Source organism: Acipenser ruthenus, chromosome 15, assembly GCF_902713425.1.
Source record: "Acipenser ruthenus chromosome 15, fAciRut3.2 maternal haplotype, whole genome shotgun sequence".
Lineage (NCBI taxonomy): Eukaryota > Metazoa > Chordata > Actinopteri > Acipenseriformes > Acipenseridae > Acipenser > Acipenser ruthenus.
The window spans coordinates 8,803,045-8,872,417 of NC_081203.1; the positions used below are offsets into that span (position 1 = coordinate 8,803,045).

Here is a 69,373-nt window from a genome sequence, read left to right on the forward strand (position 1 = left end):
GGTTGTTCGTAGCTTATTGATCCCAGAATCTCATCAAGCAGCTTCTTGAAGGATCCCAGGGTGTCAGCTTCAACAAAATTACTGGAGAGTTGGTTCCAGACCCTCAATTCTCTGTGTAAAAAAGTGCCTCCTATTTTCTGCTCTGAATGCCCCTTGATCTACTCTCCATTTGTGACCCTTGGTCCTTGTTTCTTGTTTCTTTTTTCAGGTCGATAAAGTCCCCTGGGTCGACATTGTCAATACCTTTAAGAATTTTGAATGCTTGAATCAGATTGCAACGTAGTCTTCTTTGTTCAAGACTGAACAGATTCAATTCTTTTAGCCTGTCTGCATACAACATGCCTTTTAAACCCGGGATAATTCTGGTCGCTCTTTGCACTCTTTCTAGAGCAGTAATATCCTTTTTGTAACGAGGTGACCAAAACTGAACACAATATTCTAGATGAGGTCTTACTAATGCATTGTAAAGTTTTAACATTACCTAGCATCTTGTTGGCCTTTTTTATATAGCTTCCCCACATTGTCTAGATGAAGACATTTCTGAAGACTCCCAGGTCTTTTTCATAGATTCCTTCTTCAATTTCAGTATCTCCCATATGATATTTATAATGCACATTTTTATTGCTAGCGTTTCTGAACTGTTTTTGCTTTTCTGTGGCAGCATTTTTATTTGTAAAGTAAATCACAGAGAGAAAGGCAGTGCAGGCCACGACGTGTTTGAACCTAAGTTTCCTGCAGCACTCAGTCTGACCAGCAGCCTGCTATGCCCTTCATACACAGACACTGAAAACGTAAGTTATTTTCTTGATCGGTTATCCAGCAAAATATTTTCCACACATTTACATATTTGACTATTGTAAATCAAAATCAGAAAAACACATGTAAATAATGCTTCAGCTAATTTAGCAGTAAGCATTTACAAGTTCTCATTAACAGCGATTTACAAAGAATGACATCCGATAATATTTATACTATCTTTAACAGAAGCTGTTTATAGAAATCCTTTTAGATTTAATTTATTAAATATCAAACTAACCTCAATTCTTAAATGACAGAGAGATGCTGATGGACTGTATGGAAAACTAGTCCTATCACTTCACAGCGCAAGCACCACCTCCTTCTCTTTTGTTTGGTTGTCAGCAACATCACTTTCATACGTGACCATTCGAAAGTAAAAGTTGTGCTGCTTATTGTGGGGACATATTTTTTCAAGTTTGTTGTTTTAGCCAACAGCTTCTTTTTATTAAAAGGTACAGCGGTCTGTCGCAAATTCACACCACTGACACAGAGCTGCTGGCATTCAAAGTATACAAAAACATACCTGCCACTGTGGCATAGAAGTATGTGAAATTTACGCGCCACAGACCAAATTAACCCGCGTTTGGCGGGTGTTAATTTCGATCCCTGAAATATTAGTGAGGGATCTTAAAACAAACAAAAAAACTGCCGTATACTCACAGTGGCCAGGTCTTTCTGAGTCATCCCTTTGTTCTGTCTTCCTTGCTGAATGACTTTGCCCACCTCTAATGGGACCCTCTGATGGTGAAGCTCCTCCGTTTCCCGGTCCAGCTTGGCTGTGTTTTTGGTCACCAGATGCTGTTTGTTTTGTCCTGCAGACCCTAAACATAGAAGTAATTTTAAGTTACACATATAAATAGCAAATCCTTCATGTAACAGCGGTTAGGAGTCCCCTCATGCTATTACTTTGCAGGAATTCTCAGCACCTTTCAGACTGCATTCACACTGGGTCAGTTTCAAACTGACTCAGTCTGGATCGTTTCGGTTGAAACAATGCATCAGTGTGCTTGCTGTTCACACTGCGAGCAAAGGGACGAGTTCATTTGGATGCAAACTAAAGTTAGTTTTTTTGGTCCTTTTCCATTTTTATCAGGACCAAGTCCGTTTGTGTTCACAACGCAGTTTAAGTGCACTTGGCTCGTTTATATCGTGTGTGAACCAGATGTTTACAATATCCTGCAAGGCATACTGAAAGATGGCAGCTATTGATGTATTGCTCCGGTTTTTAATATAGCATGTTTTAGATTGTTACATATTGCTGTGGAAGAAAGCACTGGGGGAGCACGTCACTATTTTAATTAATATATGTACTGAATGCCTACAGTGGGAGAATAATGCAGATTACGCAATTCTGCATGGTCCCGTCGGCATTAAACAAAGTAATTTAAGAAAAGACAGAATATATTTTACTATTTGTCAAGTTCGGCTTGGATTTTGGTGCCTGAGCAAATTTCTGTCAGAGCCTCAGTTTCTCCCACTGTCCAGATTTCCACAGTGAAAAACTGGGCCCTTTTTGTTTCTTCAATTCATGGATGCTGTAGCAACTCTGAAGCATGTTAAATGTACAAAAGTCCAGATTAGTATTTAAACAACAGGGTTAGAAACTAGTGAAGTGCCTAAGTTGGAATCAACAGCAGTTGGGGTCCCTAAAAATGGCTTAGATTTTATTTTGCTGCAAAGGACCTTCATAAACACTTGATCAACCACCAGTTCGATCAACCACCTGTTTCCACCTCGTTAATGAGTAACTACCGTACAGAGGAAAACAGTCTCAGCTGTGTTACCTTGCTGACCATGAAGCTCCGCCTGAAATTGACACTGATGACACCAACAAAATGTTTATATTATTGTACATTACATGTGTTGCTATTTACAAAAATTCTGGCTGGCTATGAATTACTAGCTACAATAATTAATGTACTCATGTACATATGCGGTCTTCACTAAAGTTCCAATTTTAAGACATTTTACATTTAACTGTAGCCCTCGGGAAGATATTGTTAGCTAGGTGGCTTTTTTTTTTTCTTTTTTTTTTTAAATTAGCAGTGGGAGAAAACCGCTTCAGCAAGTATAGTAGAATCTGCCAGAACTGACGGATGCCGTATCTACTAGGTTTAGATACTAACGAGAGCATAACAAATACAAAAGAAACGAGGGAAACAAATCCCTTCAAGAAAGCTGGGAGACTTTGTATAAAATGGATTTTACATTTTTAAACACTGCAGTAACAGTTCTGTTTGTGAAGCATCCACAGTATAATTTGACAGAACAGGTGATCACGTTAAATCACGTTGGGCCGCCGATTTCTCTGCAGGTACCTGGCGAGGGGCAACCACTCTGCAAGCTACACCTTTATTTAGCCCGGCCCAACATGATTTAACCTGTTAAATGCAAGGCTACTTATTCAACATAGATACATAAAGAGCGAATAAGAAGCTGAGTGATTGGCATATGTGGCATGTTTGCCTGCTGTTCTGCCCCAGTAAACCATGTTGGGCCGGGCTAAATACAGGTGTAGCTTACAGAGGAGTGGCCCCTCGCCAGGTACCTGCAGAGAAATCAGCAGCCCAACGTGATTTAACCCGTTAAATTCAAGGCTACTTCTTCAATGTAGACAAATACATTTATGCACTAAAAGCCTGCGAATAAGCAGCTGGCGAATAAGAAGCCAACTTCAGCCTCGTAGGGTCTCCAACCCTGTGCGAACATCTTGCAATGCATGTCTTTTTTGGAAAGGCGTACAGCCCTTTCATTTGTCATTGTAAAATACCTAAAATCTCTCACTCACTGTCACATACCCGCATCTCTCTAAATAATGTTTGAAATGATCCCTTTCAGGTTCTATTTTGGTTGAGAGGACGGAGCAACGGCGTCGCTTTTGATTTTTTTTTAAATCCTCTTGTATAGAGATTCAAACTCAGCACATCTACTTAAATATACATTTATCAAATTACGCAAATGCAGTTTGTATTAAGTATTATATTTATACGAACAGCTGCAACCACATTGTGCAGTCAAAAGGGATGCGACACGATGCGCCCCGTACAGTAAATAGTGAAGCTGCACAGCTAGCTGTCTGCATGTTGTAAAAAAGCCAATAAGTTGGTAAACTTCTGTTGCATTTGTTCTTCTGTCTTTACAGAAAACAAGTAACTCAGAATTTTTTCTTGCATTTTAGCTGTCACCGATTTACATGCTTGCTCGCTCAGCTATCTCATCTGCAGCTACACATAAATGTTGCATGAAACAACCAAACAATTTACAGATACTCGCAGATTTATATTTTCAGTGCATGGTAATGCATATTTTAAAAGTAAATAAAGGAACCAAAACTATTTTTATATAAATTTTCAAGATTCATTTTCAGACTTTAATTCACAATTTCTGTGCTCAGTGACAATCGTAGCATTACGTATGAACACTTTATTAAAGCATTAAAGGGGACATTGTTATCATCAGTATGCACGTTTCACAGTAAGACATACAACAAATTCAACAGTTGCAACTCCTACATACATCTTTTGGCTATAACAATGAAAGTGAAACACTGAACAATTAAATCATGAATTGATAAATGATTGAGAATACAACGAAAGAAATTCGTTATATAATAAAAATTGCTGTTTTCTCAAGGCTACTTTAAATGTATTGACTTTTAATCTCCAGGAATATAACTAGCAAACCTCAGTTTATTAACAAAGCACTTCACTTGCCACACGTTTACAGCTTGTTTTCTGTGTACATAACTTAGTAAGTTAACAGTACCTGTTTATTCTAAGCGATCACGTAACATGGATCCAGAAGCCTGAACTGAAGCAAAATTAAATATAGTGCGATTTGATTCGCTGCTGGTTGCTTTTATAAGCAAGCTAAATGTAATGTTGAATTTCATTAGCTGGCTGTGATGTAATGCTTTGTCCTTGACCACCGAGGTGTGAGACCATGGGAAGAGCGCTTTTTTCAAATTATTGTATGTTTGAAAACAATGGAGTCAGAAAACAGGCTGAAAGGGAACGGAAAAAAAGAGTTATTAACCGATAAACAAAACCTTGAATATCGTTTTCATTCCAGAACGTAATAAATAATTTTGTTTTGTTTTTTGTTTCTGTTCTGTGCAAAACTTCAGGTCCCTCCCCCCCTTACTATTAAGGTGTAGTAATATTATTAGATCAGGTAAGTAAGTTGGTCTATGATGTCATAGAATTGTCTTACGGCACAGCCATGTGATCTTGTTAAGCCAATCACAGCACTTAATTTACCCAAGGCATTTTATAAAACACTGTGTAGCATTATGCACACCAGTGATATTGGTAACACAGTAAATGTTTACAAACACAATATGAACAGATACACAATCTTAATAAAAATGTAGCCTGTAGTCATACTGGAGCAATGGTATTTTCAGTTCTGGTAATGACTACCTAGTGAAACTACACCCTTAAAAACAGTTTTTACAAAGCAATAATGTATTAACCAGAGCAATTTACAACACTCTCAAATGATCTGGAAGCTTCCGTTTCTAGCATTGAAATGCATAATGCAATCCCGTCACTGTCAGGAAACACCAATATAAATGTAATGACTAGTCCAAAGGTTAAATTTGAAAAACAAATCCAATTCAACACCAGAATAAATACTGACCAGCCGCAACACAAGATAGATGTGCAAAGCCAGTACTACTATGTGGCTGTTCCGTATGCAGAAGAATCTGAGAAGGGTAAGGCTGCAAATACCAGACAGGATCTCCATTCCAGACCAGCTTTATTTGTAAACACTTATGTAACCATCTTTTAGCTTGAGTTCTGTCACCAAAACTATGTTTGCCATGAAGACACACAACTGTACACAATGTAGATTTTATTGGTCTAAATACACTTGTTGTGAAAAATATTAACCAATTCTTAATTTTGGCTGCTTTGTGACAGACCAATTTGTTCTGGAAACATTTGTTGGGTAGCTTGTATTATACGTTAAATGTATAATTTTCGGTAGCTTTTCAGTTTTATTTTGTTCACTAATCCTTTGGTGCATCATATGTTTACATATTTTGATGCAATGCAGGGTGTGAATTCAACACTGTTATTAAGTACAGTAATGGGAAGGCTGAAGGCTGCAGCAGCCCCCACCCCAATAACAGATCCCCTTCAACTACAGCACTTACATTTTTTTGTTGTTTCGAGTTCTTCCCCTCTTCTCTGTGCTGACGCGACTGCCTAAAAGAAAGGAACAGGGGAATTACAAGAGTCCGCATGCACATCCATGTTAATACGATTTCGTTTGTCTGGTTTAGAAATCGTATTTAATTGTAGGTGTGTTCAAAGTGTATTTTTAAGTTCAGATATTCCAGGCCGTAGTTTTGGCCTTGGATTTTGAGATTGTTTTGTTAAAACTGCAATCAAAACAAACTGGTATGTAGCAAAGACTCGGACTGTGTATGACGCAATAGGGACATGAGCCAAATAAATGTAAATATATAGTTTGCTTTAAAAAAAGCACTATCTGCAATGGCGTACAAAGATATTTTTGAAAAAAAAAAAAGTCATTTACTAGCGCACATGCTTAGTTCTACAACAATTACATTCCACAGAGTTTACGCCGCCGCATTGCCACACGTAGGCCTTGTATTACTGTAACTGGCAGTTTCTGCTAGTCGTGTTTCGTTATCAGTAAAGTTTTAATTTAATCAGCAAAAAAAAAAGTAATCTGTAATCTCAACCGATACATACATTAACACAATCACCGTGCTTTACACAGCACCAACACAATGCATTGTAACTTCATATGTTAAAATCACGTCCCAAATATTCGTGAGGCCCACTTCTATGAATCCCAAGGTCCACTGAAACCTTGAAACCGAGCTAAGTGCAGTTTCCTAGCAGTGCTAACATTATTTGTAATCACAATACCCATATGTTTACCTGTTTGGATTTTGCCTGCGATGCGGTCGGGCCCTTCTTCCTCAGGACGGTGACAGTATCCCAGTCGCTTTCTGCCATTGTATTGTATGGTATGGTATGGTTTTAATTCACTTACAATTGTAAATATGTATCTGTAAAAGTGTCTGTGTCTAATGTGACATACTCACTCACAGCCGTTACTATCTAGCTTTATTTAAACACTTTCCATTAACACTACTAGACTACCCCAGGGGAGGGTCTTGTTTGATGCGTCATTTGGGGAGGAACTAATAGCTTGGATATAATTGCAGTACTAGAACCTACCAGAAACTCAGCAGCAGTGTACATACGGACTACAAGCTATACAATCTCTACAAAAGGAAAACAAATATGTGTGTGGGGAAAAAAAACACCTACAAAGTTGTGCCAGTATTGCTCTATGTCTTTGTAAGTTTAAATATAAGTAAATAATGTAATACAATGTAGAGAAAAAATAGATATGCCCCCATGGTACAGATTGTATTTCAGGGCTTCTCAAACCTGGTCTTCACAACACCAGGGTCTGCTGGTTTTCAGATTGTATTTCAGGGCTTCTCAAACCCGGTCCTCACAACACCAGGGTCTGCTGGTTTTCAGATTGTATTTCAGGGCTTCTCAAACCCGGTCCTCACAACACCGGGTCTGCTGGTTTTCAGATTGTATTTCAGGGCTTCTCAAACCCGGTCCTCACAACACCAGGGTCTGCTGGTTTTCAGATTGTATTTCAGGGCTTCTCAAACCCGGTCCTCACAACACCAGGGTCTGCTGGTTTTCATTCCAGCTGAGCTCTCAATTACTTAACGAAACCCTTAATTTAACTAATAATGTGCTTAATCCATCTGTTACTTCATTTGGAATAATGTAATGTCAGAAATTATACACAGGTTGGTCTACATTGGCGTTATGTGTTACCTGTTGAAAAATGGGAGCCAAAGCTACATGTGTAAACATCACTACTGAGAATGTACTTAGATTGTGAATCCAGTAATACAGAAATCCCCCCCCCCAACCCCCCCCCCCAAAAAAAGGTCTAACAGGTTGCAATAGACAAGTTGTAAAGATGTTTGCTATGTAACAATATGTGGATGTGGCAACAGACATTATTATTTTAAAGCCACAAAAATATGGGGGAAAGAATGGACAACTATGTTTTTGGGGGTTTTTTTTCTAAAATGATATGCAGCCCACTGTTTAACACTTTATGACCAGGGGAAAACTTCCAGAGCCCGCTCCTTCTCCACCCTTGCCCCTCAGTGGTGGAACGACCTAGCCACGGATATCAGGACTGCTCAGTCCTTGACCACCTTTCGGCACCTCCTCAAGACACACCTGTTCAGACAGCATTTGTAAACAACACAACTCTCGACTATACTGGACTATATGGCACCCAACTGTATCAGTACTTACACCATCTTATTACACCACTATAGGCTTATTTCCAATCTCCCCTTCTTATCTAAAGTCTTGGAGAGGGTAGTAGTGAACCAGCTTAACTCATTTCTTGCCATACATAATGTTTATGAGAAATTTCAGTCAGGTTTTCGCCCAGGTCATAGTACTGAAACTGCACTTATAAGAGTGGTAAATGATGTGCTGCTATCTTCAGATATGGGCCTCCCCTCAGTTCTTACTCTTTTAGATTTAAGTGCAATGTTCGACACTGTTGATCATTTAATTCTGATTGAACGTCTTGAGAACTTCATAGGACTGTCTGGAAGTGTTCTGTCTTGGTTTAAAGACAACTACAGTGGCCCCTACTGGCCAAGTGGCTGGTGAGCTCAAGCAGACACTTACAAGTTTGGCCTTTGTCTTCTTGGGGGCGGTAGCTAGCAACCACATGTCGTGTTCCTGGGTGTAAAGAGGCGATTGGCTTGGCGGCTTGTCCTTTAATTCTCCTGCGCTTGTGTGGGGAGTTGCTACATAACTGGACATACTGTAATGGGGGGTAAAACAGGGAGAAATAAATGGACACTCTAAATTTTAATATATATATATATTTAGAAAGTTAGAATTATTTTAGTTTACAAAAACACCAATGACAGGAACTGCTAAAGCCCAACATTTTCTGCAGGGATAGCTGAACAAAGTTGTTTGTTCGAGGCCGTACAGTACTATTCAGGACAGTAAGAGGTCGCTACCAGGCACAGGACATCTCGGAGGCTGCGTCGCTGTTCCTGCGAGTGTGGACTGGAGACCAGCCCAATTCAGACTGCACATCATCACCAAGGAGAGGCTTTGGCCAGCGGTTATAACGTTTGGAGGCCTGCTTAGTGTTCCAGCTCCGGGGCTTGGTGTTCATCTGAAATGAAAACAGTAAGAACTGCATTAGCTTCTCCTCCACTTGGAGTCCCACTTTGGTTTGGGTCGTACTAGTTCTTTTTATGCCGGTTTTCCATATTGACTATATTCCAGGTTAGATTGCAAAAGGAAAAGGTACAACAGAAGGTCAGAAGGCTTGGTCAGGCTGTTCTATAATGTTAGTCTTCTTAACATTATAGAACAGCCTTCTGACCAAGCTTCCTTTATGAATATAGAGTGTCCCTTTCTTCGCACATAATGTGCCACCTTGCTGCACTGAAACTGAGACGGGTGAATGAGTTTCGTATTCTGCCTACAAGTGATGGCAAATAAATATTTCCACAGAAAAGAACACTGTTCAGCAAACAATCATTGGTGGAATTTGATACCTGCAGTCCAAAGATGATGGGGCCAGTGAAGAGAGTACTGAAGCTATTCAAGGGACTTACAGCTAATAATACATTCTGTAATTCTCTTGAATTGCTATTTTACACACATTTTATTCACACGTTTTATTTTATTTTATAAAGCAATAATAATAATAATAATAATAATAATAATAATAATAATAATAATAATTGTAGTAGTGCATGGAGTCGGAAATCTGATCTGAATAAGTACTCATTCGAAGCCTAAAGGGTGAGGTATCAGGACTACTCACAGACAGCAGTGCGTGTGTGCATGTTTTCAACATCTGAGCAGAGGTTTTCTCAGATACGTCAAATGCTATAAGACAGGCATAACATAACACAGCTAGGAAAGAATTAAGTTCTTCAAGTCCTTCTAAAAGAACATGAAAAAGATAAGAACATAAGAAGACCTATGCTCGTCCAGTTCCTAGTAGCCAATTGATCTCAAAATGTTGTCAAGTCAGATCTTACAGCATCCCAGTGATTCCGCATCAACAGCATGTCTAGGTGACCCATATCAAACCCTCACCACTCTCCTACCCTCTGTTCTGTCTCCACTTAATTTACAACTGTGTCCTCGAGTCCTGCGTGGGTCTGATTTTTACGACCCGCTTCCGACCCAGACCTGCAACCTGCTGCAACACCGTCTTCTTACCTGCGACCAGACCCGCCCCGCTTTAATAAGACCTGCAACCTGACCCGAACCTGCAAGTGTTTGTCCTTTACCTGCTGCCTGCGTTGACTGATTCTCTCATGCTCTCATATTCACACACAGATGTCTCTACCATTCTCCACAGGTTGAGTTTATACAATAGGCTATACAGCGTGGTAGCTTTCTCTAGTAGTCTGCATATACTGTAACATTGTAACATATTAACTATCTCTATTTACTTTACTATAAAATACCTGTCTGTTCCTTTCGTGCAAACACTTGAAAGGGATCTCCACCTGTGCTTTTGCAGAGATGATGTACCAGTTTTGTGGCTGTCGTTCACAAAAACATGATGACAGATTTTATAAGCAACAAATCACATGTCCAATATTTTCATTTGCTATGATTCCAAAATAATTCCACACTTCTGATTTACCTCGTGAACTATTATCCACCACATGACATAAACCCTGCGCTATCTTTTGTTTCACCTCGTCCACAGGCATTTTTAATATCAACAAGCAGACGTGATAAAAGGATGTATCAAACAAGAGGCAATACAAACCGAGAACACTGCTTAGTCAGATGACTCCTCCATAATCACCTCCTGCTTTGGTGCAGGAAATAAATAAAAACAGAAGAACAAAAGAAAGTTTACAAACGAGGGGAGGCCATTCGACCCATCTTGCTCATTTGGTTGTTAGTAGTTTATTGATCCATGAATCTCATCAAGCAGCTTCTTGAAGGATCCCAGGGTGTCAGCTTCAACAACATTACTGGGGAGTTGGTTCCAGGCTCCCACAATTCTCTGTGTAAAAAAGTGCCTGCTGGTGCTTGTAGTTCCGCCCCGGCCCCTTGTCTCAGAACGGCGGCGAATTTGAATCAGCTGCTCTGAGATTCAGCTTGTTATCAGAAAAAGACACGCAGCTGTTAGAATTTAAGCTGCAGTAATTTCCCAATTAATGTATTTTCTGATTAAAGCAGTTAAAGATGTAATTTCTCCTTACTGCTTCTAAACTGCTGTGTACTTTTCCACGACTGTACTTCTCCCACGCTGTCGCTGTATGACATTGACCTTCTAATACGTTATATGGGAAAATGTTGCAGACGAGCACGCTCAAAGGACAGAAAACGTTTTTGGTGATTCAAATTCAGACCTGACCCCAAACTGCAAACCGCGAAAAAGTTAACATTCCGACCCGAACCGGTCACCCGTGGGTAACCGACCCGATGCAGGACCTCGAGTCCTGGTTTCACTGCTGTGCTTAAAGCATTGGTTAGGGTTAGCTAGCTAAACAGATTCAGTCCCCTCAATCATTTCACAGCTTTTCTTTTAACCCTGGGATTAGTCTCGTTGCACACAGAAAGTCTGCTTGCCCTATCATTGCCATCAACATGCCCACCTGGATGAAGACAGCGGTGTTCATTTGGAGGGTCTCCATTCTTTCGTTCAGCCTGGCCAGCCAGTCCAGATGGTCTGCGATTGATAGCTTCAGGTCTGCATTGTTCTGCTGAATAAAATCAAACCCAGATTCACTGCTGGGAGACAGAGCCTGAAATTCAAAGGATAAAATGAGAGATTTGCAAGTACAGTATAGACATAGTTGTTTACTTACTTGGCTTAAGTGGCGCAGGCTTAATAGCATTATATTTAGTAGCAACACAAATGTTACAATGATGATAGTAACACCACTAAAACTAAAACAATAGAAGCACCTTGTTATATATTGACCAGGCTTGAACACTGGTGTGAATAACAAACAAGTAGTTGTATTTCACCTAATACAAACTACGTCAGGCGCTCTGCCTAATTTACTGTACTATCTACTTTCTCTTAAAGGCAAACTGAACAGTAAACTCCATCATTCTTAAAGGCAAATGTCTGTCTACGAGACTAAGCAGTTTCTTCAGTTTTACTCAGACTTTATAACAGATTTTAAATGAGTTGCAAATAGGCCCTATTTTCGATAATAATATGCGATCACCTCGCAATATTGATCGTAATCGGATTGCCTCAAAAAAAAAAATTTTTTTTTGGTTTAAAAAAAAATAAAAATGTAGTAGTCGCTAATTATTATTATTATTATTATTATTATTATTATTATTATTATTATTATTATTTTGAGTTTTCTCCCCAATTTAATAGTGTCCAATTATTTTTAGGCTCAGCTCACTGCTACCACCCCTGCGCTCACTCGGGAGGGCGAAGATGAACACACGTTGTCCTCCGAAGCCTGTGCCGTCAGCTGACCGCTTTTTTTCACACTGCAGACTCACCATGCAGCCACCCAGAGCTACAGCGTCGGAGGACAACGTAGCTCTGGGAAGCTTACAGGCAAGCCCGCAGGCGCCCGGCCAGACTACAGGGGTCGCTGGTGCGCGGTGAGCCGAGGACACCCTGGCTGACCTAACCATCCCCCCCGGGCGGCGCTTGGCCAATTGTGCGCCGCCCCCTGTCCTGCCCCCTGGACTCGAACCGACGACGTCCAAACTATAGGGCGCATCCTGCACTGTACGTGAGTGCTTTTACTGAATGAGCCACTCGGGAGCCCCTGCAAAAATTATATTGTTAAATACTGCACCAAGATAATACCTCTGTAAGACATTTAAAATCTACGACTGATTCTTTAAAGTTAAGGATAATGCAGGAGTGCATTTGTGCCGGTCACACTGGATCCCAGATCCCGTATATTTTTGACTGACAGGCAAGAATTAAACAGTTTTCAAATGATGAACTGTATGAATGAATATATATATATATATATATATATATATATATATATATATATATATATATATATATATATATATATATATATATATATATATATATATATATATATATATTCATCCTGTTACATGAATTGAATTACAAAAGTGTATATTTTAGGATACAACATCAATGAGTAAGAAAATTACCAAACCAAATGGTGAAACATCAAAGAAATGTGTGCTTGTCTCTCCTGTTCATTAGACTAGTCACCCCGCCACTGGTATTGTTCAGACCTGAAGATTATGTTAAACATGGCTAGGCAAAGGTCGGCATGCAGCTACCGACACCAACAATAAGACACGAAACCAACAAGCAGATGAGAACCTGAAGCATATATGATCCCTCTTCCTTAATTAGAAGATCTGGTACCTTTTTGTTTACAAATTAACCCCGGGGATAACGTATCACTAAACAACAAAATGCATGTTACATTTCTGTCAATCACTCAGCTTGCCATCTTGTGTTACGGGCCGCTCTGTATTTGTTTCCAGTTAGAGCCCTGGGCTCTGCTATACAGTACAATTGGTTGAAAAGCAGGTAGATTCAAAGCTATAAGGATTAAAGTCACAATATATTTTAGAATCAACACTGGAGGAGAATAATGGCTCTAATTGTGCAACTTTGACCAGAGCCACCTTAGAGCTGATTGAATTAAAAGACTCTTATGAACTGGGCTACCCGTTTACCCGTGTGCCTAACCAACTAAGTAAAACAACTGCGTGAAAAAAAATGTATGTCATTTAAAATAAATAAATAAATAAATAAATAAATACATACTTACATTTATTACATTGGAAAGAAAAGTATTGTATAAAGCTTGGTATCCCTGGGTGTTACATTCTACAGAAACACTACAGCAAGAGGCAGCTGTTAAACCTGGGAGTGCAGAAAAACATACAGGAGGGGGCCTGACTTTCCACTGCGGCCAAATAGCCCATGTCATACATTTATAATAGAAGGGCCTATTTACCTATACTGCAGTAGAAAATATAGACCACTGTGTTCATACAAGTCCAATATAAACAAATATAAGTAGGGCCATACAGTACGTACGGATGTGATGTTGTCTTTCACCTCTGAGGCAGAAAGACGGAGGTGCTCCAGTTTATCGATCTGGCTTTTCAGGCGATCCTCCAGTTCCTTCATCAGGGCCAAATTATCGTCGACCTTTAACTCTTCCCTCAAGGACATTGTGGGGTTCTGTAAGGAGGTAGGGAATTATTGATGGGTTTGCCTGACAGTTTGAAAAAACACATGACCATTTTTAGCCTTTCAATTTTTCTGAAAGAAAAAAAATTCAAATATGAATTTGCCATTGTTCCTCATCTACAGTGGGCCCTGAATATCACTTTACATTTTCAGTAATTCTTCACAAGTTTGGACAGCTTTCGCTGTTCTCATTAAACAGTTTCAGCAGCGCTGGTACATAACCTAAAAATAAACTGTGTTCTGGATTAATGTCTGAATAAAGTGAAAGTTATACTTTATGGTGTTAACTTCAGAGTAAGCAAAAGGAATGGTTTTATTGTATGTAATTATTTTCTTAAAGTATATGTAATTGGAAAACAGTATCGGTTTGGTTTCCAGCTGCTAACATGTGTAAGTCTGTGGCACAGTTGTTTCCAGTTGATCATGTGCCTGGTTCTACCAATGCATTGGTTAAGGCTATACATCAGTGGTGTGCAGTCAGGGCATGCAATAATATGAAATGTGTCTTTCTGTCTTTTGTTTCTGGGTGTTCATTGCGCGGACCGCTAGTCATGCTGCGTTAGCTCTGCATGACTAGCCTGGCACTTAAACAGTACCATGCTCTCTGAGTGACGTCGCAGCCACACGCGCGCATAGTGGAGCTCAAGTCTATGGAAGGCCATCTGGATCGAAAATGCAAATCATTTGGACCAATCAGAGTACAGAAATGACTACGTGTTCCAATTTTAATTGGTACGTGTTCTAAAGAAATGACACAAGCTACGTATTTCCTACGTTGGTGGATAGTCATTTTACATTAGTGGCTTGTCATGACAACGTATTCACTTGTAAAAGCTTCTTACGTACAACGTAATTGGCACAGTAGCCAATAACCTTAGGTAAATTATTTAGACAAGAAGACATCAATTTAAAATAAGAAATATTGCATATATGGCGGCGAGAGATTTTCTTCACCGCTGCAAGCATACATTTGCTGAGTGCAGCCGTTCGGCATTTGTTATTTTACGTGGCGTGGTCCTTTTGACAGTAAAGTAGGAGACTGAGAGTTAACAATTATTAACAAATGTATTATACTTGATAATAAACAAGGTCCCTGTCAGGCTGCACTCAGCAAATGTATGCTTGCAGCGGTGAAGAAAATCTCTCGCCGCTAATATATTTGCAATATTACTTATTTTAAATTGATGTCTTCTCGTCTAAATGATATACCAAAGGTTATTGGCTACTGTGCCATACGCTGTGCGTAATAAGCGATTACAAGCCACTAATGTTAAAAATAAAAATGTAATTAAATTAAAATTCGTACACGTAGTCATTCCTGTGCTCGATTGGTTCAAATGAGTACGTGTACCGAATATTTGAAACTTGTACGACACAATGCGTTTTTGACCTAGATGTCCTTCCATACAGTACTACACGTAGTAATTTATTTGAAACGTGTACTAACAAAACACGTTTCTGACCCAGATTGCCTTCCATATACATTCTCAGACTGTGCGCTGCTGTTAGCTCAGACCGATTTAATTTTGTTTGCACCTTTAGAGCTCCCCATAATGCATTGCACACCAAGGCAGGCAGGCTACCTTTTCACTGGGTCCTAGTGCCTCCCATTTTACTGGCTTGTGGTATAAATTACTGAGAAAAATAAATAAATAATCGATTACATATATTCTCAAATTAATAAATCGATGCACGGGTAGTAAAATTGGACCGGGCCGTGTCGTTAATTTAAAACCTGACAGGTACCCAGTTTTGGGGTACCAGTGCCGACCTCTATTACATTCATATAGTTTCGATGCATGAACTAATGGTAAACCACTGCTATACATAATACATTGTTTTGAAAATGTTGTACATATCGGTCAAAAACACGATAAACCAGAAAGCATACAGCAAGCCGCTCCACCAGTACCGACAACAAGAAACAGACAGATCTTCACAATGAACACATACACTTATGGAAGCGATGTTGTTGCTTGCTGCTCCTGTACCATAACCGAAAAAATAAGTTTATTTCTTCAAAACCCCAGCAAACGTCTAATACCTTTCTCCAGGAAACGGAAACACAATATCCACATAGACTTACCAAATTACAATGCTTAGTTTTGGAGCTTGTAGATCAGTCCTGCTAATGCACAAGAGTTTTGCACAGTTTTTTTTTTTTTTTTTTGTCTCACAAGAATCCTTGGAATCCCACTTTATCCTGACGTCACCATCAGACATACCTCCTGAGCCTGGCCTATAGGCTATAAAGGCAGGCACATCTACTGGCATGATTCTTCTTGGGAGCCCCGATTCCATTTGACACAGAGGGCTTCTCAGGTGCAGCATCGCGCTAAACCACCTGGCGGCGCACCTCAAACACGGGGATGGAGGGTAAGAGTGTTGTTACAGGAGCCACGCATCTCCATGTTGAGCAGACTTCCAAACAGAGAAAACATTTTCGACATTGACTGCCTTCTCTACAACTAACACACACGTGGATACGTTGTTGTTTGTTTTGTACGTTAAAAGAGTGATTCATTATATGTAGCAACAAAAAAAAGTTGGACGACAGTTCTATTACAGTAGTCGTGTGTGTGTGTTTTTTTTTTTTTAACAACGGTAGGCTATGTGCTTATGTTGTCTTTTAAAACATCGCTGTTTATTTGTAGAACCAGCTTTTAACCGCTGTTTATTACGTTACTCATAAGTTTAGTTTCCTATGATTCTACTTTAACGTAAACAGGCCTCGTTGACAACCCAGTGTTTACATTCCTCAAAGGTTATTTAGCTGCAGAGACGCTAGCCCCTCTGACTTCCTTACCTACTGCGTGAACTTACTATGGGTGCGCTCACGACACTTTTTTTTTGCCGGCTAGATTGCAGACGGGAGTCTGCGCGTAACGTCACGGTCTGTGCAGACGCAGCGTGGACAGCTTTGGTAGATGAACCACAGTTCTGAGCAGAACCAAAATGGAGGTGGTGCTGAGAGAAATTCTAATCGCAGAAGAGGATGCAATGCATTGGAAACAGTCCCTGCTATAAAGAGATAATAATATAAACGTATGTTTTGTGAAGAGACAAATTAATGAGTATTGTAACGGGCAGCATTATTATTATTATTATTATTATTATTATTATTATTATTATTATTATTATTATTATTATTATTTTACATGTTTAAACCTTTAGAATAAATATTTGAAAAGTATAATAACTGTGTGGAAAAAGAGTCAAATCATTTTAATTTGTATTACAAATCATTCATAAGACAATTAATGACGTGACTGGAAGGCGATTCACACCCCCTGACTAGGTGGCAGTAGCACATGGAGTGAGGATTGTCTCTGGTTGCCTGCACACTTCTTTGTCAGCCAGCGCTCGTCTATTGTTTGAGCCGCGTCTGCTCCAGCGCAGGACCTGTCAGGAGATGCGCGGTCTGCGCAGAATCTGCGCTCGGGAGATGCGTGACCTGGTGACGTCTTTTCCGGGTGAGTTCACGCAGACGGGATTTTGGACAGGTATTGCACAAAATATATATGCGTACGTGAACGCAGCCACAGACTCGTGAACCCACCCCCAGTGTCAACCTAGCATCAGCTGATCATTTATACCCGTTCAAACTGCGGTAGCAGTCGTTTGGGATACAGATGTAATAATGCGTGTGTTTATCAGCTGTTACGATAGTTGTTACTTGTTTCAGATATAATTGATGTTGATTGGCGGGATTGTAGATTATGATTCGACCAATTTGCACTGGATTAAACTGGATTTCAAACACCGGCGGTCAGGGCTGCTGTTTTATCTGAACATTTATTATTACATTTGGAAAACATGTCTGGACCAAATGGAGATCCCAACGTTTCCATAGGAATAGACGAAGAGGAGGAGTTTGGCGAAGAAGGTAAATACTTTCCATGTGGTTTATAAATCTAAATGTTAGTTTTCTTTCTTGATATAATATTCGCTGTTGTAATATGATGTGGTTTATGGGTTAGACCTTATTTATATGTATTGCTTTTGTTCAGAAATATATAGAAGAGCCAAAGCGAAAGACTGTCAGTCAGCTGATCACAGATTTGTCATTATGACAGCTATTAATTCTGACATGCGCTGATTTACTTTACAGGGTTCCTCAAATGAATCAGTTACATACCCGACATAATAATCAATTATTTACCAAATAGGGTTTGCTTAGGCCTTATAAAATCATACATACTCGTACATATTTTAATTCGTGTTTTTTGTTTTGTTTTAACGTACATGTTTGTATCGCTATTTATTATATTAATTTAATTTTGTTAATGTTTGTGCCACCTCCTGTACAAGTGTCACACAATGCCTAGACATAAGAGCATTTCAGTAGGCTGTGTAAATATTCAAAGAGCTTCTGACTTGGAAGTCTTGCTGAAACTGACAGGATCTAGTTCAGATTGGCAGTTTGCAGCCCGGGGAGTTTGGATCACGCGGCTGAGCAGTAAACAGGCTGACCGGCTGCATCCTGAAAAAACTAAATAAAACTTGGAATGGCCTCTTCTCGTTTGTAAACTTTCTTACGTTCTTTTGTATAATACATTTTTAGAATGAACTGATAGACATGTGTCTGCTAAATAAACACATAATAATAATAATAATAATAATAATAATAATAATAATAATAATAATAATATATAACGTTTAAAAACACTCAATTGTTTGTCATATTTCCTGTGCGTTCACCACGGTGTCTCTTCTCAAGAGTATGCAGCAATCAACGCCATGCTGGACCAGATCAACTCATGCCTGGACGACCTGGAGGAGCGCAACGACAGTCTCAACACCAAGCTGAAGGAGCTGCTGGAGTCGAACCGGCAGACGAGGCAGGAGTTCAGGCAACAACTGTGCGAGGGGCCGGCCCAGACCCCGCCATCACCCCCACCACCATCATCTGAGCTGGGGGGCAGGGAGGAGCAATGAGGAGGAGCCCATGAAGCTGCCCTCTCAACCTCCAAGGACTAGAGGAGTCAGGGAGGGAGAGCAGGACTTCAAGTAGAAACTGGGTGAGGCACCAACAACAGAAAAGAGAGCAGAAACTATAGAGGAATAAGCTAGACTTGGTCCTGAGGTTCATGGGGCAGAAAATACCAATATACTTTCCAAAGGAAAACAAATGAGCAAGTATATAATAAATGTATTGTTAGTTCAGCAACTTCACATTCCAGGATGTGGCTAGTACTGCATCTACAGGTAGTAATATCGTTAACCCTGCAACAACAACAACAACTTCAGTTTTATATAGCGCCTTATCAAATACAATATCTAAAATAGAAATAAACAAACCAATCATAAAATCAGGACATAAACTGAAAAACCAGATTTGGCTTAAAAGCTTCTCAAGGGCCTTAACCAAATGTGAGACCGAACAGATAAATCTTTAGACCTTTTTTAACCTATCGACTTACTGGCAGTTCCTGATGTCAACGGAGAGGTCATCCCATAGCACAGGAGCCAGGTAGCTAAAGGAACAACCACTGAGACCAGCCCGTTTCACATCAGGAACTACCAGCAGGTCAGCCTGGGAGGATCGAAGGGTACGAACCGCAGATATCCAAGATTCAGTGTCTGCAAGACACTCAGTAAGCACTAATGATCAGAAGAAATGTTAGTGTTCAGTTTCAGATATAGCTGTGTGTCATCTGCATATGAATGAAACTGAACACTGTGTCTACAGTGTCTACAGATGAGCTCACCCAGGGGCAGCATGTAGATGTTAAAGAGCAGTGAGCCCAAAACTGAGCCCTGGAGACACCAGAATTAACATCCAAGTGAGCTAGTGGAGATTCACTAAATTTAACTCCATGAACTATATGACAGTCAAAATGTTTTCTATGGAGTTATTTATCTTTCTCCATGGCACAGACAGTCAGGACTGGGTTTATTAATTCCAATCCCCATCACAATCTATATGTATGGGGCCTTCCTGGGTACAAGAGGCAGTAAAATAACCCACATTGATGGCTTTACTAGACTGCTAAACTGTTCCCTAGCTCCCTCTAGGCCTGTCTTCAAGTGAACTACCTTTGCTGTGAAAACCCCTAGAAGTTGTGTGTGAGGGTCTCAGACCTTCAGTAATTGTTCAATTCAAAACTATTATACCTATAACAGTCTTGTGTTTGAAATCCTTGTATAGGTCATATTTATTTTATGGTGTCTGTTCTTAATTTGTCCAGGGTTACATGTAGAGAATATATATTTTTAAATGCTTAATTAATATCTACATTTTGTATACTGTACATTTACACTATGCTGTAAGAGAAACCTTCTCAAATATGTGATACTACAAACCTCAATATGTTTGTATATTACAGGAAAGGCAGCCAATATAAACGAATCTGTTATTTAAACATTATATTTAATAAAGTAAATTGATACTTTAATTTAACTTTGTGGGATCTAGTTTTTTTCCTTGGAGTATAGTGTGGCATTGCTGTACCTTAGATCCTCACCGGCAACAAAAGAAACATAAAATCATAGCCCTCATTAACTGCAAAAGTTAAGTGTAAATGTAATGTATCAAATTACATACATACTGCATGTGTTATGATTTTTTCAAAGAAAAAAAAAATTGGTACTAAATGGGTTAAGACTAGGACTTTTGAAAGTGTAATTTTAAGACGGATATCTGTAGTGAGACAATACCTGGCATTTACATGTACATAAAAGTGGTTCTACCGTGTGCTGAAAATGTCTAAGCATGCTGTTTTGAATAGTAATAAAGCAATATATTGTCTGGGATTTCTTGTGACAAACTTTTTTATTATGTTTAGAACAAAGATTATTCTGATCTGTTTATAAGATTGATTTATTGCCTGGCAGAGGACAGATGTGTTGTAATTAGTTTTAACACAAATACATTATCTGATGATGTGTGACACTGTAATAACTGGAGGTTCATAACTCAAGGGGTATGACTCCATATCCATTGCCTTGAGTTTTCAATGGTATATTAAAACATATATTTTGTTTGTGCATTTCTGAAAACTGTCAAGTTAAACTTCCTAAGCTAATTGTATTAGATTTTAAATGTGAATGCATTTTCCCATATCCCTTCCATCTAAGCAAAAGGTCACGCAGCTCGGAATTCAGTAAGATGTGTGGGAGCCTTGAACACAGTTCTCTCTCTCTCTCTCATTCAGTTGGGTGCTCAATGTTAAACCCCTAACTTTGCACTTCAATAACTTTGCCCACAGATTTGCATGTTCCATTGACTTGCAATGTTGTGAAAGCGTGGAGAGTTTCATGATGCCACCTTGTGCGGTTTTTGAGATCTAGATATCCTTTTTTTAGTGAATTGTAGTGAATTTCTGCACCAAACCGGGTAAGGTACACATGGTCTGTGCTGAGGTAGGGCCTTTCAAAGGTTTGGTGAAAAAAGATGTAATTGTTCCTGAGTTATTAATAATAAAAAGATAACAGGCTAGCATCCTCTCAGCAAGTTACACGAGCGGTTTGCTGACTGGGTCAGCAAAACTGTGTGTAAGTCATGTCAAGTGACTGGGATCTGTAGTCCTGGGGGAGCTTGTAAACAATGCAATCACATAGACAGGCGCTTCCGTTTGAACTACAGCTCCCAGAATGCATACCAAGTGTGTCAGTCAGTAATACAAGACGAATGAGTATTTAAATATATACTGTACACAGTCTGCGGAGCGCCACTTAATGTGAGGGCAGCAATAAATAAAATTGAAACGTCAAACCCCTTGCAATTGGATGTACCTGGTACATTCTCAAAAACACTCACTCAGTGCTGCCTAACGTACCATGTATCACAGTGTAAGTGCAGTTTAAGATTACATTTAATAGAATCACTTTGTAACTGCAGTTTAACACCAAAAAAGCAGTAAAAGCACACTGCAACTGCAGTTTAACAGTACCTGTAATATAATCACATTGTAACTACAGATTAACACTGGACTGTAATAAAATGTCATTGTAACTGCAGTTTTACACTAGACTGAAATAATCATTGGAACTGCAGTTTAACACCACAATGTAGTAAAATTCCATTGGAACTGCAGTGTAACTCCCACTGCAGAAAAAATACACTGTAACTGCAGTCTAACATTACATGTTATAGAATCGCTTAAAAATGTTCCAAGTTTAGTGAAGAAGTTAAATCCTTGCTCTCAATTGTGAAAACAATTATTTACATTTATGTTTCATGTTCATGATTTTTTTTACTGTTAATGAAGATTGCATTATGAATGTTTCATTAATAGATAATAATTAAACAGGTTTTTATGGACAAAACATTAGGCATTTTGAGACCTTGTGAAATTAAACATGTCTTGTCCATTAAAACCTGTTGTTTATGCTGACATAAAGGGCTATTGAGTCACTTATGTTGTCTAGTGTGAACCCACCTTAAGAGACACTTCATTTCCTATCTTACAATTATGCATCACATATTCCAAAAACGATCCACATTGTTGGACTATTTTGCTTGAACTACTGATTTTGCACTCTTTTCATTAACATGTCTAATACAATGTGGTGAAATGCAGCAGTCATGTATGGAACACCTCCACAGAAGAGGTGTAGTTTATAATGAAAATAAAAACAGTCCTCAAAATGCAAGGAAATTCATTGCAAAAAACTATGTTAATGCAGCAGTTAGGGTTGAACTCATCACCACAAAAGCAAGGAAATGTGGCGTTAGGATTTTTAACCCTAACTCGCCATTCCCACCCCCACACAAGCAGCCGCAGACCACCATCATCAGGTAAGACATAGAACATGCAACTCTTTCCAGATGACACAAGAGACATCCATCATCATGGTCCAGCAGTGCTGTAGCAATAGATATACATGTACAATTCAACATATACACACCCACTTCAGGCTGCAGAACCGTATCAACTTTACAAAAATACAACTATATTTTCACACTTTTGATCTCAATGCAAGAATGATAGTAATTGACATGTCACAATGCACTATTACCGTTTTCCAGCATGTCAAAGCATTCAAATAACCATATAGGTTGGCTGGTAGGGAGCCTGCAGCAGGTCTTAAGGCTCATTCCACCAGATACACTGTTGCCTCAAGGGCTGCTTCCAGGGATATTCCTATCCAGAAATCTGCAGGGCTGCTGCCTGGAAGTCTGGAAGTCAGCACACACCTGTACCTCCCATTACCATATCCACCTTGAGTTACACTGGGATGCTTGTCTTGCAGCCTCTTTTTCCCTAAATAAGGGGTGTGCACCTTTACCCCTCATCCCAGAGAACTGCTAGGAGTCTGCCAGAAGTCTGTATACTACAGTGTACCTTATCCACATCCATAGGAATGAGGGTTAATCATATCTAGCTGTAGTTCTAGGAGTGGTATATAGTGCACACCAAACAATCCACCGACCTCCCCTGGCATATATATATATATATATATATATATATATATATATATATATATATACACAGAGCTGACAACAGTAACACCAGTAGCTGTGTTCACTTGTCACAGTGAAGAGTCTCTACACGCTGTCCCTCAGGCTGTAGCAGGCAGACACATATTGGCTGTCTGCCCTTGCTCTCCTAGCAGGATTGGTTTCTTGGAGTCAGGCAGGTGTATAAATTGGGTCATCTGACTCGGGAATTTAGGAAAATATTCGTCCCTTCGTTATATATTTGGTGCAAGATAACAGAAAGCGCATCTCTGTCTCAACCTCTCCCAGCTCACAATGACAGCACAGCCGGTTTTCTCTGGAACTCTAGATTTTTGGTGTCTGCCTGTTTCAATGGCCAGGCTGTGGTCACTGAGTCTGTACTTGGTTAGAGTTGGTCTTTGTTTTGAGTACTTTACCCTGATAAGGTATTCCACCAGGGTAAAGTTTCTGTTTAGGGCCTGATAACATTCAAGTTTGTTTTATAATGTTGTTTCATTTGTCCAGTTTTCAATGTAAGTGTTTTTCAAATTGTGGTCAACTTTTCTGGTTGTTTGTCGTTGGCACTGTTCTGAGGCTCACTGGTGTGGGTTTGGCTCAGGTCTCTGAGCCTTGGTACCAGTTGGCCCAGGGGTCCTTCCCTGGGGAGAGTTGGTTGCTCTTGGGTCTGCCTGGTTCAGATGAACCCAGAATTTGGCCGCTCTTTTTTGTATGGGGATCATTAGCGGGAAGAGGCCCAGTTCGGCCCTGCACGTGTTATTTGGCGTGTTCCTGTGAACCTGTAATATGTTTTTACAACATTCTAAATGGAAAGTTGCAGTTGGGCAATTTTGTTGATTAAAGTTTGTGAGTGGGCCCCATACTTCACTGCCATAAAGAAGGATGGGCTGGATTATGCTATTACATTTTTTTTAGCCAGATTTTTATTGGTGGTTTGATTTCGGAGAAGCGGTTCTTTATGGCATTGAAACCCCTGCATGCTTTTTCTTTTAATGCATTTATAGCCAAGTTGAGGCTCCCTGATGCACCGATACGGCCCAGGTATGTAAAGCTGGTGCTGTGCTCCAGTTTGGTGTTGCTCAGAGTGAAGCAGTACCTGTTTAGCAGTGACAGGCTCTGCTGAAGACCCTGCTCTGTGGGCGACAGCAGGACAGCAGGCAATTATATATGTCAACTGGATAAAATAAAAAATAAAAAACATGGAAAAGAATTACTACAAAAATGAAGGCAAGTTCAATAAAGTACATTGCCAACTTCATATAAATCCCTATGCCAGGTTTCACGAAGATCCATCTTCCTTTACTAAATGTTTCTGAAGAAGCAAACCAAAATAAATAAAATATAATGTTTAGTTCCAACCATGCCCACTGTGGGCACCCAGTGACAATGACATCAGCCATATAAAGACATCAACAAGAGGCCTTTTGTTTTCTAAATCTGTGGCTCAAAAATTAATAGTTCACTTGACTGAAAAACAAATATAATATGTAATAAGGTGAAAATAACAATAGAACTCCACACACAAAAGGACAAAGAGAATATTCACACTTTTATAAATTAAAATTCTTTAAATACAGCAAAATAAAAAGACTTTAAATCCAGACTTTACAAACTGTTCTAAAAAAAACCACACACAAAATAAGTTTACAGTTATTTCCAGAGAATACATTCTAAAAAAAAAACAGTTTTTTTGTCAGCTTCTAAATTCTCATTCTTCTACATCCCCCACCCTGTCCTCTCTCCTGGCCATGACTAGGGCAGTGGCTTAGCTTTTCTGTGGACCTCTCTACAGTCCAGTTTTACCACATCGTGCCTGACAATACAGTGCTTGTTTCAACAGCAGAGCAGCACCTCAGCTGGCTCGCAGTGAAATATGACCTCATTGCAATGTACTGTATTCACTTGGACAGTACAGGTAGCACCCTGCACATTTTCAGAGGGCAAGAGTAAAACGCTACCTCGCAATGAAGTACATGCTACAAGAGTAAGGAACAGACATGGGAGAGGTTTCAAATAACACAAATAGGAAGAGTTTACATTATCTTTTAGACTTGTCTAAAGGCCCTTTTATTAATTACAATTACAAATAACCATCTGCTTATTTCTGAAGGTGAGTTTCGCTCACATGATAGTTTTCATTTTCAAAGTGTCTTTTCTCAGGCCAAAAGGAGTACTTTGGAACAGGATGTGAACAGAATAGATGTCTGTCTAGAGAGCGAGATCGAGGGGGGTTGGAGAGGAGACAGGCACCACTGGCAGTAAAAACATTAATTTGCATTATCTTGAGATATGCGCATGTGTGTTCCAGCATCAAGTGTTGCTAGTGAGACTGCGTTTAGTATTGCCGCTCGTACACTTGAGAATCAGCACACTTCTAGGAACAGCAATATGAAATGAAGTGCAAGAATATGGAACAAGATTAACCCTTTGCGGTCCTATGTCGGACCAGGGCCGACATCATCAAAAAAGACGTAAAACACAGACGTTTTTTTCTCCGGAAAAAGCTGAGAAAACCATTCAATGGCTGACAGAAGCCACAAAAAAAAAAAAAAAAAGACCGGATCTGAGCAATACATAGCCCTGGCACCACAGAGATAACACAGCCATAAACAAACAAGATAGACATTTGCAGAGCTTTTTGAGATGTTATAGTAATAAAATAATGACTTGGATCGCATTATTGAAGAGTTTGGTGATAAAACGAGTGATCAGGAGATGATTTATCAGTATGCACGACTATAAAGAGGTATGTGAAAAATACAGCGAACAAGGGGTGGGGCGGGGCTTGAGATGCAGTACTGAGTGTCCTGTTGACATGCAGTGCCTTTTAAACCTGTTTCACTGTGAAAAAAAAAATACTTTTGAAAACAGCACGTGTAAAATAAACTACACGTGTGAAAATAAATTGGACCTGACACGCCTGAGACGCGCTGAATAAATGGACCGCTAAGGGTTAATTTTGGTGCTGATGAAAGGTGCAGGGTCGGCAGCAGTGGAGACTGGTTTCACAGACCCCTATTAGCACTAATCTTGGATTACGCTATCTACAGTACAAGCATGCAGGGGCAGGGTTACTGTAGCTTCCCTACATTGCCTCGCAAGAATGGAGCAGTCTCAGCTGACTCAATTCCTGGCCTCCCTTATGTCAAATTATGAATTATGAATTATGAATTAACTGTGCCATGTGAATGGTTTAAACCAGATGTGTTTTCAGATTTTTAGGTTATGTTTTTTTGTTTTCAAACAAATTAAAAAACACCACCACTTTGGTGTTTCAACACTGATAGGATGCTGAAATGGGTACACTGTAGAAAGTAAACCCTTTAAGTCTCATGTGGGACGAGTGGAAGATGCTCTCCAGTGCTTTGGCATGCAAAGCCATCATTCCAGCTGGAAATTAATTCGGTTTTAAAATACCTAGAAATGACCCCTTCACCTGCCTCCCCGTTTTCACAGAATTTATCGAGATCTCCTTGTCCGTGTTGAGCGTCTCTTGCCAGCGTTGGCTCCTGCTCCGCAGGGCTGCCACCCAGCTGGCCTCTCGCTCCCCTCCACCTCCCCCTCTTTCTCTGCACTGCTTCCCTTGCTTCTCATGTTCCCTGGCTCCTCGGTTTCCCCTTCCTCCTCCACCTCAGCTTGGGGTCTGTCCTGCTCTCCCTCTACATTGTCTTCATCTTGCTCCTGCACTGGCCCCTCAGTCTGGGGAATGCCCTTGCGCTGTTCAGGATTCCTGTCCATTTGCTCCTCAAGCACTTCAGCTTCTTTACTGATACAGTCATTAGAGGAGCTGCTCAAGTCTAAGGCTTGTTCCCCAAGTGCAGCATCCTCTTCCAAGTCATCCAACAGAAGGCTGTTTTTTGTTTGAGAGAGCCCATACAGACTCGCTGTACCAGGGCTTGGTTTCTTAGAGATAGTTTTGACAGTGTTTGTGCTGTCAGTACCACTTTTGACTGGGTCTGGACTGTCAAAGACAATTTTGACAGGATTTGGGCTTTCAGAGCCTGTTCTATCGGAAGGCATGCTGTCTGAATTAGTAGTACCATAGCCTTGCTCTCTATTGGTCCCACTGAAGTCTGCTGGGCCCATTTCCATTAGGTTGACTCCAGTTTCAGCTCCCAGTTCCTGTCCAGCCACCTGTAGTGTATCATCTGGATGCTCTTCCACTATAGTGCCAGACTCCTGGGCTTCGGCTGCCTCAAGACTCCTGAATGCTCTGTACTTCTGTCAGTAAAAATTAAAACCTGGTTAGCAAACAAAGAGCGAGCTCTAACTCTGTTAGACTAGAAGAATCTCTTATAGAAAAGTTAGGTCAAGCTCTGATGACTTTCTTTGTGTACCATTGTTCAAGATCAAAGCATAGAATAAAAAAGTCAAAAGGTTCTGACCTGCAGGTTTTGGAAATGCATCAGTGATTTGCAGTGAGAGAGCCTGGCCGTGGACTCAAAATGGTAGAATTTGTGGCACAACCTGCAGAGGAATCCAGCCACAGGGACCACGAAACTGGAGCCTGAGAAAATATGAGGGAAGGAAATTAAACAACTTATCAAACAGAATGCAAAGGTGAAAGAAAAAGAAAAAATGAGAAACCAAAACAAAAGCCATTTACAAGTCTATCTATTCTGTTAAGACATACTAGAATACACTCATTAAGAGTGACTTGTGACTGAAAAAAAAACCTGCTAAATAATGTTACATTACCATACTGAATTACATACCTCTCTAGTTTTCATTATACTAAAAGAAATTGAAAAATGTGACATTTCGAAAATTTAAAATGAAATACTGTACTACTATTATGGCTTCCAGTAGATATTTCCAATATAAGTCATTGCATGAAAAAAAAAAACTATAAAAAAGAACATAATTTAGATATTGTATTTATGTCTCAATCCTAAAATTCAAGGAGATGCAAAACGTTTGGCCATAGCGGTATAGTGTGATAAATACACAGGCAGCAAGGGCCATAAAAAACACCTGTTACTTGCTCACAACTCCTGGATTCAAAATGCATCCCGAGTTCATTGCCTGGATCCTGAATGTGGTCATCCTCACTTCAACAAGTTAACCTTTGTATATGTATTTGTGAAACTAACTGCTAGGGCAGCAGTGTGGAGTAGTGGTTAGGGCTCTGGATTCTTGACCGGAGGGTCGTGGGTTCTATCCCTGGTAGGGGACACTGCTGCTGTACCCTTGAGCAAGGTACTTTACCTAGATTGCTCCAGTAAAAACCCAACTGTATAAATAGGTAATTGTATGTAAAAAAATAATGTGATATGTTGTAACAATTGTAAGTCGCCCTGGATAAGGGCGTCTGCTAAGAAATAAATAATAATAATAATAATAGGTGGACAAATTCAAGATGGCCACCAAAAATCTCTAAAATGGCATATCTCAGCTCATAGTTGTAGTACACAGTTCTGTTTGGTGTCCAAATGGGGGTTTTGAGGGTCAAGGAATTAATTTCTTATAATAAACATTTTTTTAAGCCAAATTTATGTGTGTGTGTGTGTATATATATATATATATATCTCAATTATTGGCACCTTTAATAAAGGCTGTATAAAATAAACACAGGTAATGAGCTATATTTTATGCTCAAATATATGGGAAAACCATATTCTTTTATTCGAATACAATTGCTCAGAGAAAAAGTTTTTTTATTAATAAGTAATAAAATGTTTTCTCAAAAAGATAGGTGTCAGAATTATTGGCACCCCTAAAGATTCTTATAAATAAAATCAAACAAAATTAAATCTGCATTAACATTCTACTTCTTTAAGTTCATCTCAGTCTTAAGGAACTGTATTGTGGCCTTCCATGGCTTCCTGTTTCACTGGGGTATAAAAATGAGGTAACACGCATATGAAATCCATTTGTCATCCATCACCATGGGTAAAGACAAAGAACTCACAAATGAAGAGAGACAGATGGTTGTTGACCTTCATAAATCAGGCAATGGGTACAAAACAATAGCTAAAAAACTAAATATGCCACTTACCACTATTAGGGCAATAATTAAGAAGTTCAAAACCACTGCAACAGTGGTAAACTTGCCTGGTAGAGGACGCAAGTGTATCTTGCCCTTACGCACAGTGAGGCAGATGGTTCGGGAGGCAAAGGGAAATCCAAGGGCCACAGTTGGAGAATTACAGAATTTGGTTGCATCTTGGGGTCACCATGTCTCCAAATCTACAATTAGACGCCACCTCCATGCCAATAGGCTATTTGGAAGGGTTGCCAGAAAAAAGCCTTTATTGAGAGCAACCAACAAACGTAAGCACCTGGAGTTTGGCACTTCGATTGGAACCGGGTGCTATGGTCAGATGAGACGAAAATAGAGCTCTTTGACCACGCACACCAGCGGTGGGTTTGTCGTCTAAATAAGGATGTGTGTGCAGAAAAGAACCTCATATCTACTGTAAAATATGGTGGTAGATCTTTGATGTTATGGGGCTGTTTTGCTTCCACTGGTCCTGGGGCCCTTGTTAAGGTTAACGGCATCATGAACTCTACCCAGTACCAGGACATTTTAGCCAAAAACCTGGTTGCCTCTGCCAGGAGGCTGAAACTTGGCTGCAAGCACACATCAAAATCCACAAAGAAATGGTTCAGTCTCCGGACTTGAACCCCATTGAAAACCTGTGGTTTCAATTGAAGAGGGCAGTCCATATGCGCAGACCGAAGGATATCAAGGATCTGGAAAGATTCTGTATGGAGGAATGGTCTAAGATCCCTCCCAATGTGTTTTCCAATCTCATTAAACATTATAGAAAAAGACTCAGTGCCGTTATCCTTGCAAGGGGAGGGTGCACAAAGTACTGAAAACAAGGGTGCCAATAATTGTGACGCCATTTTTTTTGGTAATAAATTTATAATTTGAGAAATGTTTAATTTTTGTTGATTCCATTGAATCATTAATAAAGTCAAATATATTCCACATGTTGGAAAATTACAATATAGCTCAGTACTGGTATTATTTATTTTATACAGTCTTTTTTGTTCATCTTTATCAAGGGTGCCAGTAATTTTGGAGGTGACTGTATGTCGTGGTTGGCGAGTCTAGTTTTTTCTAGTTTTGCGAAGGGCTCCTGGATGAATCCCGAAGTTACCACTTTTTTTCAGCACTCGCCCGCATCCAGTCAGGCGAATCTAGATTGGCCCAGAACTTGAAAAAGATGACTGGGCGAAACACATTTTTTTTTTCACTGAATTTCGGGACTAGCCCAGGTGAGTCTAGTTTCGTCTAGTTTCAAAATCAATGCTGGGCGAATCTCGTTCGCCCATGCCATTAATTTAGGCAAGTCTAGTTTCGTCCAAAGCTTCAACATCGATGCTGGGCCAATCTAGTTTTGCCTATGCCAATTATTTGGGTGAGTCTAGTTTTGCATTTATACACTCTCCCCCGCCAGTTTCCAATTGCATGCCGGAGTACCTGCCTCGCCTACACAATGTAGCGACGGTGTGCTGGGTTTCCAGCGGCGGTGCTGAAAATACATAAATACATACAGTACTGTGCAAAAGTTTTAGGCAGGTGTGAAAAAATGCTGTAAAGTAAGAATGCTTTCAAAAATAGACATGTTAATAGATTATATTTATCAATTAACGAAATGCAAAGTGAGTGAACAGAAGAAAAATCTAAATCAAATCCATATTTGGTGTGACCACCCTTTGCCTTCAAAACAGCATCAATTCTTCTAGGTACACTTGCACAAAGTCAGGGATTTTGTAGGCATATAGTCAGGTGTATGATTAAACAATTATACCAAACAGGTGCTAATGATCATCAATTCAGTATGTAGGTTGAAACACAATCATTAACTGAAACAGAAACAGCTGTGTAGGAGGAATAAACTGGGTGAGGAACAGCCAAACTCAGCTAACAAGGTGAGGTTGCTGAAGACAGTTTACTGTCAAAAGTCATACACCATGGCAAGACTGAGCACAGCAACAAGACACAAGGTATTTATACTGCATCAGCAAGGTCTCTCCCAGGCAGAAATTTCAAGGCAGACAGGGGTTTCCAGATGTGCTGTCCAAGCTCTTTTGAAGAAGCACAAAGAAACGGGCAACGTTGAGGACCGTAGACGCAGTGGTCGGCCAAGGAAACGTACTGCAGCAGATGAAAGACACATCATGCTTACTTCCCTTCGCAATCGGAAGATGTCCAGCAGTGCCATCAGCTCAGAACTGGCAGAAAACAGTGGGACCCTGGTACACCCATCTACTGTCCGGAGAAGTCTGGTCAGAAGTGACCTTCATGGAAGACTTGCGGCCAAAAAGCCATACCTCCGACGTGGAAACAAGGCCAAGCGACTCAACTATGCACGAAAACACAGGAACTGGGGTGCAGAAAATTGGCAGCAGGTGCTCTGGACTGATGAGTCAAAATTTGAAATATTTAGCTGTAGCAGAATGTAGTTTGAATGTAGCGGTACATGAATGAGTGTCTGCAGGCAACAGTGAAGCATGGTGGAGGTTCCTTGCAAGTTTGGGGCTGCATTTCTGCAAATGGAGTTGGGGATTTGGTCAGAATTAATGGTCTCCTCAATGCTGAGAAGTACAGGCAGATACTTATCCATCATGCAATACCATCAGGGAGGCATCTGCTTGGCCCCAAATTTATTCTGCAGCATGACAACGACCCCAAACATACAGCGAAAGTCATTAAGAACTATCTTCAGCGTAAAGAAGAACAAGGAGTCCTGGAAGTGATGGTATGGCCCCCACAGAGCCCTGATCTCAACATCATCGAGTCTGTCTGGGATTACATGAAGAGAGAGAAGCAACTGAGGCTGTCTAAATCCACAGAAGAACTGTGGTTAGTTCTCCAAGGTGTTTGGGCCAACCTACCTGCCGAGTTCCTTCAAAAACTGTGTGCAAGTGTACCTAGAAGAATTGATGCTGTTTTGAAGGCAAAGGGTGGTCACACCAAATATTGATTTGATGTAGATTTTTCTTCTGTTCACTCACTTTGCATTTTGTTAATTGATAAATATAAACTATTAACATGTCTATTTTTGAAAGCATTCTTACTTTACAGCATTTTTTCACACCTGCCTAAAACTTTTGCACAGTACTGTATGTTGAGGGCACTGGGGGCCGGGGGGGAATCAAGTGCCACAGACAAGAGGAAGAGGGACGAGGTCCAAAAAGTTTGAGAACCACTACTCTAAAGGACAAGGATCTCTGTGTCTGGTGCATGAAGCCAAAACACAAAAAACACGTTGGCCGAGACAAGTGGTGTCTTCTCCAACAAATGGATGCATGGCACACGTTCAAGGCTCACACAGTGTACCTAAAAGATGCTACAATGTGTGACCGTATCTTAGCTGTAATTGACTGTACAACAGATCCTTTTGCAGCGGAGACTTGGCATCATCACTGGAAAGAATATGCCTCTCCAATATACCACTATGATAAAAACGTTAATTCAAATTTCCAATTACAACAGGTTAGTCTTGCAGAAGTTGAAGAAATGTTCTTCATTATGTATGGACAGTTGTCTTGGTTATGAATGAGCCATGAACATTACAAGGACTACTGATGAAATACAATAACCTGTTGAGGAATTTCAGTTATGATATAAGTACAACAAAATCAAGCACAATTAAGCAGATGATTCAAAAGGAGTTTGCAAACAGGATCGGCTTTCAAGATCACTTCCACAAAAACAAGAGGACCATAGTGTTGACACATCTACAGGTAAAAGTTATGTGGAAGCAGCAAATCTACTTGTGGGGAGTGAGCGAAGAACAATTACTGAATACCATTGCCAAGTGCTTGAAAGATAAATTATTGCGTGCTGCAGGCATGAGCTGCTCTCCACATACTGATGAGTTTGAGAACACTGAAAAACCTAATCCAGAGACAACAGTGATGCCTGCCAGGATTCAGGATTGCAGCCTGGTCATCACTGATATTTTCATTCATCACGGGGAAACACACTTCCTAAAGGTCAAGTTATCAATGACGATTCATGGCCTGACTAGAAGTCATGATATTACAGACATGATGATTAATTAATTCCTTGTCCCTCAAAACTCCCCTTTAGACACCAAACACAGCTTTATATGAATATTATGAACCAAAATGTGCCATTATTTTTGGCGGCCATCTTGAATTTGGCAACCTAGCGGCAATTGCCCACATTTGAGAGGGTCCCCCACGGCCATCTTTTAGCACCATTTATTTATATAAAAAACAGCTTCAAACCTTTGTCCTCGTAAATTGATCATAGAATCCTATTATTTTTCCTTTACTTTAGCATTAACCCCATTTACAGGGACACTCACCGTACTGTGTCTCTGAATCATACTGTTCATCCTCGGTCAGCTCCTCTAACATCACCTCCCTCTGCAGAGATACAATGCAACACAGCATGCAGAACACTCACTTAGGAATATTTTTGAACACATGTAAAACTGTATATAGGTTTTATAATGGCCAGGCAGAAATACCCCAAGGCATACTTTAACCCCCATTTGAGACTCATGTATTAGAGGCGGTTATCTCATTAGCAGGATGAATGTTTCAATACCATTGTAACATAGAATCTGTAAAAATCAGTAACAACTGGTTTATGCATATTTGGCTACAGTATAAATCTCAGAAGAGTCATATTTCCCTGGTTATAACGTAACATTTTACCCACACTGATCCCAAAGAACACGGCATATAGTTTTGATGAAGATTATCACTAATCACTAAACAGAGACCCTTGCCTGTCGGCTTTTGGCCCTGAGGGTCTCCATTGAAGATTCCTCCTCCTCTTCCTCCTCCTCACTGGGATCCTCCTCGTAGTCCTCCTCTCCCTCGAAGCAGCCGATGGCATCCACAGTGATCAGCTCCTCAGGGTTCTCGGGACCCCCGTGCTCCCGGGCCTCGCTCCGTAGCTGCAGACAAGCACGGAGAACAGTCACACCCTGAGGAGCCCTTATTTATTCAATAATTTTACTTCTTGGGTTACTATATTCCTACTGGGGCTTTTAGTGTTGTCATACAAGCATCACCTGCTGTATACTACAGTGAGTTTTACTGCCTCCCTCCCAAAGTCTGGGAAGGAAGTGGCATAAAGTCAAGCAAAGACATACTTGATACAGACACATTCATTTTTGGGGGGTAAGGAGTAATTTCTTACATTAAATCATGGTAACACTGGTGTTCCCTTTCAAGTACGATATGTAACCATTACCGAATGGGTATTTACCTCCTAAAGACCCCTGAATCCTGAATACTTTACCAATGCTGCTCTTTGAGCCTGTGACACAAATCGTGACTGACATAATCAGTCACAGATCTTGGCGCCATTTTTCCTTTCAAGACTGACCTGATCGGAGAGCCTTGTTCAGATAAGTACATTGTTGCTTACATCTGTATATATTTTGTAGTTTTACACATTTTATACGTGATATTTAATCAAATCGCTGAAATAGTTTTTCTATTTATTTGTGTGCACTAAAGGCTGGTTACGTTCCGCTGCGGCCTTGTGCCCCGTGTGAAGCTAGCGGCTCGAGTCGCTCCTTCCCAGGGACCCAGCATATAAGTCGGCTGACTTTATGCTCTCCACCCGGGCTGCATAGCTCTGGCTGGAGCTTATTTTCTTTCTCGTTTTTGTTAATTAGCACTATACGAGACATTTTATATTACTGATGTAATTGTTAAATGACTTCTTTTCTCACTGTGTTATGTCTTTCAGATAATCGCGCGCAGACCTGTCTAACGTGGTGCTTGCACACATATAGTAAGAGCAGCTGCTTGCTTCAGCAGCATTGCACAGGACCGAGATATTCGCTTCGGTGTTGTTGTTGGTTTGCATTACAACCACAGTATCTCAATGCCGTTTTGGTGAACAGCTATTTTACCAATCACCCAGTAGACACATACCGAACTAGCACTAAGGTCACAGACCCACATCCGATCCCAACCTGGTTCAAACCCGGTACCAATTTGGTATCAAAGCCAGCGAACTGGTACCAAAGACGCCAATTTCCACATCCCCATAAAACCAGCGCACAGGAAGTACCTGCGGTTCGCCTTTCAGGGAACCTCGTACGAGTTCCGTGTCTTGCCATTTGGCCTCTCCCTAGCTTCATGTTTCTTCTCCAAGTGCATGGAAGCTATTTTGGCCGAGACAAGAGTACTCAACTATCTGGATGACTGGCTAATTTGTGATGAGTCTCCAGCACAGGTCGAGGCCCATATGGAATTCGTCACCGACCACTCCAACAGTTGGGCCTTATGGTGAATCAAGCGACGAGCCAGCTCACACCTTCCTACACAGCATCCTATCTGGGAGTGTGCTTGGACTCCGGATCCATGCTGGCCACTTTGTTGGACTGCAGAGTGCAGGGAATAGCTGCCTGCTTGAAGCTCTTTCAGCTCAACAGAGCACAAACGGTAGTGACGTTCCAGAAACTTCTGGCCCTGATGGTAACAGCTTCCCAGACCCTTCCATTGGGTCTCCTGTACATGCGCCCTCTGCAGGACTGGTTTAATCGCAGGTCTTCCAGCTCACGTTGAACCGCGACCGCCTATTGACAGTCCCACCTCTGTCTAAGCGCACTGTCTTGGTGGAAACAGCCAACCCATCTACGCTTAGGTGTAGTGCTGGGCAGTGTCCCCAGAAGGGAGGTCGTCACCACGGACGCGTCCAGCCTGGTCCTGGGCACTGTGTAGAATGGCCGAGGCATGCAAGGTGTGTGGAACCCCCATGGATGTTTTAGAGCTGCAGGCAGTTTACCTGGCCTTGTAGAACTCTTTGCAGGATGGTCAGGGGAGACATGTGCTTGTCCGCACAGACAACATCAACACCCTGTGGGCACCCGGTCTCCATCGCATGGCTCGCTACCTTTTACTGTGGGTGCATGAGAACCTGGGCGGCAGACCTCCACTCAAGGGGAGTCCCCAACAGCTCAGAGTGGAGGCTTCACCCCGAGGTGGTGAGCCTCATCTGGGAAAGTCAGGAGAGCAGAGATTTACCTCTTTGCTTCCCAAGAATCAACCAACTGTCCCCTCTGGGTCTCCATAATAGGATGCAGGGAACCGCTGGCAATAGATGCCTTGGCACACCAATGGCCAAGACATCTGTTATACGCTTTCCCAACAGTTGCGCTGCTCCTGCTGTCTGGAGAAAATCAGGCAGGACCGGGCCAAGGTGTTTTTAATAGCCCCATACTGGCCCCGGAGAATCTGGTTTTGATCTGATGCAGCTCCTGAGTGGCCAGCAGTGGAGACTACCGACGCCACCTGCTCAACCAGGCTCAGCCTGCAGCTCTGGGTCTGGCCCCTGAATGGCTGCATTTGAGCTATCTGGGACTTTCCAACAGGGTTACTGACACCCTACAGAATGTCAGTTCGTTCCAAACATGGCTACAAGTGGGGCGTCTGTCCCATGGCAGTTATACTGCAATTTCTGCAGGACCTTTTTGACGAGTGAAAATCCCCCTCCACATTAAAGGTCTATCTGGCAGCTATTTCCATTTGCCATAACACGATTGACTACATCTCCCCAGGAACCAACTTCCTGGAGGGGGAATTTTTGAAGGGGGCTCGGTGGCTTTGTTCGCCTATGAAGGACATTGTCCTTCACTGGAGGCTAAAAGTGTTGCTTAATGTACTCATGAAGCCTCCATTTGAACCCCTGCATTAAGCTGAGCTGAAATTGCTTTCTTTTAAGCGACTTTCTTGCTTGCTATCACCGCAGCAAAGCAGGTGAATGAGATGGAGGCATTCTCTATCGTAAAAGCCTGCTTTTTTTTTTTTTTTATAAATTTAGTCGTTGCCAATTATTTTTATTATTTTCTCCCAAATTTGAATGGCCAATTATTATTATTATTTTTGGCTGACCTAACCCACCCTCCCCCCGGGCGGCACTTGGCCAATTGAGCGCCACCCCCTGGAAGCTCCCATCCTCGGTTGGCAAAGGAATAGCCTGGACTCGAACTCGCAACGTCCAGACTATAGCGCACATCCTGCACTCCACGCGGAGCGCCTTTACTGGATGCGCCACTTGGGAGCCCAGCCTGCTTATTTTTTACAGGAGACAAGGACAAATGTCATGCTCCGCACCAATCATGCCTTCTTGCCAAAGACTATCTCTGCCTTCCATGCCAACCAGTCTGTGGAATTGGAGGCTTTCCATCCTCCTCCTTTCCAGTGGCAGGGAGCGACAGTGCCATACGCTCTGCCCAGTTTGGGCCCTGGTATATTATGTTGACAGGACAAAAAGTGAGGAGGCAGTCTGAACAATTTGTTGTCTGCTATGGGGCAAAGTCCTGTGGTCAAGCCCTGTCTAAGCAGCAGCTGTCTAAGGAGATATGAGATGCGGTCAAGACTGCCTATAAACTGGCCAACTTGACCCCCTCCAGAAAAGCTCACTGCCCATTCCACAAAGGGGCCTTGCAACTTTGTGGGCTTTATTCCAGGCTGCATCTGTCAAAGACACATGCAATGCGCCAGTGTGAGTTACGCCCCATACCTTCACCAATGCTGTGGATCCTCAAAAGCTGGTTTTGGAACTGGAGCGTTAAGGGCGGCTTCCCAGTCAAACCTTACAAAACAGGCATAGAGGTGAAATTCTCCCTCAATTTTTCACCCTAGCTACTTGTTACTGTGGTCTCGAATGGCAACCCACAGAGCAGCCTCTCGGCTTAGCCTTGTAGCATTCCGGTCATTCTGCAATCATTCCCTTGCGTTGGCTTGGGTATACTCACCCATTCGGTAGTGGTTACATTTCGTACTTCAAAGGGAACGTTTGGTTATTATCATAACCCTGGTTCCCTGAAATATAAACGTAACCATTAACCTTCAAGGTCGCTGCGTCCATTAATTGCAGCAGGCTTGAAGGAAAAATGACGCCGAGATCTGTGACTGCAATGCTTTTGATCCATCAGGGGAGGGGTCATGACTGTCACAGGTTCAAATAGCAGCTTTGGTATAAAGTACTCAGGATTCAGGGATCTTCAGGAGGTAAATATCTGTTCCGTAATGGTTACATTTCTATTTCAGGGACCCAGGGTTATGATAATAACCTAATGTTTTTTTTTTTATTATGTGTAAACAGATAGTATTGTTTGTGTCATGAGATGCACCCAATAAGAGGGATGAAAATCTCACATTTCAATGCACAGGGTGTCAATGGATGTTTACATTGAACACTGGATGCAAAGAGTAGGCTACTATCTGCACTGAGCGTAGAAATGTTAAAACATATGCAAATTAGTCAGAATACTCAAGAGAAGTTAGACTTGAGAACTTATCCTAGAAATATTGAGAGTTACCATGTCTGAGATTTAAACTCCAAGCTCCAGCTTGCCAGTTTTACAACCCCAAAAATAAAGGTTTTCAGCTACAGTATGTCAATGAAGGAGAGTGTGAAACCCAAACATCAGATCGAGACTCAATCTGAAGATGCACTGGATCCATAACGGAACTGTTTTGTGTTTTACAAGTAGCCTTGTAGGCAGTGATCATTCCCTCACGACACCCAGACAGATATCTCCTCACCTCCTCAACTTTGTGCTTGTGCTCCGGGGACTTCATGTGCTCCACAAACTTGCGTGGTGTCCTGAAGTGGCACTTGCAGACCGTACAGAAGGGCCTGGACGAGTGCTTTGAAAGCTGAACACCAGAGGAAAACATCAATGGCTTATCAAAAACCATAACTGTGCTAATATGCCTGTATGAATCTGCAGAAACTGCCGCCTGAATCTGTCTTCTGTCCCAATCAATAGGTTGCTTTTATTTATTTATTATTATTATTATTATTATTATTATTATTATTATTATTATTATTATTATTATTATTATTATTATTATTATTATTAATTAAAGTAGTAGTAGTCCTGGTATAATAATTAAAACTTACACTGCTTGAAATGTTTTAAACTACCATTATAAATGGATGTATCAAAAAAGATATCCTGCAAATGATGTCTGAAATAAATAAAACACCAGTTCTAGTGTTTTCTCCTTTTTTATAGGTAGTTTATTGGGGTGCCACTGGGTTTATTACAGAAATGTATTTACTGTAATATGGTACATAGTTTATTTTGCTTATACTACAGAGAGTTAAATACAAAATAGGAAATACTCAAAAAGAACTAAACATTATTATTAATACAACAACAAAAGAAAACGCCCAAATACATTTATATTCAGGAATATTTCTGCTCCTGAAAAGCTGATGGACAAATACATAGCTATTCCCCACAATTGCTATTTGGTCTTCTGCTTTTTCAAGTTGGCAAAGGTGTTGGACTGTGTGGTTCAGTGAACAACGGTTAACAGGTTTATAAAGACCACATGCAGATTTCACCTGGGATCCAATTTAAACGGAAACCTCCCGATGTGTATGACTAATACATTACCCCAGCCTCTATACACAGTCCCTGGTTACCTTGTGCTCCTTAGTTCTGCGATGCTCAATGAGATCTCCTGTGAAGTAAACCTGACAAGTGGTGCACCAGCGCTGCAGGGCGTGTCTATTCTCTCTGAAACACAAGGTCAGATGTTACTGCTAGCGATGAAACAAAATGTCCTTGCATATATGGTATTGTGATAGCTTTACTGCTTGTAGTCCAATCAATGTTTCTTGAATGGTGACTAAATGTGATTTACACAGTCAAGGTTTGATATTAAAAGGCAATTTGTTTAGAAATTACTGCGACTGGCTCATTGTGGTTCTCTACCACAGTTGCTATACAAAAATAAAGTGATCCGCAACAAGTAGATCACTGTGACCTTCACCCACTGATTGAGAGATGCATCCATATACCAACACTTTTACATGCAGAATATGTACAGAACTGCTTATACAATTGTGAAAAAACTTGGTTTGTGAAGTGGTACAAAACGGTCGTGTTTTTGGTAGGCGTGGCCCGTGATCCACATTAATCTCATTTTAGTAGCCTATATTACAGAAGGGGTCTGAAATAAACAGTGTTCCTATTTCTCTGTGTGCGTCCGGCGTAAATGTACATATGTATATATATATACAAAATCAGCATGTCAAATTAATGTTTTTAATCCTGTGTTCAAAATGAAACAGTATATAAATATTCTTCAATAATAAGAATAATATGTTTAAATTGGTTGTTTCTGAGTAAAACAGAAAAAAAAAACAGAATTGAAAAGTGAAATCATACAGGCAGGCGTGTGTGAAATCACACGTGTCCAAGAAGCGGGACATCACAAAGATCAGAAAGAAGACTACAAAACAGAAACCTCTCGTTTTAGTTTACAGGAAATATTCAACGGCAGTCTGAAGTACAGTGCACTCCGTTTATAAGAATTACTGATATAAGAATCAACCGCATATAGTGATCAAAACCACTGGGACCAAATCATTCCAATACTAACCATGCTAAAAGAATCTGCTTGAAGAATCAACACTTTGTAGGAACAATTCAATAATTGATAGTTTATCTAATAATAGTTTATCTGGGTTGATTAGTTCTCTTATTAATAATTAGTGTTACAAAGATCGACAAATAAAAAAGTACACAAATAATAAACAGAAATCAGGAAAGTCAGAAAGTAAATCTCTTAGTCTCTAAGCACAAAACACAATTAAAAAATCTCACTGCATTCATGCTGGCTAGCAGGCAATTGAAATATGACACCGCCTGTCTCCTCACAAACAAAGCAGCCACTGCAGCAGCTCAAGCAAGCTGTGAAGTAGCTAGTAGCTTACTCACATACACACACGCCCACATACAGGCAGAGCCTCAACTGAGATGATGCAGACAATCTTAGAATATATCACATTAAGCTTATTAATGGTATATAGATGAAGGGTATGGCAAGTTTACTTGTTAAAACCAATCCTCACCCAGGACAACTGGAAGCTGCTAGAGACTGGAAAATGCTGGCAGATGTTGGTCAGCGGCTTATTTTTCCACCTGAGATTGCCACCACTAACCTTCGACCAGATATTGACCTTGTAGAGTTAACAGTGCCATGGGAGGATGCTGTAGATGAGGCGTATGAGAGGAAGAAACTGCGGTATGCTCAACTAGCCACTGAAGCGGAACAGCGAGGATGGAGAGTCCGGGTTTACCAAGTGGAAGTGGGTTGTCGAGGATTTGTGGCACACTCTACAACCCGGTTTCTCAGAGACGTCGGATTCAGTGGCCAAGAGTTGCGTCGCACAGTGAAGAACTTATCTGAAGCAGCAGAGAGGAGCAGCAACTAGCTGTGGTTGAGACGGAAAGATTCTGGCTGGGGATCTCAAGCACAATAGAAAGGAAAGCTGATGTACGGGTAAGTAAGCTGGGCTGAGTTGAGTGGGGGGCGGAGGGGGGGTTTTGTGTGGAAGCCAGAATCACTGTCGAGCCCTCTTGAGGTGTCGTGGGCTAGTCGATGAAACACCGAGGATGGAAGGTGCCCACTTGAAGACCTCAGAGACAATAAGCTGATCCCTGGAGCCACCATTACACTTCAGCCTTCAACACCAGACAGAAGGATATCTACATCATCATATGGAAGGAAGCGCAAATGGATGGAGACACATATGGATCACATTAGTTTACTGTGAAGCTACGTCTTAGTTGGTGCTTATCTTGGCGAGAGCCAAGTTCAAATCAGCATGAAGTTTTAACATCTACTCTCATATAATGGAAATCAAATCTTCATACAACAATATGAGGTAGATTACTTATAGTTACTTTACCAAGTTTCTCTAGAGGTTATTTCACACGCAAAGGGTGCAAACTAAACAATTAACAATTCAATTATATGTGAATTCATTAATTTAGTTCCATTAAAGGAAAATGCAACTGGAATTATACTCAACAGTTCCTTGAGTATGCTGTTTTGGAAACTCAATCTGTTGAAGTGTCCGGTTTAAAAAGCTCTCCTCTCAGCAACAAAGTCTTCAATCCCACGTTGGTTCAAACTCAGCAACAAAGCTTTCAATTCTCGATAGAATCAACAAACAGCTGCAACAAAGTCTTCAGTCCTCAGTATAGGATCCACAACAGCGCCCGTCCGCTCTGCCCTCTTCACTGAATCTTCAGCTACGCAGGTAGCAGGGCACAGTTTCTTTTGGGTACTATGGTTTTAGGTGTACAGCAGACCCAGACTGGTTTGTCTGATAATAGTCGTTTGTAAGTTGTAAGGCAGTCCTCCAGCCGGGCCTCAGTCTCGTTGCTTGGGGTTGTGACTCGCTTGCAGCTTGCTTCCCGTCCCGCCTTGGTTCTGTTTTTAGGCAGAGTCCCGGAGTTGCAGCTTTGCTTAGCAGAGTGACAGCACCTTGTTTAGCATTCGATGTGGAGCGCAAAATGTTTAGTTTTGCTTGGATATTTAGTCTTTTTCACTCTTCTAAATAGCCACTTTCATGAGATCATTTGTGTATCTTGCCTTTTATTAAACACAGTCCTTTGATGTTTTAATGTCCTTTTCCACTGGGACATCACTAGTTAATGTCTTCCTTGCATCAAAAAGATTGAATTATCTGTACATAATTCAACTGTCCGCTCAGCCTAATCCAGTCCATGCGCCGGTCACCTAATCAGTAGGTCACATAGTTCAGTATGTCTGCAAGCCAGAGACCCCCTTCTCAAGACACAGCAGTTTGCCCTGTTTCTCAAGACACACCATCTCCCCAACCCTATCATGCCTGCTAACTGAGCTAACCATCTCCCCAACCCTATCATGCCTGCTAACTGAGCTAACCATCTCCCCAACCCTATCATGTCTGCTAACTGAGCTAACCATCTCCCCAGCCCTATCATGTCTGCTAACTGAGCTAACCATCTCCCCAACCCTATCATGCCTGCTAACTGAGCTAACCATCTCCCCAACCCTATCATGTCTGCTAACTGAGCTAACCATCTCCCCAACCCTATCATGTCTGCTAACTGAGCTAACCATCTCCCCAGCCCTATCATGTCTGCTAACTGAGCTAACCATCTCCCCAACCCTATCATGCCTGCTAACTGAGCTAATCATCTCCCCAACCCTATCATGTCTGCTAACTGAGCTAACCATCTCCCCAACCCTATCATGTCTGCTAACTGAGCTAACCATCTCCCCAGCCCTATCATGTCTGCTAACTGAGCTAACCATCTCCCCAACCCTATCATGCCTGCTAACTGAGCTAATCATCTCCCCAACCCTATCATGTCTGCTAACTGAGCTAACCATCTCCCCAACCCTATCATGCCTGCTAACTGAGCTAACCATCTCCCCAACCCTATCATGTCTGCTAACTGAGCTAACCATCTCCCCAACCCTATCATGTCTGCTAACTGAGCTAACCATCTCCCCAACCCTATCATGTCTGCTAACTGAGCTAACCATCTCCCCAGCCCTATCATGTCTGCTAACTGAGCTAACCATCTCCCCAACCCTATCATGCCTGCTAACTGAGCTAATCATCTCCCCAACCCTATCATGTCTGCTAACTGAGCTAACCATCTCCCCAACCCTATCATGCCTGCTAACTGAGCTAACCATCTCCCCAACCCTATCATGTCTGCTAACTGAGCTAACCATCTCCCCAACCCTATCATGTCTGCTAACTGAGCTAACCATCTCCCCAACCCTATCATGTCTGCTAACTGAGCTAACCATCTCCCCAGCCCTATCATGTCTGCTAACTGAGCTAACCATCTCCCCAACCCTATCATGCCTGCTAACTGAGCTAATCATCTCCCCAACCCTATCATGTCTGCTAACTGAGCTAACCATCTCCCCAACCCTATCATGTCTGCTAACTGAGCTAACCATCTCCCCAGCCCTATCATGTCTGCTAACTGAGCTAACCATCTCCCCAACCCTATCATGCCTGCTAACTGAGCTAATCATCTCCCCAACCCTATCATGTCTGCTAACTGAGCTAACCATCTCCCCAACCCTATCATGCCTGCTAACTGAGCTAACCATCTCCCCAACCCTATCATGTCTGCTAACTGAGCTAACCATCTCCCCAACCCTATCATGTCTGCTAACTGAGCTAACCATCTCCCCAACCCTATCATGTCTGCTAACTGAGCTAACCATCTCCCCAACCCTATCATGTCTGCTAACTGAGCTAACCATCTCCAACCCTATCATGTCTGCTAACTGAGCTAACCATCTCCCCAACCCTATCATGTCTGCTAACTGAGCTAACCATCTCCCCAACCCTATCATGTCTGCTAACTGAGCTAACCATCTCCCCAGCCCTATCATGTCTGCTAACTGAGCTAACCATCTCCCCAGCCCTATCATGTCTGCTAACTGAGCTAACCATCTCCAACCCTATCATGTCTGCTAACTGAGCTAACCATCTCCCCAACCCTATCATGTCTGCTAACTGAGCTAACCATCTCCCCAACCCTATCATGCCTGCTGACTGAGCTAACCATCTCCCCAACCCTATCATGTCTGCTGACTGAGCTAACCATCTCCCCAACCCTATCATGTCTGCTGACTGAGCTAACCATCTCCCCAACCCTATCATGCCTGCTAACTGAGCTAACCATCTCCAACCCTATCATGTCTGCTAACTGAGCTAACCATCTCCCCAACCCTATCATGTCTGCTAACTGAGCTAACCATCTCCAACCCTATCATGTCTGCTAACTGAGCTAACCATCTCCCCAACCCTATCATGCCTGCTAACTGAGCTAACCATCTCCCCAACCCTATCATGTCTGCTAACTGAGCTAACCATCTCCCCAGCCCTATCATGTCTGCTAACTGAGCTAACCATCTCCAATCCTATCATGTCTGCTAACTGAGCTAACCATCTCCCCAACCCTATCATGTCTGCTAACTGAGCTAACCATCTCCCCAACCCTATCATGCCTGCTAACTGAGCTAACCATCTCCCCAGCCCTATCATGTCTGCTAACTGAGCTAACCATCTCCCCAACCCTATCATGTCTGCTAACTGAGCTAACCATCTCCCCAGCCCTATCATGTCTGCTAACTGAGCTAACCATCTCCAATCCTATCATGTCTGCTAATTGGTGTTATTCTCAGACTAATTAAAAGTTTAAATGTAATTTTTCCGATTGTTATAACTTATTTTAAATTATTGTAAATGGTTTCAAATTACATTTTAATATTGTAACTTGTATGATGCTTGCAGTCATTTAGTTCTGAGCTTTGTTGTCCATAACTGAGTCTTAGAAAAATGTTTTTTAGCTGAATTTACCAATATGCGAGTGGAATGTCACTCTCTGATCAGAAAAGGACAAGTGATGCTTTGTCTATGAACTCTCCAGTGGCCAAACCTCATGACATCATTTGGAATCAGGAAGTAAAAGAAACGGAATACAGGACTGGTCACATGTGAGAGACACAGAAGTAAATCAGCTCACAGATAGCTGCAGAGAATTTTTAGTAAAAGTGTAATATTAGACTAATACTGGTGTTAACACTTCCAGGAGAACGTAGCTTCTAATGGTCTTTTTTTTCTATTCAGGAGTTTCAAATGACAGGAGCGTAGCCTACTGTGCTTTATTCAATAACATTGTAAGAGTGAAATGTATAGTTTATTTTCAGGTTTCTAAAGTAGACGACTATATTCCCCGCTGTGTGCTAAAATAAACACGTAATTCCTGTTGCCATCAAAATGAAAAATTATAATTTATGTGACCAAAACAGCATTGTATTATATTATATTATAACGTCTTCTCTTATAAATATTAATTCCAAAGACTCTTCCTCGCTTGACTCCACTAGTCCTCTGTTCAGAAACACGGTCGGTGCTTTTTTTATTAGGTGCTGAAGTAAAGCAGTGGTGCTGTGATGGTATTTCATTTTGCCTTTACAGACGCTGCACTGAACATGTGAATCTTCAAGCACTGCAGATACATTGCCACATGCACCGCCATATTGGAATGCATGTGTTAAAGTGTAGAGTACTCGAGTAACCAAACGAGCAAGATAGGCCGAATAGCCTCCTCTCGTTTGTAAACTTTCTTATGTTCTTATGAGTACCAAAAAAATTGTCTATATATTAAAATAAACGCGAATACTTGAGTAACTAAATTAATTATCCCAGCACTAATTTGCACATCTCTGGATCTCTGAACATTTCTATGTCGGTCATCCTACAGTACCACGCAGAAAGCTATATTAAAAGTTAAATACCCCTCGCATCCAATTGTTGTCCACAAGCTTTTACTTAACAGCAATGATATTAAAATAATCAAGTCTCTCAGAGTAAAAATGTATGTGGGCGGTACAATCACCGATATTTATTCGAACGATTATATTTTGTGTGCCCAATTAATCGACTGCTATTTGGAGGCTTAACTGACAGCCCTAATGCAGAATAGTTTGATCAAGGTGAAGTTTCCCCTTCCTATAAACCTTGCTCTTACCCATCTGTCTTGGACTGGCTCTGTCCCTGCAGTGACTCCTTCACTTTGGGCAGCAGTGTGACCAGGCAGGCGTTGCTCATGTGCTGGATCTCCATCATGCGCTGCTGGTGGGCTAGTCCATTCATGTGGCTCTGGAAATTCTGCAAACAGAACAATGAATAATTTAATGGGGAATTTTGTTGCTGATAAATAGTGCTGGCAGCACAAGTACCTGATTTTACCTTATTTATGCCGGAGTTTCATCATTTTATAGTGGAGCGTTCAAGGGCTGCAAGTTATTTTTGTAAGGTAGCATATTTTTCATACACACAGGGTTCGAAAAATTAACACCCGCCAAACGCAGGTTAATTTGGTCTGTGGCGGGTCAATTTCACACATATACGCCACAGTGGCGGGTACGTTTTTGCACACTTAACATCACTCGACTGGCAATCATCGCTGTCATGTCGCCATGCAGTTTATACTTTCTACCGGCAATCACCCTGCTCAAACTGCAGTCGCTGACAGTTCCAGACCCTCACAATTCACTGTGTAAAAAAGTGCATCCTATTTTCTGTTCTGAATGCCCCTTTATCTAATCTCCATTTGTGACCCCTGGTCTTGTTTCTTTTTTCAGGTCAAAAAAGTACCCTGGGTCGACATTGTCAATACCTTTTAGGATTTTGAATGCTTGAATCAGATCACCGTGTAGTCTTCTTTGTTCAAGACTGAATAGATTCAATTATTTTAGCCTTTCTGCATACGACATGCCTTTTAAACCCGGGATAATTCTGGTCGCTCTTCTTTGCACTCTTTCTAGAGCAGCAATATCCCTTTTTGTAACAAGGTGACCAGAACTGAACACAATATTCTTGATGAGGTCTTACTAATGCATTGTAAAGTTTTAACATTACTTCCCTTGATTTAAATTCAAAACTTTTCACTATATATCCAAGGCCTTTTACAGCTTCCCCACATTGTCTAGATGAAGACAGTGTTTGCCACTCCTCCTATTTTTGTGTCGTCTGCAAATTTAACAAGTTTGCTTACTATACCAGAATCTAAATCATTAATGTAGATTAGGAATAGCGGAGGACCCAATACCGATCCCTGTGGTACACCACTGGTTACCTCGCTCCATTTTGAGGTTTCTCCTGTAATCAGTACTTTCTGTTTTAACCACTCCCTAATCCATGTGCACCTTACCTTCAGTCATTACTTTTTGGGTTTTAAAAATCACTTCAAATCACTTTTGTGGCTATATAAAACCCAGTGAAAGGTTCATTATCGCCATCTACTGGATGTTTCAATTATAATTTTTTCTGCATTCTGTGCCGTTGATGTGTCTCTCAGAGTGGGCAAAATCATAAATAAATAACCGCGATAATTAAAACTACTGACGATAGAATAATCGTTAGAATTTATATCACGATTATCTTTTTATCATCATATCGCAACACTCCTAACTGCAACAACAGAGAACAACAAAGGGGGCCTTCTAATCAGCTTGATTTTAAGGTACTGGTATTTGCTATCGCATTTACTATCTCAGTTTTAAAACGTAGCTATGGTTCAAGTTAGTGAAGTCAGCAAGCAGTTCGCAGTTCGCTATTCCAGCTCAGCTTAATCCAGCTCGCTATTCCAGCCTGCAGTTCGCAGCTCGCAATTTGTTTTTCCAGCTTGCTATTCGTTTATTATTTTAAAACATTGATTTTTTGACCTACTTCCTGACCAGCTTGCTATATATTAATAGTTATATATGTATTTTTTTTTTTAATTGTTGCAGCGGTATGAGCTGTCAGTGGCTGATCAAGGGGCTGCACGATCTTCAGCCTCTGTGACAGGGAACTTACCAGATGAGATAGACTGGAGTTCACTTTTGGGACAATTTTTCTAAAACTTCTCAGCGAAAGGGTAGCCAACAAATCATAACAAGTTCAAGGTAAATCTAGGTTTTAAAGTGTTTTTCAAAGAATCATTTGAAAAATGGTTTTCTAAGCGTGATAGTGCCTTCTCGATGATGGTTCTGCTGTGTGCTAGTTGGTCTTAACTTTCATTATCGTGCCCGTCTTCATCGACGGGCACGATCGCTTGAGCGATCCCTACCTGCTGGTTGTAGCAAGTGATGTTGCAGATGTAACAGTAGTATTTGGATGCTGCTTCTGCATCAGTGTCACTGTTCCTGACTGCACTCTCTGGTGCACTTGTGCTGATGGCTCGGCTTTCGCTGCTCTGCTGGATCGTCACTTTGAGAGAGCCGCCAGCACTCAGGACCTGGGGGAGAAGGAGGAGGGAGTCATTATTACTCAGCAAACAACATAAACATTAACGTAAATTAGACACTAGGGCTGGAACAAACATTTGAATATTCAAACAAACACTGCTTGACAGTATCAAAGATATAATGTACAGGAATGTTTAAATAAATCTACACATTTTGCAGTACAGAAGTGTTTCTCCTTTCTTTAACAGGGTTGTAACAGGTTTATTTTACAGTAAAGAGATTTTTACAGTAATAGGGTGGAAATTACACTTTTGTTTTTCAGCTAATTAAAAAAATGAAAGAACATTCAAAGATCCGAGTAATGCAACAAATGCAACTGTTCCTGTAAACATCCTGCAAACATTTCTTGTTATTTTTAGGTTTACTTCAAGCTTAATATTTATGATGATTGTTTTCATTTACATTTTTTACTTGCATACATTTTTCTGGCATATACATGAACTGGAGAAACCATTTTAAGGTTTAAAAATAGATAGCCAACGAAGCTTACCCCCATCTACATAATCTACCCCATAGACCCCTTTTCTCTTCCGTATGCCATCTCTCCCCTCACCTCAGCAAACTCCATTGCCTCGGATCCAGCTGCATTTACTCCATCTTCTGTAAGAATGCACTCTGCAGCCACTAGCAATTTCAGAGGAAACAAGGAATTAGTTAATATAACGCAAAAGAGATAACCTGTGAGGGTTGTTCCAGTATAGGCTTTTGTTTCACAGGGTTTTATTTTTATTCATTTTAATTGAAGTGCAATGTACGGTTCTTTTTTAGTTTGAGATGGTTCTAAAGTGGGTCAGGAAAGTGGTGTTATCCATTTTCCTTTGGCATGCATCTTTCATTTTGTCTTGCAGGTGACATTCAAGATAGTTAAATACTATTACCAAATACATCTCCATAACCACTTCTCACCTCCTGAATCCCTTTCTCCCTCTTCCCTGGAAGTTTTCTCTTCAGCATTCTGCGCGTGCTGCTCATCAGAAACACACTGCTCCCCCATTTGCTCTTCAGAGCTAAAAGATAAAACATGAAGTATTGACTTCTATTTGATTTTCTATCTAAATCACAGAACAGTGTAATAACAGTTTTATATGTAATAGGTGTTGTGAGAGACCCCCAGAGATGCATTGTGTATCACTGTACCTCTCTAGTCTTTGCTTTTTAAATGCTGGTTCTTCCTGGTGTTCTGTTGAAGGCTCAGCCTGGCTCTCTGGGTCTGCAGCCCTTTCATCTGTAAGCAGAGAAAACATTAACTATGCCTGAGTTCACTCTTTACATCAAACTCTATTGAAGACAACAGGAGACAGGCATGGAGAGGTCAAATATAGGTAAAAAGGATAAGTGCAAGATGAAGAATGGGAAACGGAGAAGGAGGAGATTGAGGATGGGTTTGACTGGGGCTTGGTAGATACAAATGGGATTTGTCTTTAACCTCCTGGATTTGTCTTTAACCTAATGCTGTTTTTTTGTAAAATGAGCCTCTACACTGCAAGAGCATGAAGTCTCCCAAAAGTGCGCTCCAGGACAGAGCTGAGTTACATCCCTTATAAAGGTTTCCCACAGTAAAAGCATACCAAAGCGTAACAAAGCACAGCGAAAGCATGGTAAATCATAGGGAAGAACTGTAAAGCATATTAAAAAACATGGCACACAATGGTAAAATATGGTAAAGGCAGCAGTGTGGAGTAGTGGTTAGGGCTCTGGACTCTTGACCGGAGGGTTGTGGGTTCAATCCCCAGTGGGGGACACTGCTGTTGTACCCTTGAGCAAGGTACTTTACCTAGATTGCTCCAGTAAAAACCCAACTGTAAAAATGGGTAATTGTATGTAAAATAATGTGATATCTGTATAATGTCAAATAATGTATAATGTGATATCTTGTAACAATTGTAAGTCGCCCTGGATAAGGGCGTCTGCTAAGAAATAAATAATAATAATAATAATAAATGCATGGGTAAACCATGAGGGAAAACTGCAAAACTACCATACAGATTTACTGTGGTAAACTTTTAATATGGTTCCCATTAATGTTTTAAAAGGTATAGCTTAAGTTTTGTTGTTTTAAGTAAAAGACAACATGGAGTAAAAGGCAACATGCACACAATTATATATTTTCTTCATTGTTCCTTCCTTCCTTGCTTCTATAAAAATGGCTGATCTAGCCTGTGTTACAGATGTCTAGGGCAGATAACTAGAACTGAAGAGCAGCTCCAGAACAGCCCCATCTTGCTCGTTTGGTTGTTAGTAGCTTATTGATCCCAGAATCTCATCAAGCAGCTTTTTGAAGGATCCCAGGGTGTCAGCTTCAACAACATTACTGGGGAGTTGGTTCCAGACCCTCACAATTCTCTGTGTAAAAAAGTGCATCCTATTTTCTGTTCTGAATGCCCCTTTATCTAATCTCCATTTGTGACCCCTGGTCCTTGTTTCTTTTTTCAGTTTGAAAAAGTCCCCTGGGTCGACATTGTCTATACCTTTTAGGATTTTGAATGTTTGAATCAGATCACTGCGTAGTCTTCTTTGTTCAACACTGAATAGATTCAATTCTTTTAGCCTGTCTGCATACGACATGCCTTTTAAACCCGGGATAATTCTGGTTGCACTTCTTTGCACTCTTTCTAGAGCAACAATATCCTTTTTGTAACGAGGTGAACAGAACTGAACACAATATTCTAGGTGAGGTCTTACTAATGCATTGTAAAGTTTTAACATTACTTCCCTTGATTTAAATTCAACAGTTCTCACAATATATCCGAGAATCTTATTGGCCTTTTTTTATAGCTTCCCCACATTGTCTAGATGAAGACATTTCTGAGTCAACATAAACTCCTTTTTCATAGTTCCATTCTTCAATTTCAGTATCTCCCATGTGATATTTATAATGCATTTTTATTGCCTGCCTTACACTTTTCTCTATTAAATGTAATTTGCCATGTGTCTGCCCAGTTCTGAATGCTGTCTAGATCATTTTGAATGACCTTTCCTGCTGCAGCAGTGTTTGCCACTCCTCCTATTTTTGTGTCGTCTGCAAATTTAACAAGTTTGCTTACTATACCAGAATCTAAATCATTAATGTAGATTAGGAATAGCAGAGGACCTAATACTGATCCCTGTAGTACACCACTGGTTACCTTGCTCCATTTTGAGGTTTCTCCTGTAATCAGTACTTTCTGTTTTCTACATGTTAACCACTCCCTAACCCACTCAATAAGATTTCAAACTCCATCAAACAATAAAGGAGGGTAAATGTAAAAAAACACATTAAAATCACACTAAGCTACTTACAGGGAGTAAGGGATGAAAGAGAGAGCGAGACTGTAAAGCACAGAGAGCTATGGTAAAAAGCATGGGGGGGGGACTGCAAAAAATTACTGTGGTAAACCTTTATAAGACATCAGTGAAACAAAAAAATAATTTTGCCAAGTATGTAAACACATTATATAAAGGTCACCACAATCTACTTCCAAAAGGGCACCAACACAACAGGGTGGGGTGTCAGTGTGGGATTTGCTCGCACTGATTCAAGATAACATATTTGTACAGCTATAGACTTTAGCCAATGAGAAGTTTCATCAAATGTATGGATGCCTCCAATGTATGCAAAACAGAAATAGTGGTTCAGAACAGTCCCTCCTGAAACTAAGCTCACAGCAGCAGGTACCTGGGTTTGCAGCTCTCTCACTCTGCTCTCCCTCGGCACTGCCTTCCTGCCTTGCATCACTGGCTCTGGCCTGGATCCTCAGATCCATCTCCCTCTTTCGGTCATGAGCTCTCGCAAAATCCTAGAGTCAATGAAATGGACACAATGTTAATTCAAATCTTAAAAGTAGGCATCATTCCAGGTGCTGTAGATCCCTTGACCAGATTAGATGGCATCTTTTACACAGCACAGCGGTTTACCTCACACCTGAATACTCTTCATCTAAAACGTCCTGCTTTTACTGAAATACTACAATAAGTATGTATGTACCATACATCAACAGTATGTAGAGAATAGTAAGAATCAGCAATGGTTGAAAATAAATAAATAAATAAATAAATAAATGGAACCACAACAGCTGTGTTGCGTCTTGACACTACATTTAACCAATCAGAGAGTTAAAAGGGCTACCCTCAAACAATAATCAGTTATAAATGTGTAGTTCCATCTACTGGCTCAGGCACTCACATTAGATGCTAAATCACCTAATTCTGCAAGTTGTTGCTTAATAACAGGAATAGCTGCTACAGGATCTGCCACGGGGGCTCCCGAGTGGCGCATCCAGTAAAGGCGCTCCACGTGGAGTGCAGGATGCGCTCTATAGCCTGGACGTCGCGAGCTCGAGTCCAGGCTATTCCACAGCTGACCGTGGACGGGAGCTCCTAGGGGGCAGCGCACAATTGGCTGAGGGGAGGGAGGGTTAGGTCGGCCAGGGTGTCCTCGGCTCACCACGCACCAGCGACCCCTGTAGTCCGGCCGGGCGCCTGCGGGCTTGCCTGTAAGCTGCCCGAGAGCTGCGTTGTCCTCCGACGCTGTAGCTCTTGGGTGGCTGCACGGTGAGTCCGCAGTGTGAAAAAAAGCGGTCGGCTGACGGCACACGCTTCGGAGGACAGCGTATGTTCGTCTGAGCTTAATTGTATTGACATTATGACATTATGAGCAGTTCGTCTGAGCTTAAAAAATAATTGGCCATTCTAAATTGGGAGAAAATAATAAAAATAATTGGCAACGACTAAATTTATAAAAAAAAAAAAAAAAAAATGAATATCTGCCACAGGATGAGGAATATCATTTACTAACATTTCATTCACACCACGATCACGATACACAAGTTGAAGTTGATGCCGGGACGGGACAACTAAACAAATCAGTTATTTGAACACATTTTTGTGCTTCAGCTTGTAGAATCTTCTGCTTTTTTTCTCTAATTTCCTCGGCTCCAACTTTTCGTTTATTTGACTTCTCAATCTTTCTAACAGGGAGTGCAGACCTACTAATTTTGACGACTTTGTTGTTTTTTTCTTTTCAATATGTCAAAACATTGGCTCAGGATTAGGGAGGAGCCGCGAATGAGTGTGTGTGTGTGTGTGTATCACGGTGTTTTTTAAATAAAGTTGCTGAAAGGGAAGTCCCCTCAATTTGTATTTAATTACATTATTTTAGGTGAGTTCTTAATGTAGTAAGTCATTTGAAGTCTTTTGTATTCGATTAATCTACAAGCACACAATAGCGAAAGCAAAAAAAAAAATGTATGCTTACTTTTTTTTTTTTTCCCTCAAGATCACCAGCCCCTCTGGCATTGGCCAGAAGGCCAGTCCGGGCCTGACTGCCTCCACTACATTCGCAGGGGAATAATAAAGCCTCACCTTGCTGAAGTTCCTGTTGTGTGGGTGGTAGTGGTGACTGGGAAAGCCCATACGTGGGGTCTTCATGGAGACTCCCATGGGAGCTGGTCCTAGAAGAGAGGGTCCTGCCCCAGCTGGGAAGAACTGCTGGAACTGCTGGAACTGCTGGTACTGCTGACCGTTGATGGCAAAACCGCGCAGGTTTCCTGGAAAATAGGGCACAGAGGACAGGTGAGCAGGGCTGGTAAAATAGTGCACTGCACCAAGCGTAGGTTCAACAGGAGTCACTGAGGTTCGGAAAGTCATAATGTCAATACAATTAATCTAAAAACTATTTTGTATATTTTTATTATTATTATTTATTTCTTAGCAGACGCCCTTATCCAGGGCGACTTACAATTGTTACAAGATATCACATTATACATTATTTCACATTATACAGATATAACAATTTTTTTTTTTTTTTTTACATACAATTACCCATTTATACAGTTGGGTTTTTACTGGAGCAATCTAGGTAAAGTACCTTGCTCAAGGGTACAACAGCAGTGTCCCCCACTAGGGATTGAACCCACAACCTTCCGGTCAAGAGTCCAGAGCCCTAACCACTACTCCACACTGCTGCCCCGTATTGATGCTTTTAACCAGCTTCACAAGCTCAAAGATTCCTGTATTCTAGGCAGACAACTAATAAGAATTATCCACCACAAACACATTCATGCTAAATATATATATTTTTTAAAACTGATGTGCAAAATCATTTTTAGACAAATCCAACATTTTAAAAAGTCCTGTGTAAAATGTGCTTCATGTGGAAATATCATTGTTTTTATAATGCTACATTTGTGGACTGTTTAAGTTATTAATGTATGTGTGCATGACATGTACTCTACCAGCGAATTATGAGCTGGCAGACTGAGGGAAGAGACTAGAGGCGAGTCTTCAATCCACAACAGCTACCCTTAGCTTGCCAGTTTAGTAGAATTCTACAAGGGAAGTAATGTTAAAACTTCACATTGCTGCTCTAGAAAGAGTGCAAAGAAGAACAAACAGAATTATCCCGGGTTTAAAAGGCATGTCATATGCAGACAGGCTTAAAGAATTGAATCTATATTCTTGAACAAAGAAGACTACGCAGCACTCTGATTCAAGCATTCAAAATTCTAAAAGGTATTGACAATGTTGCCCCAAGGGACTTTTTCGACCTGAAAAAAGAAACAAGGACCAGGGGTCACAAATGGAGATTAAGGGGCATTCAGAACAGAAAATAGGAGGCACTGTTTTTTACACAGAGAATTGTGAAGGTCTGGAACCAACTCCCCTGTAATGTTGTTGAAGCTGACACCCTGGGATCCTTTAAGAAGCTGCTTGATGAGATTCTGGGATCAATAAGCTACTAACAACCAAACGAGCAAGATGGGCTGAATGGCCTCCTCTCATTTGTAAACTTTATGTTTTTTTTTTTTTAATTTAGTCATTGCCAATTATTTTTTTATTATTTTCTCCCAATTTAGAATGGCCAATTATTTTTTAAGCTCAGCTCACCGCTACCACCCCTGCGCTGACTCGGGAGGGTGAAGACGAACACACACTGTCCTCCGAAGGGTGTGGCGTCAGCCGACCGCTTTTTTTCACACTGCAGACTCACCATGCAGCCACCCAATAGCTACAGCGTCGGAGGACAACGCAGCTCTCGGGCAGCTTACAGGCAAGCCCGCAGGCGCCTGGCCAGACTACAGGGGTCGCTGGTGTGCGGTGAGCCGAGGACACCCTGGCCGACCTAACCCTCCCTTCCCCCGGGCGACGCTCGGCCAATTGTGCGCCGCCCCCTGGGGGCTCCCGTCCACGGTCAGCTGTGGAATAGCCTGGACTCGAATTCGCAACGTCCAGACTATAGAGTGCATCCTGCACTCCACGTGGAGCGCCTTTACTGGATGCGCCACTCGGGAACCCCCAACTTTCTTATGTTCTTATGTATTACTGCGTTTTTTTGTTTAGTTTTTTTTTTTTACCCTTTCATAACGCTGATGAATCGATGCATCAGCTTTTTTGGAGAACGATATATCGATTGTGAAAAATTAAGCATTGCCCCAGCCTTACTTTGCAGTACAACAGATACTAACGAGCAATAATATCACTCCAGCCAGAGTAAAATTGCAGCAGAGAGAATTATAATTTCTAGAGTGAGAACAGAATGCAACCCTACACACATATGCAAAAACAGTGAAAAACTTAAATGTAACAATTTCCAAACTGGAAAACGATAATAAAGAGAAAGCAGAATACTTCTTTTTTCTATAAATCATACAGGTGTTCTACTTTTTCAAGCTTTTGTAAACGACTACAACTGATAAAAAATAAAGTACATCAAAGCGTGTAATAGAAAGCCTCGTCAGGGGTTCTCAAACTCAACCCTGGGGCCCCCTGTGTCTGCTGGTTTTCATTCCAACCCTTTGCTGTGTGACATTTTCTTCTTGTTGTAAGCAAATATTGTTGGCTATTGTTATCGGATTTTAGCCTCGTCTTGCAGTCATAACCCAGAAGCTCTGCCTGCATGTTCCTTTCGTAGCACACAAAAGAATAATAGTTTTTTTTTTGCTATGATCGCCTGGTCTGAATTAATAGGCTTTGGCACACACAATAACTTTTTTGTCTTGTTTTACACTTATTGTTCAAGTACCTGAAAGCTTTGCACGCCCCCATGTCGCACGCTATGGGTTTTCACCGCTGTATCCCATAAACTCTTGCGCGCAACTTTTGGCCTATCAGGGAAATCAACGACTTGACATCACGTCGTTGCCTGAAAGGCTCTAATATGTCAGCTCCCTCAAGTGTTACTTGACCCAGAAAGTGGACAAAGAAATTGAAAACATCGCTAAACGTGTGACTTGTTGACCAAATCAGTGCAGCAAGAAGCATTTACTGGACATACGAAGCACAAAAGGAGCTTTCTTATTTTTGGGTACAGGTACCCTTTAAGTCCAGAAGGTGAAGATGGAAATCTGCAGCAAAGCCTGTTCTCCAAATCATCATTTGAGCAGTTTGTGCACTCTTGCCTGCCAACTGAACATCTACAAATCAGCCATCATCGTCCATCAGAGTCTGTCAGATCTGCTGTCTTGCTCTTAACAGATCACTTATCACAAACTAATTGAGTGACAACCCATTTACACATTACTCTGAGCTACATAACACAGGCATTTAAAATGTGTACAGGGATAAATAGATATTTTATAAAAATAAAACTTTTACTGTATAGATGTGGTTGAGCAGACTAGGATCCTTATATACATTAACAAGGCAGATGGACAGTACCTTGCATCTGCTGCATCAGCAGGGCACCCTGAAGCATGGGGTTAGTGCTGAGAAAGGCTGCCTGACTGGCAGAGCAGAGGTTCATCATGCGGGGGGGTGGAGGCTGACGCGGTGGCTGCATCGGCCTGAGAGAGACAAACCAGAAAGAAAGAATTAGAGAACCATCGACGCCAGAGCTAAGTCCTGGGAGAAAATCCAAACTAAACAACTTTACTGCCCGCTGCACCTGCCCCACTACCCTTGTACTGTGTTAAATTGTAACTATTAAATGTCTGGGGTCAAAAGACACAACCCCCCCCCACCCAAAAAAAAAATATATAATAAAAAAATAATAAAAACAAAAAAATTAAGTGAAACACAAAAAAAAACACAATTATAGTTTTATGTGTACATGTTCTGTGGGAACCTCTGTAAATACACCCAAAACAGAATATGTGGCTTAAGGCCACTACACACCGGACGCAATGCGACAAGCATCACTACAAAAAAAATAAAACATGTATTTCTTACATGAATAGTGTTTTTTACACTTGTGTGAAAGGTAGTGTCACAGAAAATGTAACATTTTAATCGCAGGACAAATTGCACTGCGTCCGGTGTGTGGAGACTTTAAAGGCTGCTACCCACCAGACGTGATGCGACAAGCAAATCTGTGGCACGATGTGACAAAATTAACAGAACCTATACTTTTGATAAGTATCTTTCACACCACAGGCGACACCAGGGCAACTGGAGCGATGCAAAATAAATAACATTGAATTTTTTTGCGATGTGTCCTGCGACAACTAGAGAGTTAAGCAATCAGAGAACATCTTCAATCACATCGGGTCTGGTGTGTGGCAGCCTTTAAGCTGGGGACACACTGCCCGATGCGATCAACAGTGACGCAATTTTTCAGTAGTGTGTTATGCTTTGCGATGCGATTTTACAGGATCGGCCAATCAATTTCAATCGGCTCACAAAGTTATTTTGCGATGCGATTCCCTCGCATTGGGGCAGTGTGTCATACCCACTCGCAAGGCTCCAGCAACCAATGAGTTCACCACGTTCAGTCACATGACTGGAGACAGACACACATGTATTGTCTCTCTATTAATATTAAACACACACACACACACACACACACACACACTGTTTTCCATTGGTTTGTATATGATGTATACTATGATAACTATTAGACTAAATATTTACAGAATACAGTACTTAAACAGGTGCTATAACCATGACTTATTTATTATTAATAGTGTTTTATTAAATTATACCAAATAACATTTTTATTTAAAATGAATGGAAAACATAATACATGTTTTCATGATAAGCATTTGTTCGACACAGTATGTTCCCGATATTGTAAATAAAAACGTGATTAGGTATAATTTAATTAAAACACTATTAATATTAAATGAATCATGGTTGTAGCAGCATTTTTTAAGTATTGTGTAAATATTTTGTCTACTAGTTAAAAAGTACAATGCTTATGGGGCTGTCAGGGCTTGTTTTCAAAATATATAGGCACAGACATTATATACAAACCAACGGAATACCTTGTGTGTGTATGTATGTATGGTGTGGGTGTGGGTGTGGGTGTGGGTGTGAGAGAGAGAGAGAGAGAGAGAGAGAGAGAGAGAGAGAGAATACATGCATGTCTCCAGTCACATGTGGGTTTAACGATCACGCCGCCTTGTAAATAGTATTGTCATTGACTTGTCCCATTACCATTGTACTGTATGCATCCAGTGCAGGTCAAACATCAGAAAAAACACGAATTGTGCATCCCTTCCTGCGATTTCAATCGGGCAGTGTGTGTTGCCCGCTCACAGAGGTGTTTTTTGCTACGCGACCTCTGCCAGAGAGATGAGACCATCGCATTGGGAAACGTGTCTCCGGCTTTAATCTTACTTCAAAATCGGCCAGTCATATTGAATGAATGTGTGGTGGATGCTGTACGTGACTAGAGAGAGGCAGGTTAATTAGTGATCCAAAGGATAAATGAGAAAGACGTCCGTCTTACCGAATGATTCATTTTAACACAAATAGAAAAAATAATCTGAGGCTGGATTTGTAGCTCTTTCTTACCGGCCTCCTTGGTGGTGATGTTGGTGATGCGGTGGTGGCGGTTGTTGCTGTTGGAATAGATGCTGGAGCTGCCGCAGATGCTGCTGGTGATGGTTAAACATCTTTGTCTCGGTGTGCCAAGTTTTCCTTTGAAAAATATTAAAATGACACGTTTACAGTATGTTATCCACAATAAAACTGAACATGCAATGCATGTTAGGTACCTTAAATTCTTACTTTTTAAAACGTTTAATTTATTTTACAATTAACCACACATAACTCAAGCCGGCTCCTTTATTTACACTGTGTAGCACAATCGTTTGTTGAATGGCACTTTCTATTCGCCAAACGAACACCCATTTCACAGCAGGCCTACAACAGCTCAGTAATATCTGATGTCAGGTCTTATTAAAACAGCACACAAATGACAAACAGCGTTGATTTAAAAAGGAATACGATGTCCCGTATGTGGTAAATCATATACACTTCTTACTTTATTTGTTTTTCATGCTTTAATTTTAAACTCGATTAAAGTACATGCATTTACAAGCGCTAAGCTAGGTTAGGTAGCTTGCATTTCTCACGCATCGTTATGCATTATATTTCTTTTAAATTAACCTACGGCTGTGTCTCTCTTGTTGGTATTTTGTTCCTCAGGCTGCGACTTTGTTTGTAGCTAAAAATACTGTAAAGACAACGTTTTCTTAAGTGCTACAAACTTGCACACTGCCACCGGGAGGACTGGAGGAGTATCGAAGGCCTCTGGCCAGATGCAGTACATGAATTTCGTGACGCCGGTTCATACTTCTGTCAGCTATAATAAAAGCGACGTTGATTCACCCGCCCTCTCACCCAACAGAGAAGCTGAAAGGGAGACACTTTAGAACGACAGGTGAACGACAGGTGAAAGGCAGGGGCGCCATTTCAGATTTCAGTATGGGCTTGTTTTTGTTTGTTCTCTTGTTTTGTGTTTGTGGTTGTGATTATTTCCGTTATTTTTTATAAATCATATGATAACAAAATTACCATCACAGGACAAACAGGCAAGTTTTAATGCTAAGCAATGTGCACCTGTGGTGTGCAGACCCACTACCAAATAAAGGCTTATTTTGAAGCTCTGAGCTTTGAGTTCTGAACACACAGGAGATAATATTCTGTAATAGGCTAAGATATTACTGATCCCACAGCCTTGATGTATCGAGTCTTAACACAGATATCAGTCACACAGTTTGATACATTATGCACTATTCTTAATAGAGATAAATCATTTTGTTTTGTAAAATAAAATCTACTCACCCCTGCAATGATTGTTTTTGTAAACTTCTTATGTTCCAAATTAAAGCATTTGTGTTCATCCATGACTCACCCCTCCCATTAGGTAAGTAATGTAATTTGTTTTTAAATGTATTCTTTTTGTATACTGTTGGCTGTAAAAATAAATAAGCAACTACTGTATTAGTGTTGTTGATATTGCCTTGTAATGCATGTTTTACTTCTCAGTACTAACTATTCTGCAGTAACACAGGGCAGTGGGGTCCTGAAGTAATTTGTATTGGTTGAAGGGTGTCACAGTACCGCGGAGATTGAGAAGCGCTGCTGTAGAGACTGTTTGTTGCCTGGTTTAAAAAGTTCTCCTGTTTTTTTTTCATATAAGATTTGAGTTCATTAGGCTACAATACAGTTTATATTAGATTATTAAATTTATAAATAATTCTCTGAAATGGAAGTTTTGGAAATTATTTTTCTAAAACAAAAAGAAAACAATTACGGTTGCAAAAATGTAAATAATCAGATTGTTTAAGACCTATTTTTTCTTTTTAGTTTTGTATTATTTTTTTCTTTCAAAAAACAAACAAAAAATGGGGAAGCTTAACACTTAGCCCATGCTATATCTCTCCCAGCTAGCAGAGGGAAAAAGGGGGGCTGCAGAGCGTGGGCTTGATTGGTTGAGCCGGACAGCAAATGAGAAGAGGGTATATAAGAGACCGGCGAGAGTCTGTAGCGAAAGCGAGAGAGAGCATAAGGGTTTATTATTTTTGGTGACCGTGATTTCCGGCCCAAACAGGAATTCTCTGTTGGTATTGCAATAAATCTTGAATTCGAGAATTCACCACTGTCTCCCTGCTTCATAAAACTGGTCAAAACAAAGTTACATTGATGTACAGAAGCAGCATTATGGAGAACAAAGAATCAGGATGACAGAGTCTGGGGCCTGGAGATCTGCCACGCACGCAGAGGATCAGTGCGTCATCAGCGTCGATAGCGACAGCGAAGATGGAGCTGCGGAGGAAGCGTCACGGTGGGGTAGAAGTGGGGCAGAGCACAGGGCACTGAACATCCATGGAGCCAAACATGTCAAGGAGGAAGTGACATCACCACGGGCGCAATGGCGACAACAGCTGCAGGATCAAAACAAAGGGGCCTGCATCAACAACTCCACCTATGATGGTAAGGCCGACTGGCAAATGTTCCTAATTCAGTTTGAATTGATGGCAAAAGTAGAAGCATGGACAGATAAGGAAAAAGTCTTAGGCATTATCACCAGCCTAACCGGAGAGGCCTTACCATACCTCTGGTTTATTGGTGTAGCTCACTGTGACAGCTATGAAAGCATGTTGACACAATTGAGTGAGGGGGTAACGGAGCGAGTGTGAGTGACGGGATGCAGGCGGCAGGCCGAAGTATGGTAAAAGCAGGCTGTTATGACGTGACATCGCCATGGGAGGCATACCACATACCAGGCCAAGTTAAAGATGGCGACGCTCACCAATGTCTGGAGCCCGACTGAAGCTGGGAGAGGGTGGCCGGCCTCTCTCCTGAAGCCACTGACAGCAGAGTCCACACAGACTGGCCGTGGTAGTCGGGATAATCAAAGAAGGGGGCTTCTATCATGTTCCAGTCCAGATTGAGGGGGTCCCCTGCACGGGTGGGCAACTTGCCTCCGAACCGGGACATTGCACTTACAAAGGGACCCAGCCCTGGCCTTGACCTACCCGGAGAGGCCAGCCTTCCTGCTGGGGCAGCTGGGCTGCGACCACGACCCTTTTGCTCATCAGGACCAGACCGCTAGGAGAGGGGAACCAGTGAGCCAGCCATACCCTCTGTTACACCACCATGGCCCATGCCACTCCATGCCGGGCCAAGGGACCTCAGCCCTCCCCTGGGCCCCACCTCAACCCCACCCCACATGTCGACCTGTTCCTATCCAGTTTTAAATAACTTTAGTATAACAGAGGCAGAAGTGTTAAAGGGACTAGGAGCTCTTAAAATAAACAAATCCCCTGGGCCGGATGAGATCCTCCCAATAGTACTCAAAGAAATGAAAGAAGTTATTTACAAACCGCTAACCAAGGTCATGCAACAGTCTCTTGACACAGTGGTTGTACCGACAGACTGGAAAATTGCAAATGTAATACCGATCCACAAAAAGGGAGACAAAACCGAACCAGGGAACTACAGACCAATAAGCCTGACTTCTATTATATGTAAACTTATGGAAACTATAATAAGATCCAAAATAGAAAATTTCCTATTTGGTAACAATATCCTGGGAGACAGTCCCTGCTTAATTTTTTTTTCGAGGATGCAACATGGACAATGGATAATTGCAAAGCATACGACATGGTTTATTTAGATTTCCAGAAAGCTTTTGACAAAGTCCCGCATAAAAGATTAATTCTCAAAGTAGGGATTCAAGGAAATGCATGCACATGGATTAGGGAGTGGTTAACATGTAGAAAACAGAAAGTACTGATTAGAGGAGAAACCTCAAAATGGAGCGAGGTAACCAGTGGTGTACCACAGGGATCAGTATTAGGTCCTCTGCTATTCCTAATCTACATTAATGATTTAGATTCTGGTATAGTGAGCAAACTTGTTAAATTTGCAGACGACACAAAAATAGGAGGAGTGGCAAACACTGCTGCAGCAGCAAAGGTCATTCAAAATGATCTAGACAGCATTCAGAACTGGGCAGACACATAGAAAATGACATTTAATAGAGAAAAGTGTAAAGTACTGCACGCAGGCAATAAAAATGTGCATTATGAATATCATATGGGAGATACTGAAATTGAAGAAGGAATCTATGAAAAAGACCTAGGAGTTTATGTTGACTCAGAAATGTCTTCATCTAGACAATGTGGGGAAGCTATAAAAAAGGCCAACAAGATGCTTGGATATATAGTGAAAAGTGTTGAATTTAAATCAAGGGAAGTAATGTTAAAACTTTACAATGCATTAGTAAGACCTCGTCTAGAATATTGTGTTCAGTTCTGGTCACCTCGTTACAAAAAGGATATTGCTGCTCTAGAAAGAGTGCAAAGAAGAGCGACCAGAATTATCCTGGGTTTAAAAGGCATGTCATATGCAGACAGGCTAAAATAATTGAATCTACTCAGTCTTGAACAAAGAAGACTACGCAGTGATCTGATTCAAGCATTCAAAATCCTAAAAGGTATAGACAATGTCGACCCAGCAGACTTTTTTGACCTGAAAAAAGAAATAAGGACCAGGGTTCACAAATGGAGATTAGATAAAGGGGCATTCAGAACAGAAAATAGGAGGCACTTTTTTACACAGAGAATTGTGAGGGTCTGGAACCAACTCCCCAGTAATGTTGTTGAAGCTGACACCCTGGGATCCTTCAAGAAGCTGCTTGATGAGATTCTGGGATCAATAAGCTACTAACAACCAAACGAGCAAGATGGGCTGAATGGCCTCCTCTCGTTTGTAAACTTTCTTATGTTCTTATGTTCAATGTGCTAGTTGGGCACCACCAACCGTCAGGCCGGGCTAGGGGACCTCAGCCCTCTCCTGGGCCCCACCATTGACCCCCTCACCTACCCCCGCCCCCAGGGGCAACGCAGCCTTCCGACGGGCCCAGTGCCAGAGAGAGGACTTCAACCCACGCAGCCCTCCATGCCAGCCCAGGGGACCTCAGCCCTTCACTGGGTCCCCAGCTGCCAGGGACGGGACCCTCCTCTTCCAAGCCCCCATCAGTACCGAAGATGACTGTGCCAGCCCCCACCTTGCCTGCCCCAACCCCAGGTCTTATGGAGGACCCCACTGTTGCCACGGTGACCGCAGTCTGGCGTCAGAATTGTGAGGGGAAATAGGCCCAGCTGTGGGAGCGTCGGCCGGACACACCTGGTCCAGCATTCCATCGACATGGGGGAAGCCGGACCATCAAGCTGCGGCCATGCCGCCATCTGCTGGCCCGCCAGGAGGCTACAGAGGAGGTGCTGAAAGTGATACGGAAGGCCGGAATCACTGAGCCCTCAGACAGCCCCTGGACGTCCCCAGCGGTCATGGTTGCGAAGAAAGATGGCAAGTGGCGCTTCTGTGTCGACTACAGGTGCCTGAATGATGTGACGGAGAAGGACTCCTATCCCCTCCCCCGCGTCAACAAGTCCCTGGACCTGTTGGCCGGGTCGAAGTGGTTCTCCTCCCTTGACTAAGGAGTGGCTACTGGCAGATGGCCCTATCCCCAGCTGCCCGACCCAAGACTGCCTTCTCCACTGGCCGAGGGCTCTGGCAGTTCACCGTGATGCCCCCGCAATGTTCAAATGGCTCATGGAAAAAGTGCTGATCGGCAGGGCCGCCGTCAGGGGGGGACAACCCTGACAGTTGTCCTTAATTTCTAGAAATATTGTATTAATTTGTATGCCAAGAAGTTTTGCTTTTAAATAATACCATTAGATTTAAATATTGTCGTTGTCATCGTCGCCCCCCCCCCCTTTTGAAAATAAGGTTTGCTCAAAACAGTTTAGCTCATGAGTGCGCAACAGCTATCACGTGCCATCATTACTTACACGTTATGCTCGTGCTCACTCAGTGCTTAAAATTACATTAGATTTAAACATGTACCACCATAAATCTGGCTCGCAAAAGAGAAAAGAGAAAAAGGAGAAAGAAAAAAAAGGATCAGAGCTGAGAAGCAAGTACCCTATTTCAAGGTATTTCGTAAATAAAAAGAAAGGCAACGTGCTTTCAGAGGAAGAAGAACGTGAAGATGAGCCAGAGCCTGGGCCTAGTACCACCTACCACGCGGACATAAACACGATGGAATCTGACACTGCTCAATCAATGGCACCGCAAGAAAAAGAAAAATACTCATCCCCAGACCATCCCCATACAACAGCGACTGACCTGTTTTACACAGATGACCCAGGTATGTGGCCAGAGAGAATAACTGATATTGAGAGGCAAAATATCGTCAGGTGTTGTAAAACAAGCCAGGCTGACCTTATGGAATTAGCTAAATATATGCCATTAGATTCTGATGGTCAGTCATTCCCCGAGTATCTTCTGTATTCAAAATCGCCAAATGGCCGGGAGAAGGTAAAGAGAGATTGGTTAGCATTGAGTAAGATTAAAGGAGCCGTATTTTGCATCCCTTGTTTGCTGTTTTCTAATGAGCTGGAAAAAAAATCGTCTAGTGCACGTGTAGAAAAGAAGTGTTCAATGCAGCAACTGGAAAGTGGCGCAAATTATACGACAAACTTCCCGAGCATGAGAGGAGTGGGCAGCACCAGCATTGTTACTGGAAATGGAGAAACATGCAGCAGACTTTGCAAGGTAGAGGGATCGATAGCCAGCTTCAGAAGAAAATACAATCACAGGTAGAGAAGAACAGAGCTTTACTAGAGAGACTTTTGGATGTAACGTTGTTTCTAGCATCTAGAAATTTGTCATTTCGAGGAAGCAGTTCCACAATTAACGATGTTCACAATGGAAATTTCTTGGGTGTGCTTGAACTAATATCGCACTATGACCCCGTCATGCATGATCACTTACAAAAGGTAAAACAAAGTCAAGAAAAGGGAGAGAAAATGCAAGCTCATTATCTATCCTGGGAAAGTCAGAACGAATTTATTGAATTATGTGGTCAGCATGTTTTTAACACGATTGTGACAGAGAGGCGTGAATCTATTTATTTTTCTGCAATATGTGACGCTACTCCAGACATCTCCCGTACAGAACAAAATGTACTTATCCTAAGATATGTGCATAATGATAAAGAAGCCGCAGAATGAAAAATTAATGAACATTTTATTGAGTTTATTGATTTTGCAAAAAAGAGTGGGCAGGAAATTGCAGAAATGCTGCTACAAGTATTGCAAAAACATGACATTGACATCGCTGATTACAGAGGACAAGGTTTTGACAACGGAGCCAATATGTCCAGAAAAGTAAGGGGTGTACAAGCTCGTATCAGTGAAAAAAACTCACTTGCTACATACTCTCCTTTTGCTTCTCATTCACTGAATCTGGCTGGAGTGCATGCTGTTGAAACGTGCCCCGAAATAGCTACTTTTTTTGGCTGTATAAATCGTCTATACGTTCTTTTTAGTGGCAGTCCAGAAAGATGGGCTGTTTTAAAAGAAAAAACAAGTTCTCTACATCGTTTGAGCGAAACCAGGTGGAGTGCTCGAATCGAAGCAATTCGCCCTGTTGCAAAACACCTTCCCAGCATTATTGCAAGTCTAGATAGCATCATTGAATCTAGCAAACTGTCAAATGAAGCTATGTCCGAAGCAAAAGGTCTGAAAAGCTACTTCTAGTCTTTCACTGCAATTGTGCTTGCCACGTTCTGGGTTAAAGTTCTACAGAGTTTTGAAGAGAGAAACTTGCTTCTTCAATCTGCGGGGATTTCGTTAGACACAGAAGCAGCCAACATAAACGATCTACAAAAGGAGATGATGTTTTTGAGAAACAAGTGGAATGCCATTCTTTCTGAGGCTAAAATAGTAGCAAGTCAAATGGACATAACCCCTGTATTTAATTACGAATTAAACCGGCAAAGAAAGCGCAAGCGATTTCACGACGAAACTGCAAACGATGTTACAAGTGAAAGTGCAGAGACTACATTTCGCAATACAGTGTATTATGTGGCAATGGACAGCATCATCAGTCAGTTAAGCAGTCGATTTCAGTCCGTTAGGGCTATCTGTGATGACTTTGCGGCAATTCTGAAGTTTAGGAGCATGAGTGCTGAAGACATCAATATGTCATGTGCAAAGCTAGTCAGTAAGTATTCACAGGATCTGACAAACGGTTTGGTTAGTGAAGTTCACCATCTGAATAAAATCTATTGCGCCACATTTGAAAACAATTTAAGGCCTTTGGGCCTTCTGAATGCAATATACCAAATGAAACTGCAAAGTATTTTTGGGGAAATTTGCATCGCCATAAGGATTTTCTGCACACTACCCGTGACGGTTGCTGAGGGAGAAAGAGCATTCAGCAAACTCAAAATTATCAAAAATTATCTCCGATCAACTATGTGTCAGGACCGATTAAACAACTTGGCCATTCTGTCAATCGAATGCGAACTTGCTGGCAAAATTGACTTCAAAGACATCATTCAGGACTTTGCAAATAAGAAGGCATGGCGGTGTGTTCTGTAATTGACAAGGCAGGAGAAAGGACAAATATACAGGTAGGAATAGTTAATTATTTTTATTCATGCATGAGACTGTTACTTTTTGTGGCATTGCAACATAGGTTATAAAATAAATGAAAATAAATGCTTCAGAAGTTAAATTACAATTAAATTATGTCCACTCGCGCACGGTGCACTAGTTGAATTGAGAGGGGGGCCCTCTCGTAGGACTTGTCCCGGGCCCCATAATTCCTGGCTGCAGCCCTGCTGATCGGCATGCCCCCCCACAGAGTGCCTGGTCTACTTGGATGACCTGCTGGTCCATGGGAAGACCTTCCAGGCGGCCATGGCCTCCCTGTGAGGCAGGGCGGAAGCTACACCCTGAAAAGAGCCAGTTCTTCCGCAAGGTTACCTTCGAGTTGGAAAGGACGGCATCAGTACTGAGCCCTGCAAGTTCACAGCAGTCAGAGACTGGCCCATCCCCATCAACCCCTGCCAGCTGAGAGGCTTCCTTGGAGGCTTGGAAGCTTGTGCAGGGCTTTGCCACCATCGCTGCCCCCCTACACTGCCTCCTGCATAAAGGTGAGCCCTTTGAGTGGACCCCAGAACAGCGAGAGGCATTAGACAGCCTGAAGAGAGCCCTGTGTCAGTCCCCTGTGTTGGCACCCCCAGACCCCCACTCCAACTTCTTGCTGAAAACTGACGCAAGCAACAAGGGGATTGGAGCTGTCCTTTCACAGCCTGGGTCAGACTGTGCATGTAGTCGCATACTACAGCCGATCGCTCAGCAAGACCGAACGGCGGTACTGTGTGATGCGACGGGAGCTGCTGGCAGTGGTCGAGTCGGTCTGCCACTTCCGCCACTACCTCTGTGAGCTCCCATTGCGGATGGACCACGCAGCCCTGCAGTGGCTCCTGACCTTCAGGGAGTCGGAGGGACAGGTCGCCTGCTGGATAGAACAGCTACAAACGTTTAACTGTGACATCCAGCATCGGCCAGGGGAGAAGTACGCTAATGCAGATGCTAATGCAGATGCCCTGTCCTGACGACCTCTGTGCCCAGGAGGACTGCAACAGGAGAGAAAGTGCTTCACACGAAGAAAAAATAAATACATACATATATCTAATAAAACATATATCTAAATAAAAAATCTCGAGACACATGAACATGTATTTGGATACTATCTCAAGACATGCCTTTAGTTATATTTTAACAATACTGTACTATAAATTATCTA

The 69,373-nt window shown here is 41.5% G+C and overlaps 3 protein-coding genes across 6 annotated transcripts in view; 1 reads left to right on the forward strand and 2 right to left on the reverse strand.

Annotated features, from left to right (window-relative positions):
- The window catches only part of LOC117421827 (endothelial differentiation-related factor 1 homolog), a 9,244-nt gene extending 2,295 nt beyond the window's left edge, over positions 1 to 6,949 (reverse strand). The window contains exons 1-3 of the mRNA XM_034036224.3: positions 6,717 to 6,949; positions 5,960 to 6,011; positions 1,459 to 1,619 (exon numbers count right to left, since the gene is read on the reverse strand). Coding sequence (XP_033892115.1) covers positions 1,459 to 1,619; positions 5,960 to 6,011; positions 6,717 to 6,794 — 291 coding nt within the window. The 5' untranslated portion in view covers positions 6,795 to 6,949. The remainder of the gene's footprint in view (positions 1 to 1,458; positions 1,620 to 5,959; positions 6,012 to 6,716) is intronic.
- A 9,371-nt stretch (positions 6,950 to 16,320) lies between these two features.
- LOC117422037 (bublin coiled-coil protein-like) lies at positions 16,321 to 20,832 on the forward strand. 2 transcript variants are annotated; one of them, XM_058987116.1, is made up of 3 exons: positions 16,321 to 16,452; positions 16,938 to 17,962; positions 18,797 to 20,832. In XM_058987116.1, exons 2-3 carry the CDS (start codon positions 17,893 to 17,895, stop codon positions 19,012 to 19,014), a joined length of 288 nt encoding a protein of 95 aa, XP_058843099.1. In that variant the 5' UTR covers positions 16,321 to 16,452; positions 16,938 to 17,892; the 3' UTR covers positions 19,015 to 20,832. The 2 variants fall into 2 exon arrangements, with proteins under 2 accessions (XP_058843099.1, XP_033892537.3); XM_034036646.3 differs by having other exon boundaries at positions 16,376 to 17,962.
- Positions 20,833 to 25,007: 4,175 nt separating this feature from the next.
- On the reverse strand, positions 25,008 to 60,505 carry LOC117422038 (cip1-interacting zinc finger protein-like). Of its 3 annotated transcripts, none has more exons than XM_034036647.3 (16): positions 60,372 to 60,505; positions 59,771 to 59,896; positions 57,695 to 57,819; positions 54,401 to 54,585; positions 52,716 to 52,836; positions 50,198 to 50,285; positions 49,967 to 50,067; positions 49,614 to 49,684; positions 48,883 to 49,050; positions 46,798 to 46,937; positions 39,876 to 39,969; positions 38,984 to 39,097; positions 34,201 to 34,371; positions 33,772 to 33,832; positions 27,865 to 27,986; positions 25,008 to 27,700 (listed from the first exon to the last, which is right to left on the reverse strand). In XM_034036647.3, exons 2-16 carry the CDS (start codon positions 59,869 to 59,871, stop codon positions 26,939 to 26,941), a joined length of 2,424 nt encoding a protein of 807 aa, XP_033892538.3. In that variant the 5' UTR covers positions 59,872 to 59,896; positions 60,372 to 60,505; the 3' UTR covers positions 25,008 to 26,938. The 3 variants fall into 3 exon arrangements, with proteins under 3 accessions (XP_033892538.3, XP_058843100.1, XP_058843101.1); XM_058987117.1 differs by lacking the exon at positions 60,372 to 60,505 and adding an exon at positions 60,243 to 60,362; XM_058987118.1 differs by lacking the exon at positions 60,372 to 60,505 and adding an exon at positions 59,987 to 60,187.
- Between the last annotated feature and the right edge of the window lie 8,868 nt (positions 60,506 to 69,373).

What these genes read in the sequence shown, in the direction of transcription:
- LOC117422037 (XM_058987116.1), top strand. Translation starts at nt 17,893, where the DNA reads ATGTCTGGACCAAATGGAGATCCCAACGTTTCCATAGGAATAGACGAA. An exon ending in GGAGGAGTTTGGCGAAGAAG is followed by an intron (nt 17,963 to 18,796) that starts GTAAATACTTTC and finishes TCTCTTCTCAAG; the next exon opens with AGTATGCAGCAATCAACGCC.
- LOC117422038 (XM_034036647.3), bottom strand. Translation starts at nt 59,871, where the DNA reads ATGTTTAACCATCACCAGCAGCATCTGCGGCAGCTCCAGCATCTATTC. An exon ending in GGGAGAAAGGGATTCAGGAG is followed by an intron (nt 49,685 to 49,966) that starts GTGAGAAGTGGT and finishes TGAAATTGCTAG; the next exon opens with TGGCTGCAGAGTGCATTCTT. An exon ending in TGATTCAGAGACACAGTACG is followed by an intron (nt 27,987 to 33,771) that starts GTGAGTGTCCCT and finishes ATATTTTCTCAG; the next exon opens with GCTCCAGTTTCGTGGTCCCT.